Source organism: Canis aureus, chromosome 1 (assembly GCF_053574225.1).
Source record: "Canis aureus isolate CA01 chromosome 1, VMU_Caureus_v.1.0, whole genome shotgun sequence".
NCBI lineage: Eukaryota > Metazoa > Chordata > Mammalia > Carnivora > Canidae > Canis > Canis aureus.
The window spans coordinates 73,724,131-73,796,219 of record NC_135611.1 but is presented as its reverse complement, the minus strand read 5'-3'; the positions used below and the strand labels follow the sequence as shown (position 1 = coordinate 73,796,219).

The 72,089-nt window shown below is 42.1% G+C and overlaps 2 long non-coding RNA genes across 2 annotated transcripts; one reads left to right on the top strand and one right to left on the bottom strand.

The window, feature by feature from the left end:
* Positions 1-19,868: 19,868 nt before the first annotated feature.
* Positions 19,869-33,039, top strand: LOC144287967 (uncharacterized). Its single transcript, XR_013355913.1, has 4 exons — positions 19,869-20,100; positions 28,185-28,322; positions 29,583-29,848; positions 32,907-33,039. It is a non-coding gene; the product is annotated as an uncharacterized LOC144287967 (long non-coding RNA).
* Positions 33,040-46,805: 13,766 nt separating this feature from the next.
* On the bottom strand, positions 46,806-58,412 carry LOC144287939 (uncharacterized). Its single transcript, XR_013355821.1, has 3 exons — positions 58,218-58,412; positions 52,776-52,869; positions 46,806-47,823 (listed from the first exon to the last, which is right to left on the bottom strand). It is a non-coding gene; the product is annotated as an uncharacterized LOC144287939 (long non-coding RNA).
* Between the last annotated feature and the right edge of the window lie 13,677 nt (positions 58,413-72,089).

Here is a 72,089-nt window from a genome sequence, read left to right as displayed (position 1 = left end):
TTCAACCGCTGAGCCACCCAGGCATCCCAAAGTCTTGTCTATGTTACCCCTAATTCTAAAGGTCTACTCTTAATCCCTGATCCTTACTCATCTCTCCACCTCAGGTACTCCACTCCAGATGAGTAGGGTGGCCACATTGTGTTATAATGGTCTACTCTGTCTTTTTCACCTTTACTGTATTGGGAGCTGGGAGAGCACTAGGGAGAGCTGGGACTGGTGAAAACTAGGTTCAGAGATAAGGGACCTTATCTCTACCTTCTCTGTGGGTCTCAGAATCTTTTCTCTGTCTTTTGCACACTATTGTTCATCATAGCTCCGACAACAACCATGCAGTATGGTATCCAAACAAAGTTGTTTTGAAGATGCCACTTTTGGAGAATAGACTTTGAGAACTTCTTTCACCCCCTATACTCTCAAGTGATGTGTCCACCTAGTTCTCCATCTCAGCACAGTCTTTCTGGGGCTGGCATTTCCTCCTCTCCCATCCTGTCCTCAAGGAGAGCAACACCCCTTGTGGCTGCTACCAGAAATAATTCTACTCTGCTTTGAATCTGAGCCCATCTCCTTCAACATGGCTCCATGATGCAGAAATAAAGGCACCAAAGCAATTGCAGCTGCCTACAGTCCTCACAAGATATTTTATGCTATTAACTATTTTCATAAGTTTAATTCTCTTCCCCAGCAAAAATATTTATTTTTTCTGTGCTTTGATAGCCGAGGGTGTGATATTACACTAGGTGCTTTGTCCATCCTCTGAAAATTAGGAGGGGTAGAAGGTCATGGCCTTTGCTTCATGTCTATGATGAGTCTCAGATGAGCTGGAATTTGAGATTGTCCAGCAACCAGTCCCCTCCAACCAGTCTCCTCCAACTCTTATTCATTTTTGGCTGACATTTCTGAGCTTTGGTTCCACAAGTATCCAACACAGGCCACAGATGTTACTCATATTCCTCAATCTGCTGAAAAGAAAAATACCCAAGCCTACTGTGTTACCGGAACTGAAGTAAATATTGGCAACAAGTATGGAAGGACTGACAGACCTGCTGGTTTAATATTTTTCCACTTCAAGCTCTTAATGTGCATCATGTGAATCATCTAACACCAAAATGTCATACTCCCCATGAGGTTTCTCTGCTAATCATCCAGTGAGTTTTGCCTTCTCAGTTTAACATTTAGTGTGATTGTGTGTGTGTGTGAGAGAGATTCTCCCCATTCTTATTTATGTATAATTGACAAATAAAATTGTATATAGGTGAAGCGTAACATTTAATGTTTTGATATAAATATACATTGTGAGAGATAATGGCCACAATCAAGTTGATAAGCATATTCATTACCTCACATAGTATTTCTTTTTTTCTTGTAGTGAGAACATCCAAGATTTACTTTCTTAGCAAATCTCAAGTATACAATACAGTATTGCTAACTATAGTCACACAGCTGTACATTAGCTCTCCAGAACTGAGACTTTGAACCCCTTTCCCCCTCCCCCAAGCCCCTGGCAATGACTATTCTACTCTCTGCTTCTATGAGTTTGGCTCTTTTGGATTCCATATATAATAAAATCATGCAGTATTTATTTTTCTTCATCTTACTTATTTCATTTAGCCTAATATCCTCCAGATTCATCCACTTTGTTGCCAATAGCAGAGTTTTCTTCTCTTGTAAAGCTGAATGGTATTCCACGATTTTTAAAATGTTAAGGGTGCTGTTGCTTAATTCTTGGATGCATTTATTGGAAAATGGAGCTCCTGATCCCTGACCTATCCACCTGGGGCTTCTGAGGCTTGATTCACAATATTTACAAGAAAGAGAAATCCCACAAATGATCTTCTGTGAGGAGATGATGGAAAAAGAAGAAAATTAGTTGATATTTGGTCAAAAGTAGCTTATTCTATTACTAATAAAATCAAGTAAGATGTAGAAGCATCTCCTCTGAGCTAGGTACTACTTCCCAGAAAAATGATTATACAGACATAGGAAAGCTTCTGCATATAATTTTAGGATGTTCACAGACTCTGATGATGATACTTTTGGAACTTCATTCCATAGGTTCCCAAATTAAGAAACTTGGAGGAAAACTTTCTTAGTTGAAGTTTGCTTTTACTTAAAAAAGAAAAAAAAAAGAAAGCCATGAATCTGTTTTTAGATACTAAAAACCATGAATAAAACATCATCTTGGCTCTAGCTGGCCTCCCCTCTAAGGCCTGGCTCAGGCTCAGTGATACTTCCAAACGTTTTACCTTTAACCTTGGCACTTAACAAAGTATTTAACTCACTTATAGCTGCTTCCTGGTGCCATTTGAAGATCATAAAATGTTCTTTTTCTCACCACATCTATATTCTCACTCACATTTTCTTATATTGCCAAGGACATTCAGAAGAAAAAGAATTAAACTGCTCATTATCTCAATGCCTTCCTATTTTGGAAGAAATTCCAGGATGAGTGGAAGTTGATGGGGTCAGATACTGAATCTCTAGACATTTTTGGGGACTGATACAAGGACCAGGGTTATTAGAGACTATTCATGGCCACAGCTACAGACACTAGTAGCCAGCTCTATGGACTGGAGGGCCTTTTGGTGGAGTGGTGGTGTCAGTGAGTGTCCGTTGTCTCTGAAACCTCTGAGCATGTCCTAAAGAGATAGTTCTGGTGACTGGATCATGGCTGCTCTTTGCCTTCCTAGGTTCCCTCCAACTCTTATTCTCTAGCCTTCTCACAGATTCCTTAAAGTACCTAACTCAGACTGGTACCACCATTTTGCATATGCCTTGCACCTCAAAATATTCTTAGATGGATATATTGGATATTTAAAATGATCAAAATTATCATTGATCTTTCTTATCACTTGGCTAGTATCAACTTGACCAACATTATCCTATGTTTTTCCATTATGTTCATATTTTATCTTCTGTATATTTAGGACCAAAGTAAAATTTGTATTTGACTATAAAAGAGCTTCTTTCTTTTAATTCTAAGAGAGGTTAAATATTTAGATATTATTAACTTAGAAGATCCACTAATTTCTGCTAGTGTGGTTAACTTTAAGAGAGATGTCTGGGGGATACATTTAACCTGTTTTCCTGAATGGAACAAGACTGCTTCTAGACAAAGCACTGAGCAAAAGTCCCAAAGTTATTAGTAGATGTTAGTCATCTCCTAACTTCTTTATAAGTTTCTCATTCTGGCAGGCCTGTTACATGCCATCCACAGATGTTGAAGGGAGTGTCTGTGGGCAACAAATAGCTCAGAACTCTAGAGTTTAGGATTTTATTTAGGTGGTTCTTAGAGCAAAAGTTTTGGAACCGTGCTCTGTAGAGCCCAGAGATTTCATGGGACCCCTTTGGGGATCCGTGAGGGGTGTGCATGAGGGAAGGACAAGGGCCAAAGTCTCTGCATGCAGAACAACAATTTTTTCTTTCATTTAAGTATAAGGTTTTCACAGAAACCAACGGACCACTTTGAGAACATATAGTGAAAACTTCAGACCTCTACTTCCGAGAAAAATGATTATACAGACTTAGGGAAAGCTTCTGCATATAATTTTAGAATGTTCACAGACTCCGATGATCTTTTTGGAATTTCATTCCATAGGTTTCCAAATTAAGAAACTTGGAGGAAAATTTTCTTAGTTGAAGTTTGCTTTTACTTAAGAAAGAAAAAAAAAAAAAAGAAAAAAAGGAAAGCCACCAATCTGTTTATATTCATGTGTTTGGGTTTTTTCAATATCTCTATATTGGGCAGTTCCAAAGAATTGTCTTTTTATGGCCTTTTGAAATGAGTTTCATCTGCACACAATGATGTGTGTAAGGAAGCTTTGTCCTTGGACAAGACCAGACCTCTTACCTGTTTTGCATTCAGAGGACCGTTTACTAAGAAAAGTTTCTCTGCAAAATATTTCTTCTTGAATATCCCTAAGTTGGAAATGCCTGGACTTTTCAAGGGACCAGGCTAATATAAGGAGCTCATGGCTGGAAAACATTTTCAAGAGTCCTTAGACTCAAAGGAGCCAACAGATCTAGATCAATACTCAAGGAAAGGCCAGAAAAGATGCCAAGACAGCCAGGTATGAGGAAAGAAGGGAAGAATATGGAGAAATGCAGGAGGAGGAGAAATGGTGAACTTGATTAAAGTCAGAAACTAGCTCAGGTACTGGCTTCTTCCTCAGGAGCCGTGTGCATATTGTCCCCTCTTCCTGGATTGTCATCTGCCTTTCTCTTCTGCTCAATCCATGAGACTTAGATGAAATGTCTTCTTCTTTTCCTCACTCTCAGTATAAGAGGTTTCCTTATTTTTTCTCATGGAATTGTAAAAATTCTTCTTAAAGTGCACGTCATTAATATTGTACATATACAGGCATGCATATGCATGAAATTTTGTAGGGTAAACATATATGTGTATTGTATGTATATATATAATTAGCTTACACATGAAATATAATATGTAATATCATATGTATAGAATCTATAATATAGAATATGTACCATATTAGTGTTTGTCCTTGATTATTGGCTCCCTGTCTCCTACAGAGAGGGACAGGGACCTCATTTTTTCTTGTGCTTAACAAAGAGTATGATTGTTTGAAAATAATTGTTGAGTGAGTGGATGAATAAAGGTATCACTAGAAGGTATGATTCTCCCTAGGCTAGGCAAAGAACCATGCTACTCAATGACCTAAGGATGGGTGACTTAGACTCAGGAAATAGAGAATTGGTTGAATGAAGAGAATATGAATTTCTAGAGAGGGACCTAGTCAGACAAAAGCTGAACTTGGGAACTGCTTTTTTCTGGATTTCTATATCAAAACCCCAAGTGAAGACCACCTCTAATGAGGACATAGCCTGTTGCTGCTGGCAATCTCTTCTTTAACCTCTAGCCTGGAAGAGGATGTACTTCTGAGAAGGGGCGAAAAGGATGGAAAAGAGAACAAAGCAACTTTCTGGAGACCAGTGTTGAGGTAGCAGCTCCTAAGACCTCTCATGGGGGCAGTGGAAATCATCATGAAGGCAACCAAGCCTGCCTTCCCTTGGCTTTAGCTAGTGTGGTCTCCACACTTATGTGTAGCTCATGGCATCTATAGCCCAGGAAAGGGAATCCTGCTGATGGCAAGTAAGAGCTTCCCAGTGTGTGTGCAGTTTTCATCTTCATTGGGGTCGGCCACTTGGTCTTAATTCTTGAGCCCTATCAACACCAACAGACACTTGGCAGCACGAACATCCAAGGAAGGCATTCTGTACTGCAGGTGGAAACTGGAAATGTTCCCTTTTGCTAGAACTAAACTAATGCAAAAGGGATATGAAGGCTACAAAGGCAGATATTTCTTCTGTCAATATGTCCATGAGAGAATGGAACCGATTATTTTTTAGATTTCACATTCTGGAATACCTTTCTTGAAGTGTACTACCTTCCTTATAAATAGCGAGATAAATAAACATAAAAGTCACCAGTATTACATTTTCTTAGTTTGGGTTCACATGAGGTGACTTTTCTTGATCAGTTAGAGTGAAAAGAATCCTCTCGTCTTACCTGAATTGCCTGAGTATTGTAGAGAGTGTTCTAACTTTCCATTTCACTTCATGATCTGCAGAGGTGGCATTGGCTAACTATATATATATATATATATATTCTCTGCAGTAAAGACTCTAAGAATATTTGGCTTTTGAAGGACTCTGAACTCAAGGAGGCAGGAACTTGGTTTGGAGTCTAAAGCAGATGACCCTGGAGAAGTGACAGCATGCCTGGCATCTACAGCTGAGAAGATTTCAATGATCTCCAACCTCCTGTGATAGGATTGTGTGATCTTCATAATGAACGCAAGAATTTGTGTTGAAGTCCTTTCTCTCCTGTAATTTAAAGAAGAAGGATGACTAGTGGATATAAATGATTTTTATTCTCCAGTTTACCTACCCCAAGAGTCAGCATTATAGGTTAGGTTCACCCGTCTTTATTTGTTCTAGCACCTTTCCTAGTGAGGGCCAGGACCTACCTGGCAAGGGGTTTCACCCATCTTGATAAAACATACGTGGAGAGGAGAGGGAGTTGTGTGCATTTGTTGACAAATCTAAGTTTACAAGATACTTGGCCTCAATCCTAGATTCTGTGTTCAACCTATAATCAGAGAATGTGCTAGAGAGTTGAAACAGACAACTCCACTTAAGTGTGCCTGGATGGCTCAGTCAGTTAAGCATCTGCCTTCAGCTCAAGTCATGATCCCAAGGTTCTGGGATCAAGCCCCACATTGGGCTCCCTGCTCAGTGGGGAGCCTGCTGCTTTTCCTTCTCCCTCTGTTCCTCCCTCACCTTGTTCTTTGCCTTACTCACTCTTTCTCTCTCTCAAATAAATACATACAATCTTAAAAAAAAGGACAACTCCACCTACTAGAAAATTCCACGGTGAAACCTCTCACGTGTTAAAGTCATGCACAGCATTGCTTCACACTTTAATAATGTGGAGGTAGAAGCCAAATTTATATGCAGAACAGATGGGTACACAGTAAAGGGAAAAACTGCTCCTAAATAGGCTTGTTAAATATTATCTCTGAATATAAGCAGGGAGAAAATGCATTCTGTTCGGGACAGGCTAAAAATATCTTAGGATCTTTTGAATTTGTAGTCATTCCTTCCGCATATTGACAAAAGGGCTATAAACAATGGGATGCCATCACATCTGATGAGTACAGTTACTATTATTTTAAATAGTACATTCAGCTATCCCTGAGGAAGAATTCTATCCAAAGATATTGTCTCAGAGAGAGATTCAGAACCTAAGGACACCTGAGGAAATGTGGACCAAAGTTGGCTTTCCTAATCTGTGGTATGGGTCAGTGACAACTGGTTCAGAAATCAGACATTTCCCCCTTGTTCCTCCCACATATTTTCTGCCCTGTTATGTTCACAGATTCTCAAAATTTCTTTCCCAGTGACTTCCTCTCATTTTGTAATTTAAAAAATGAGATATGAGAGACAAGTATTCTACAGATGTTGCACTTTGTCCAAAACTCTTACTAGAGAGTAAGTGAACTGATAGAAAAATTCATTTTCAGAGAGTGAATTTCAATGGGATAGCTCGGGAAGATCATGTAAAGAGGCCACAAGCTACCCAGGGGAGAGGACAGGGTGCAGCACAGAGCAAGCTTGGACTGGGCTGAGGAAAGAAAAAATGTTACGTAGTTTGTTTTCCTACAGAAGCTTAGTTTCAGTGGACATGGATTTAGATAAGTATTAGACTTTTGCCAAAGCTGGGTCTTTAGTGTTGACTTTTTTTTTTTTTTTTTCAGATTTATTTATCTAGAGACAGAGACACAGGCAGAGGAAGAAGCAGGATCCATGCAGGGAGTCTGATACCGGACTCGATCCCAGGGCCCTGGGATCATGACCTGAGCCAAAGGCAGAGGCTCAACCACTGAGCCACCAGGTGCCCTTTAGCACTGACTTTTAAGGAAAGACCTGATCTGTAAGGTGTGATAATACCCCATTGTGATATTAGGACCACTGAAAAAAAGTAGTGATCCCATATATGCTCATCAGCCCATCCATTAATATCAGAAATCCTTGAGACAGTGTGTTATCTTCAGCATATATATAGTCACATGTGTAGACGGAGGGATAGGAAAATAGGATTGGTAATGGGAGGATAGAAAAAAGCTATAACTGGGTGCCTGAGACAGGTATGGAAACTAATAAGAACCAAAACAAAATGTGGAAATAATGATAAAATATGACACGTTGTGGTTTCTATATTCCAGGCACTCTTTTGAGTATTTTACATATATTAACTCATCTGGAGAACATATAATATCATCACATAAATACCTGTTCTTAAATTATTCATTTGATAGATCTTCCCTGAGAGTCAGTTATGCACCAGACACTTTTCCAAGAGTTGGAGTTACAGAGGTTAACAGAATAGACAAGGCTGGTGCTTCCACAGAATCTACAACTTAGCTGAGGGCAATAAGCAGAGAATAAATAAGTAAATAGATGCCATTATTCTAGATAATGATGGGCCCCATGTGCTACCAGGGTGGTATAATAGAGAGTAATGGGTGTCCAGGAGATGATGGAGAGGTTGGTATGTACCTCTGTGGTGAGGAGATGAATGAGCTGCCACCTGACCAATGAGCTGGCAGGGGATGTTGGGCAAAGGGCACAGCACTTACAAAGGTCCTGGGGTGGGCCCAATGTGGTTTGTTTGAGGGACTGAAGGAAGGTCAGTGTCTGTGGAGCACAGTGAGCACAGGGGAGAGAGGTAGAATGTGAGTGAGGTCAGCTGGGAGGCAGCAATGTCATGTGCAGCCTATCATTTGGATTTTAGACAAAGCGATAGGAAGCACTTGGTAATCAGTAGGCTCGAAGACAGAAGGGGTATGAGATGAAGCTCCTGTCTCATAAGGTCACCAATTAGCATTATCATTCTAGAGCCCATCTGTTCAGTCTTAACCAGACGAAACATTTGCTATGGTTCTAGGAAATCAGTGATACCTGAGTGTGAGAGTGGCCAAGAGAGTCGTTAAGGAGGAAGCTAAGTGCGGGCTGGTCATGCAGAGGAACGGTCCAGGTCAAGGATCCCCCTGCCAGAGGCTGGCTGCCCTCAGCTCATTCTCACCTTCTCTAATAGGGCAGGTCTCATGTTGCTTACCCATCCTTACCTTCGCTGGAACGTACTTTGTTTATCTGGAACTCCCACACTTCCTGAGGGTGTGTGCACACACTTCGTGAGGGTATGTGTGATAAGCGTATGTGTTTATGAGCGTCTGTGTGTATGAGCGTCTGTGTGTATGCATGTGTGTTAGGGCACTCCACACTCTTTGAAAACAAAAGACAGTTATTGCAAAGCTTATTAATTTTCTCAGCTCCACCAGTCGGAATGTGGACTTGAGTGTAGTACAAGCTTTTTAGGGATGAAAATTCTAATCTCATCTTAAATGTCTGCTATATCGGTCCTGTAGACAAGTGTCTAGAATCTTTGTGGTAGTGTTTAGTGAGCTCAGCTCAGCTCACCATACATTTGCTGAGGGCGTACTCTACGCGGAGGGCTGGATGAAGCCTTGTCTCAACACGGATGGGTAGTTTACACACCTTACCCTCACAGAGCATATCTACAACCAGTAGAAAGCTTCACGCATTGGCTCATTCTGTGTTTTCACAGCCTGCCACGTGCTTTATTTCAGGTCCTTTGACGTCCTAGGAGTCCGGTTGCACACTAGCTCACTCCCGTGCAATCCAGGTTCCCACCTAATCCACAGAGGCTCCATGTTGCTCTCAATTAACTACGTTACCAGGAAAGCATGGAGAATCAGAGGTGCTGGAATCAAGGCCTGGGTTCTATTATAACTCTCCAGTGGTCACGGATAGCTGGAGCCTTTGAAATGGACGCAAATTATTTATGGGCAGAAAGCATTTAGAGGATCAAGTCTCAGGAATGAAAATCCAAGAGGGGAAATAAATGGGGAATGCATCCCGGGGAGACAAATAATATTTACTAGAGTATGTTTGTTTCGGGGCAGATTCCTAAGTTTTATTGCTTACAGTGGTAATCCTTGTGAAAAATTTCAGGCCAGAAGAAAGGACCTATGAAGTAAGTCTGACTTGTGAAATACTACATGCTTGGTGTCTGCCTGCTGTGGGAGGGGGCTGGCTGGCTTCTATGGGGAGCGATCTTTTTACATTTGCTTAAGATGTGGTCTCTTCCTCCAATTCTCCTAGAAGCTTTGGCTTTAACAAATGTTTTCTTAAACACCAATTCTGTACCTGGAACAATTGCTAAGTGAATACAGTGGAGCAAGATATGCACAGGCCAGCTGGGGAGACAAGCAAGGTAAACGATCACCAAGTAATTAAGTCCTTTGGCCTGCAATAAATACTACAACTGTCATGAAGCCGAAACACGCAACAATCATGTTTGGGCCACCTTGGTATGAAGAAGAAAGCTTTTATGATTGTGTCCCGGGTTCCAGGCCTGGGTTTATCTTTACTGACTGCGCAGGATTTGGTCAGGTTGAGCTTGGACAAGGAGGACTCTGGCCTCTATTTCCTCCATGCTCATCTTTCTCACTTATTCCCACCCTTTGCCTTTTACTTCTGCATGGACTGGGAACTCCCTTAGGTTGGGATCGCAGTCTTAGCTCTAGGTTGCCATGCCCTGTGCAGTAAAGGGTCCATAGCAGGTAATGAAAGTAAGTTCAGTTGAACTGCGGGCCTTCCTACTGCATCTCTATTTCCAAGTATAGACTTCAGCTGGACAGAGGGGCTGTAGGTCCCACCCAAGCATCACTCTTAAGTGCACTGAGCATCCCAGACCACAGGGTGTGGTTAAGGGGCTGAGACAGGGGCAGAGCGGTGGCGGTGGCTATGTAAGTGCAGGACGTCTGCTCTAAGCAGTCCTCAGCCTCCATAGACTGATGCAGGTTTCATGCACATCCTTTCTATCCTTTAACATCAAAGGATGCAAAGGTTTGGATGTCAACCTCCCCCCAGCCCCCCGAAGGGTTTCAGAATCAGACTGATGACTTCATCTCAGCCAGTCCCTTCCAGATTTTCTCTGAGGGGCCTCCAGATGGTGTTCAGATGGAAGATGTCGGTGTTTCACAGCAAACACAATGTAACACAACCTTGACTCCACAATGCCCACCCCCACATCCCTCCAGAAAACTGCATTGTTTTTCCTTGTGTTCTTGAGGTCGCTTGTCATCTGCCACAAAGCATCACTGTTACCCTGGAACCCAACTTTCTTTTCACCTCTACTTTCTTTCCTTCCATACTCACACATGCTAGCTGGTCTCCTCCTAAATATATCATGCATTTCTCCCTCTTCTCAGTCTTGGTCACAGATTACTCAGAACAGACTTTGTTCCCAGAGATATCTTTTCAAAACACAGATTTGTAATGACTGCCCTGAAGACAGCATGTTGTCACCTACAGTGTACATGCACGGTCCTTAGGAAGGCATAAAAAGCCTTCGAAATATGATCTCAGGCTACATGACTGGGCTTCCTCTTCATTCTCTCTCTCTTCTCAGATAGTCTCTGCTCCCACCAAACCACGTATGGCTCTGAACCACTTCATGCTCTTCTGGCCTCTATGCTGTGATGTACCATCTTCTAGACTTTCTAGACTACTCCTCCAGCATCTTGCCATACTCTCCTCCATATCAGCCTTGTTGACATGTACTCACTGTTTAAGATCCAGCTCAAGCCTCCTGGCTTCTGAGAAGTTCTCCTCTGTCTTCCCATCTGTGTACCATACCCAGTTAATCACACCTTCTTCTGGGATACCCGTTTCTACATGACTCTATTCTGGGATTTATCACAAGGCACTGGAATTTTCACTGTCTACCCTTTTGTTCTCATGTCTTCTTCAGATTGAGGTTCCTAGAAATTTCTTGTTCACTTCCTGTTTACTAAGTTGCTTTCGACACATTATAAAACCCCTGTCAGCTTCATTTTCAGGTTCAAGGAGCAAATAAGGCCCACTTTACAGATTGTTATGAGGGGTAAACAAGGTGAAGCACATGGCACAATTTCTGGCACAATGTGATTACCTAATAAATGGCACTCTCTGTTGATGTTGTCTATCAGCCTAATATGCATGCAGGTAAGAATTGTCTTCTGTAGATGTCTGGGACTGGATATGCTACCAGAAGGAAGGGTTCCTTCTATGCTTTGGGTTTGAAGTAATGGATTTCAAAGAGAGGATACAGGTCCTCTGTTACCATCAGCCACTGAAGAGGAGTTTCATTCAGGGCCAGTGGTCATCTTGGAAAAAAGACAGACATGAGCTTTGTCTGGGCCTAGTCTGGAGTTGCTGGTATGGAAGGCATGGGGTGCATGCAAAATGAACAGGTTGTTGTTTTACTTGTCCTACCACATGACTTTCAAAGCAAGACAGCTACAAACTAGATAGAACCATAAAAATATCTTGCCTAGATATATTTTATGGTTTGAGTTAACTATTGAATGGGCTGCTATGAGTCTAACACAGGAGAAGTTCAACACATTGTTTTGGCCTCGGGTTATTCACCTCCTCCCTCTTCCCACCCCACCATGAGGAGAGAAAGCTACTTTTATTTTGGCATCAGTGACACACATGATTTAGTCTGGTATGGTCCAGACTCACTGCTCTTAAAGTGCACTGAACAGGGAGGTCAGAATGCACAGAGACTTGGGAAAAATGAACTGGTTTAAGGCACTAAACCTGGGAAACCCTGTCCCGTTTCTTTCTGAATGGAGTCCACAGTGTGCTGGAGAACCATCTGGAGAAATCCAGCCCCAGGAGAAATAGCATGTTGTAATGAATTTGATTTTTAAAAGAAAGGAAAAAAAAAATGCCCGTGGTGTGTGTGATCCTCATGCAAGGGCCGGGGAAAGCAAGCAGCCTGCTAGTGGTGGTCCGTGGAGATTTCGCCTGGATTACTTTAAAAGCACTTTTGCAGAGCCAGGCAAATGAAAGTCATGTGTTTATTCATTAAGGAGATCTTCTCTTGGGGATATTTTATTTGCAGTTCTATAAAGAGGCAAAACCTCCACATTTTTAATCTTCCGTGCAAGAACTTCTAAGCGCTGGAAAAGCAGTCACAGGAAGAATGAATTTGGATGTCTCAGAAATTCTGATAAAATTTGGGAACTTGTCCAGGCTCTTTGAACTTTTTTGGCTGTGTCATATTGGATTCCATCTATGGTAGCAAGTTCACTTGCAGCGTGTACATTTCTCAGGCTATTTTAGTATTTTTTACCAAGGCTGGGCCAAGTCCCCAAGGAGCAGAGGTAGCACTGAGACACCCAATCTTGAGTGTGGGGATGTCTGAATCTCCCCAAATTTCCTCAAGCTTCAGGGGGAGTTTGAGAGACATGTCAGGGTCATTTGTTTCATCTGGGGAAGGTGTTCCACCAACTGCAAATGCCTTTGAGAGATTTCAGTGGTCAGTCTTCAAGCCTCCTGGTCAAGTGGTAGCAGCCCAGTACAAAGGGTCTCGTCATAATATCCAAGGCCTAGTGGAATGAAACCTTCTATTTTATTGTTTGGAAATTCTGGAAGGTTGAAACTCCCACTCAAAAAGTCAACACTACTTTGTGTCTTTGGTCTGGGCCCTGGGAAACTGGGTTCAATCAAAGATAGTCAACTTCAGCTCCTTATATTTCTAGGTACAGGCATGGTGACCATCAGGGACTTGGTACATGCTTTTAAATCTGTTGAGACCATAGAGAAATGGAAGTGGGCTTTTACGCCCCATGTGACTTACTTTTGTATGCCATTGGACACACAAGGGAAAATGGAGTTGCTTTTGAGGCCACATGATTTAGGAGAGAAACACATACATCAGTGATCTAATTTTACATAATGATTTAGCAGGTTAAAACAACACATAGTTGTTGTGAAGTTTCTGTGGATCAGAATTCAGGGTGGCTGGCCTAGATGGTCTTGCTCGGGGTATCTCATGAAGCTGCAGTCACAAGGTCAGCTGGGGCTGTGGTCATCTGAAGGCTTGCCTAGGCCTGGAAGATCTGCTTCCAACATGGCTCTGTCACAGGGCTGTTGCAGGAATTCTCTGCTCCGTGTCACATGAGCTTCTCCACAGGGCTGCTCAAGGATCCTCATGATGTGGCAGCTAGCTTCCCCAGAGTGAACTGGGAAGAGATGGACAGCAAGTAGGAAGCCACAATGGCTTGATCTAATATTGGAAGTCATGCACTTTCCTTTGACCATGTTCTCTTTATTAGAAGTGAGTCATTAAGTACAACCTACTTTTAAGGGGAGAAAAATTAGCGCCCACCTTTAGTGAGAGAAGTATCGAAGCATTTATGGACATGTTTTAAGACCAATATACTATAAGCTTCAAAGGTCATTATATGGATATGAATCTTAAGTCTGCCACTTATTAACTGCATCGCTGGGGGCTAGTTGATGAATCTCTGAAACTTCACTTCTCACTTATGAATTGATAGCCAAAATGCCTACTTTTTAAAAAAAATGATTTATTCATTTATTTTAGAGGAGGGAGGAGCAGGGGAAGAGAGAGAGAGAGAGAATCCCAAGCAGGCTCCCCTCTGAGTGCTGAGCCCAACCTGAGACTTCATCCCACAACACTGAGATCATGACCTGAGCTGAAATCAAGAGTTGGACACTTAACTGATTGAGCCACCCAACTGCACCCCCAAAATACCTACTGGAATAGAAATTATGCTTATAAAATACTTCATACAGCTCCTTGCCTTAAGTTGGTGCCAAATAAGAAGTAGGCATGGTAATGATAAGGACAACGATGGTGTTGAAAAAGAATGATCTTGGGCAAGTGACACAACCTCATTGGACTTATAATACCTACCTCTTGAGACTATCATCAAGGTGAAATGTTATAACTTTTGAGAAAGCAGTTCCTGGCCCAAGTATATTAGTTTTCTTAGTTTTCTGGAGAAACACCAATGAGATGATATTTTGGTGATTATCGGTGCTAAAAAACATCATATTTAAAATGAAAACAGTAGTTATCATTAATGTCATAAATTTTAAAATTCTTAGAGCACACACACTGAAAAAAATAGGGGACTCACATTTTATTTTTATCTTAAAGAGTTTACTTATTTACTCATGAAAGACACACACACAGAGAGGCAGAGACATAGACAGAGGGAGAAGCAGGCTCTCTGCAAGGAGCCTGATGCGGGACTCAATCCCAGGAGCCCGGGATCACGCCTTGAGCCAAAGGCAGACACTCAACCACTAAGCCACCCAGGTGCTTGGGGACTCACATTTTAAAAATTCCACTCACCTAGACAAAAGAGTTCATCTCTCCTCTAGTAGAGGTCCAATTCTATCCCATGATTCATCACACTGCTTTGTTGTTCCATGTCAGTCAGTCTCTTCAGGGCATCACACCTTGAGATGACATTTGTCATGCCCCCTTACAAAGAGCTGATCATAAAACACACATGGACACACACACCACTCTGCTCATTAGCGCACCATTTAGTACATTCTCATCATCTGAAAACAATTATCCTGTAGATGGTGATGTGATTGGATATGAAAAGAGAAGGAAAACGTTAGAGTGAGGCATATGGTGGTAGATGGTTTTTACTGTTTCAGCACAATGCTTCGCCCAGAAGCCAGGGGGACTCTTGGTATGACAACGAAGCCAAACAGTTGTCTGGGGGTGGGGTTGTAGCTCCACAGAGTAATTAGATCTCATTCCCCAACCTTGGAACAGTCATGGGGCTGGCAGGGGGATGTGGGGGTGGCGATCAGACATTGATTGATTGATTGATTTTAAACCAAGGCCCCTTGCTTTCCAAGAACCATTTAATTGAACTGGAGTTTAGCAATTGGTGAGGTCACCTCAGCAAATGCTTGCTGACATGTGGTAAGTTCAAGTTTCCTGGAATTTAAGGTAAAGTTGGTAAAGCTACCATTAACTGGGGAAGCCAGGGAAAGTAGTATATCAGTGGCACAAGTGTGGGAATGATAAAAAACAAAGACCATTACCTTCATGGCTCTGGGAAGACACTGCCCCCTCCTTTCTACGTCCTATTGGTTATTTGCGGAAGGTTCCAGTTTTCCCTGGAATGAATTGTCAAGACTTTCCCCTCCAGGCTTGAAACATGTTCCCCTCCGAGCATCCCAGCACATGGTCAAACCAGTCTTTACTTGAAAAACAGATGGCATCAACATGAAAGATGTCCTGTAAGTCCCCCCCACCCTGCCTCTCCTCCCACCTTAAGATTTTCGAGAGAGGTTACATCCTGCATCCAGGCCCTGCAGAGTGGAAGTGGCGGAGGGCAGGCAGCTCTGCAGGGGAAGCTGCCAGGGGGCCGGAGACCCCATCTGGAGAAGGTCTTGGGTTAGTTTCTGTAGAGCAAATGAAGGAGGAAAACTAATGACAAGGGGGGTGGGGTCGGAAGACAAGGCAGGCACCGGGATACATTGGTTTTATGGAGCTTGCAAACCTGAACTCGAATCTTAAAAATGCTTTCATCAGTCTCCTTAATCCAGAGAAATTCTTTTTGGCTTAGATGGGAGGAAAAATCAGTCCCTTAAGGGGAAAAGCAAGAGAAGGAGGTAAGGATGTGAGTCAGACTCAGGGAATTGCTGGCAAATGCCCTCATTTAGGAGGCGGAGGGGGACTGTTTGCAGCTGATCCAATATTGCAGACCACTGATAATGCTCACCCACCTTTTACGGATTTCTCTCTTTTCTTATGAAAAAGGTTGGACTCCACTAAGTGGGGGAAAGGTGAGAAAAAAAAGCACTATTCTTTTGTACTCCCTTCTTTTTCTCCGGGGAATAAGCAGCACTTGGGCTCTGAAGCTGTGTTTTTCTTTGGGTTTTGCTTTTTAATAGGGGTTGAAGAAAGTGGTTGTAGACATTTGAGGGGAAATAAAGCCTGTGGTTTATTAACAGGGCTGGTTTTAATCAGCAGTGATTTGACTAGGGTAACATTAGAGCTACAACACTGATAACTGATACTGTGATTTTCTATGCTTTTAACCCCAAACTGAAGTCTTGTGGATTCACTGACAGACAAGCATTTGTTTTCCCGGCCAGGCTGTGGGGAGTGAGTGTTCTGTGAGGACAGTGTCTGATCAGGACAGGAACAGCTGGGGTGGGGCAGCTGCCTCAGGGAGTCTTCTCAGCTGAAATTCTAACTGCTAAGAAGCAAGCCATGTAGACCCAAGAGCTTCTCAGTGAGAGGAAAAAGTGGAAGGCAGGTTCTAGCTTCCATCTGGCCGCTCCAGGTCAGGGCCCAGATAGTCAACTAGTCATGAGTACTTCTTCACAGACCTGGAGTGACATCTCAGGTTGTGACACCTTACAATTTCCAGATGTTAAAAGTAATGCTCCCTCCCCCCCCTTTTTAGGAAAGTTGAAAAAGTCTAGGTCACTTGTTAGGCAGAGGGCTGCTCTTTGGGGTAAGCCAATCCTGTCTTACATAGAACAAAATGTTCTGGATCTCTACCTCCTGCTCAATTAGTTAGCATGGCCTCCACCAAAATCACTGCCAATATCCCAGTGGATTTCCAGTTTGACCTAAAAAACCAAAGTCAAATTCCTGCACTAGTCAGCAATTCCAGTTTGCTGTATTTATATAGCGATGGGGTTTCTAGGTAGGTTCTCTGTGAGAGTAAGGCACTTTGTTTTTCAGTGTATTTTTATCTATCTATCTATCTATCTATCTATCATCTATCTATCTATCTTTCTATCTATCTATCTATCTATCTATCTATCTATCTATCTATCTATGTATCTATCATTTTTAATAAGCTCTATGCCCAATGTGGGGCTTGAACTCATGACCCTGGGATCAAGAGACACATACTCTACTGACTGAACCAGCCAGGTTCTCTGAGTACATTTTTTAAAAGGAGAAACAGAGGCCCAGCACTCACCTTTCTCCTACTGACTGCTTAAAAGACAAATGAGATTATGCACCAAGCTCCTGGAGGGAAGGAGGGGTGAGGGTGCAAGGGAATAGGCCCATCCCCCTGCCAGCCCTCCTGACAGTTCTGTAATGTTTTGTGTTTCTGTGTTTACATATATACAAGCTATTGTCCCAGCCTAGAGAGGGCTTCGGGTGTGTAGAGTTTCTTTCTTGTTCTCCTGCCAGAGAGGCAGGCAGTAGCCAATCCCCAGTCTCTCCCTTGATGTTCCTGGAGAAGGGGGAAGCATATCCAGGAGATGGCTGAAGATGATGGTGGAATGAGGCCTGAGGCCAGGAAGGAATCAGAGCAAGTTGGCCTTCTTGGTGTCAGAGTTGGCTCTGCTCCACCCACCCAGCACCCCTGGTGTTCTCTTGCCTCTCCCTGTCTGACCAGACTGCACTTATGTCTGTCTTCAGGGGACATCTCCTGGGGAGGCTGCCCAGTTCACAGTACCAGCTTCTTGAGACCTGCCCCTGACACATGGAAGTCAGGTCTTACCACCCTGGGCTGAGACGCTCAGCTCTGGAGCAACAGATAGTCTATCTCAAGAATATGAAATCATACTAAGAATCATAGAGACTAGGGTTTGTAGATCTGAGTCTCATTAATGACAGTTTTCTAGGTAGAGGTTGCCAAATATTTTCTTTTGTTATGCATAGGTTCAAAAAATGGGGACACAAATTCCCAGTATATTTATATATTTATATATTATATATATGTATGCTATTACTGGCTAATATCTCAAGGCAATCATACACTCAGGGTTTTTTCAAATGAAAAGCAAATATGATTTTAGTACTCCCAAGCACACCCAATGTCCAAATCTTGATTTCAAACGCCATTCTCCAATAAAAAGAAGTAGGGCTCCTTGGATTAATAGTTGGTTTTAGGACCGGGGTATTGAAATGCATAAGATTGGCCAGGAGCATCTTGCTGTGGCAGAAAGTAGGGAAACACTCAAACAAAACAAAACAACATAATAATGGGAGTATGTCAAAGGGACACAGGAGCCAACTGAAAGAGCTCCTGATGGCCAAAGCTGGAAACATTGGAACATTAAAAAAATAATATAGCATTATAATCCAGAACAAAAAATAAATATCCATGAGTCCAAACTGATATAATAAATGATTGAGAAAAAAATAAGAAGAGATAAATTTCATGTACTGAAGCATTCCAAGTAATTTATGCAGATAATCCAGGAGGAGGAGCATAATTTCTCACTTCTTAAGTGTGGGGCTGCAGGTGGTGATTTCCTTCCAAGGGGATAGTATGGAAAGGGGAGGCAGTGGGGGGAAATCTTTACAATGGAGAAACTTGAAAATCTCTACCTCCACCAGGTAGGTGATCAAGGTCAACATCAATAGTCAGGCAATCGGGTTGATAGTGTTTGATATAATATGATGAAATGGTGCTTTATTCTATGGTCTTTCTTCCAAAATTCCATGACCCCAGACTAGTCATGAAGGAAGCATCAGACAAATCCCAACTGAGAAACATTGGACAAAGCACTCCTGAGCAGCACTCCTCTGTCAAGGTCATCAAAACAGAAAAGTCTGGGAAACTGTCACAGCCAGGGGGAATTGAGGAATAACAAGGAGACGTAACTAAATGAATATGCTATAGTGGATGCCATCATAAAACAGGAAAAGGACACAAAGTGAAAATGAAGGAAATCTGAATTGAGTTTGGACTTGAGTTAATAGTAATGTACAAATATTAATTCATTAATCATAATAAATGTACCATACTAATGAAGGCTGTTAATCAGAGGGAAACTGAGGATGGGACATATGGGACCCCCCATACTATCTTTGTGGCTTTTATGTAAATCTAAAACTGCTCCCAAAAATGAAGTTTATTACTTAAAAAAATACATATGGGACGAGTTTGTTTAAAACCTCATCCTTAGTTGTGGGGCTGTCCCGTGCATTGTAGGATGTTTAGCATCGCTGGCCTCTACCTAGTAGACAGCATAGCATCCTTCCAGTTGTGACAATACAATTGTCAATGAAGGTTACCAAATGTCCCCAGGGTGGGGAGGCAAGGTCATCTCTAGTTCAGAACCATTTGCCTTAAAGCGACCCTTAGTTGTGGGAGGGCTGGTATGAGATAAAAAGCTTCAGAATTTTCTCACAAATAAAAACTGGCCACTCTAGTTTTGCCAACTACGTGTGTGTATTTCCTCATCTAGACAGCATCTGAATTAGGGGAAATAGCCCAGCTGCTTCTTTATGTTGTGGTGAGCGGGTGCAGAGGACGAGACGACAGCGCCCTAACAGCCAGCACCGGCGGGCAGCAGACCTGGGGAGCGCCAGGCGCAGGGAAAACCAGAGGCAGCGGAGCAGCTCGTGGGCGGGCCTGGCGGGCCGGGGCGGGCCGGGGCGGGCCGGGGGCGGGCCGGGCAGCTGCGCGTGCGCTCTGAGGAGCTCCTGCCGCCTCCCGCGAGCCTCGGGACACGGCGGCGGATTGAGGGCTTGCCCGGGCCCAGGCTCGGCTTGTGCGGCGCGGCGGCTTCTACGCGGCCCTCCTTCCCACGCCACCTGCTCCTGCCCCGCGCCTTCCTCCCGCGCCTCTTGCCCTGCTCTCTGGGCTCCGCAGCGGGCCTGCCTCCTCCGAGGCAACCAACGCTCGTCTCTCCCTGTCAGTGAAATTGTCTAAGACGCCTTATCTCTGGCCATTGCTGTGTGTAAGTGTACACACACACACACACACTTATCTGCCACAGCAAATGCATATAATTATATATTATTCACGCATACGTTATGTTATGTATGTATGCACACATATGCATGTATATGTAATATATTACATATATGTACATAAATGTCATATATCATTATAATATATTTAATATATTACACATATGCATGCAATGTGTTATATCACATATATGTTATATCATATAATATATGCAATATATAACATGCACATAACATGCTATACTACATATATGTATGTGATGTGTCATATTATTATATGTAATATATTACATATATGTACATAAATGTCATATATCATTATAATATATTTAATATATTACACATATGCATGCAATGTGTTATATCACATATATGTTATATCATATAATATATGCAATATATAACATGCACATAACATGCTATACTACATATATGTATGTGATGTGTCATATTATTATATGTAATATATTACATACATGTATATTAGTTACATTGTTATATATGCATGCATATATGTTATATATGCATATATAATATATTACATATATGTATATAGTATGTCATATTACCAATATGTTCATATATTGGGACGCCTGGGTGGCTCAGAGGTTGAGCATCTGCCTTTGGCTCAGGGCATGATCCTGGGATCCGGGATCAAGTCCAGCATTGGGCTCCCTACGTGGAGCCTGCTTCTCCCTCTGCCTGTGTCTCTGCCTCTCTCTCTGTGTCTCTCATGAATAAATAAATAAAATCTGGGATCCCTGGGTGGCGCAGCGGTTTGGCGCCTGCCTTTGGCCCAGGGCGCGATCCTGGAGACCCGGGATCGAGTCCCACGTCGGGCTCCCGGTGCATGGAGCCTGCTTCTCCCTCGGCCTATGTCTCTGCCTCTCTCTCTCTGTGACTATCATAAATAAATAAAAAAAAATTTAAAAAAAAAATTAAATAAATAAAATCTTAAAAAAATATGTTCACATGTATGTAATTATAGACACTATTATATGCACACACTCTTATAACAGTATATGCATATAATTACATGAACATATATTATTATACACTTGATACATGTATGTATAATATATGTATATATAATATATGCTACATATTTGTACATAATATATCATATATTATTAATGCATACAATATATTATACATGATTATATAAAAATATAATTATATATAAAATTGCATACATATTCACATTATTGCATATATGTTTAATTTATATATTTAATTTATAAGCTCACATGGTTTATCTCTTTTTTCTTGATTTATTGAGATGTAATTGACCTATAGTATTGTGTAATTTAAGGTGTACACCATGTTGATTGATGCACTCAACATATTGTGAAATGATTACCACTATAGAGTTAACGAACACCTCCATTGCTTCAGTTAATTACTATTTCTTTTTTTGTGGTGCGCATATTTAAGATGTCCTCTTTTAGCAACTTCCAAATATACAATGCCATATGGTTAATTAACTCCAGTCACCATGCTGTACATTGGATCCCAGAACTTAATCATCTTATAACTGAAAATTTGCATGTTTTGACCAACATCTCCTCATTCCCCCACGCAGCCCCTGACAATCACTACTCTCCTCTCTGTTGCCATGAGTTCAGCTTTTTTAGCTGAACATACAAGTGCTAGCACACGGTATTTGTCTTTCTCTGTCTGACTTATCTCACCTAGCATAATGGCTCAAGGGTCCATCCATGTTGTAAATGGCAGGATCTCCTTTTTCATGGCTAAATAGTATTCCACTATATATGTACACCACATTTTCTTTATCCATTCATTCACTGATTGACCCTTAGGCTGTTTCCATATCTTGGCTATTTTGAATAAGGCTGCAGTGGATACAGGGGTGCAGATATGTCTTTGAGATCCAAATTTCATTTTCTTTGGATAGACACCCTATATGGGTTATCTCTGTCCTTCTAAATCTTACCTGTCCTTAAACATCTTTGATCAAATATCATTTTTCTATGAATCATTCCCAGTTTTCCCAGTCACAAATACTTTCCTTTTCTGCAAATTTCCATTGCTCTTTCAGTTCCCTGACAAAGGTACAAATAGCTTACATATTTCTTCCCTAATAGACTGCACACTGTTCTTGTCACTTTAGTATAATAATTGTTGTTGACATATTTGTATTTCAACAGGAACTTTCTTAAGAAACACAATGCTGAACTTAAAAGATTTGAGAGTTGCCAGCTAAGGTATGAGGGCAGGTTAGTCCTATTAATTAGGGGCAGGTTTTATTTGTGACTCCAAATCCCATTCTGTGGACAGAGGCCTCATCTACTTATACCTGAAACTTGCTTTGCCTTTATTCTTAATACGTGGGGATTGAGGTTGAAGAATTGGATTCTTATGGAAAATACTCTTCTTGGATACTTTCTGTTGGCCTTTCTTATGCACAAACCACCCACAAACTTAGTGGTTTAAGATAGTAATAAGATATTATTTTTCAAGCTACTGTGGTTGGCAAACAGTTCCTTTGATGGTTTATTGCAAGGTCACTTGAGCAGCTATATTCATCTAGGGGTCAGGTGGGCCAGAGGGTCCAACATGATCTCACTCACATGACTGGTGGGTGATACAGGCTCTTGACCTGAGTACCTGGGTTCTCTAAAATGTGATCTCTCACCCTCCAAGAGGCTAGGCTAGCTTCCTGACGTGGCAGCCTCAAGGTACCATTCCAAAATGGCAAGAACCGAAGCTACAATGTCTCTTTGTACCAAGGCTCCAGATTTCATACAATATGAATTCTACAATGTCACATGACAGCCCATATTGGAAAGGTAGGGAAACAGATGCCACCTTCAATGGGAGGAGCTGCAAAGCCTTTGCGGCCCTGTGAAATCAACCAGACACCTGTGCAGCATCTCTGTCATTAGACTCAGTAACTGAGGTCACCAGCCCTACTTTGCAGAAGTTTTCTACTTATTCTCCTTTCAAAGGGACAGAGGAAGATATGATATCCTTGAAGACTTTTCTTTGCCCAGAGATAGGAGACAAATGATTTCCCTACACAACACTAGACTGAACTGAATGGAATTATCCAATGGTATGATATCCTTAAAGACTTCTCTCTTTGCCCAGAAGTAGGAGTTACTGAGTTGTCTCATCTGTGAGGAAGAACCCTATGTTGGCCCATGTATTTCAGGAAAACTAACCACTTACCCCTAAGTGATGGCAGGAGACTACACACATTGCTAAACCATTTCTTGCAAGTGGTGGTAACGTCCGAAAGACTGAATCTTGAAACCTACAAATATGAAGTAACTAGCAAAGTATCATCAAAAAACTATATTTAAAAAATGCTGAGCTTGCCTGAGAAGAAGCTGTGAGGGGAGAGGAAAGTCAAATAGTTTCCCCCAATATAGCTTTTCTCTGTCCCAACAGTTTGTAATAAGAATGTGTAAGATGCAGTAAATTCCCTTGTCATAACCCTGCACCCAGACATAAGGGAGCATTTCCTGTAATATCCCTTTGCTCAGTTAGGGAGGGGAAACATATGAGAATCTCATCCAGTGCCTCTTTCAGTGCTCACAACCACATTAGAGGAAAGAATTAGCATTGTATAGTTCAGGAAGTAGCCCCTAAGAGGTTAAGAAATTGTCCACTGTCTGACAGCTAGTAAGTATTAGAAGTAGAATTGCTCTCAGTACCAGGTCTATCTGAAGCTAGACTCACCACCACGGTCCTATTTCCTGGGAGGATGGATGCAGAAGATCTGCCAGAGAGATCATGGCTTGGATAAAGGAATACAAGCAACCAAGGACTTGGAAGAAAAGAATCCCAGAGAGCAAAGCATTGGAGGGTTTTGGGATGGCCTGAAAGCACAATGGGATGCCATTCCTGTCTTTAGAAGAAAGATCCAATGAAGAAAGATTATTGAAGTAAAGAGAGAGCATGCATGAGATCGAGAGAGAGTGAGAGAGAGAGAGAGAGAATGGCTACAACCTGCAAATGTACACTCTGGCCCTCAACAAGGTCTTGCTGACCCAGAGGCATTTCCCATTAGCCAAGGGGAGGTTCAAAGCTCCTTCTGGGGTGTAGTCCTGGCCAGTCTGGGCTTTCCAGCCAAGCGTGTGATATGACTAGGGTAGTTTAGAGTGACTTTGGAAAAAGCTATCATCAATTCTCCTCAGTTTGGTCTGGCAGTGAGTGGGGAAATCACTTGTCTTCTTAAGTAAGACCTTGTGCTTTGCAAGGTACTGTCATCCGGTTACTGCATATTCATAAACATCTGGGTACAATCTACTGAGATATTTTTTGCCTTGTTTCACTTTGGGTAGGCATATCAAAGACCTATGCCCAGCCCACATAGCCCTGGAGGGGTCATGGCCTCCGAGGGAATGTCTAGTGGCTGCCTGGGGACTGATCTCCAGCACTGAAGCCTTGGAAGGAGAAAGGGAGAATCTTCCATTGCCCAGTCTGAGGCTGAAGTCTACATCTCAAAAACTGTTGTATTTTTTCTGCTTATCCAGTGTGTGCTTATGACTGACTCATGATAATGGTTGGACTGCTCAGTAGCAGGATTATAAGCAGAAGAAGTGAGAGAAGCTAGTCTCCCATAGACTAAGGGCCAATATAATGAGGGATTCTCCTCTCGTGTGATGGAGGAGAGGAGAAAGCCCACAAGTACAGACATCAGATGTTCTGCTAGTCACATAGGTAGGAACCTAGAACCAGATTTATTTGCTCTGGACATCTAAGAGATTGGTATATCTCTTATACTCAAGGGTTGTGGGGGCAAATTCACTCATTACATATATATTTATTTAGATACTCTCTCATAGTATTTTTGGATCCTTTTGTGTTCTTTAGTCTTACTTCTGCTAAGTTCTTGGAGAGGCTAAGATCATTCCTTATAGTTGTGTATCCTTTGGACCTCGGCTCACACGTTGGCCTGAGTGGACACGTGTTGTTTTTTTGATACTTGCAACATACCGAAAGCTTATTAAAGATTATTAAAAGATTAGTAAATTTCCCAACAGTTTTAACAAAAGGAACCAACCTAATAGTGCTAATTGTGCAGCTGAGGGACACCCTGCTAGTCCTAGCAGCTGGCACATGGTTCTCTATGCTGTCCTGCACTTAGGATGGCAGCTGTCTTGGCACATTCTGGACATACACCAGTTGACTCACCCCACCCGGAAGAGTCAGCCCTGCCTCTGTGACATCCATGACCACCTGGAGAGATTTTTGTCCAGCTTTAGAAAGCTTTTTGTGCAGCTTTAGAAAATACACTGCCCAGTTAGTAATAACCTCTTCACCCTTTCCTTCATTCCAGTACTCTCTGGTGGCCCAAATCCTCTGGAAACCAACACCGATCGCCTGTGGTTTAGGATTCTGAGCAGAGTTTCTTTTTCAAGGGAAGGATTATATGCGCTGGGTGACATTGACTTAGTCTGCTGTATCCTCAGTGTTCAGCAAGGCAGGCTTCGCTCATTTATGTCATGTGAGTAGTGGTGCATGAGTGGTGTGGACAGAGCAGGCTGCTCTCATTCTCAGAGGCCACATTTCCACAGTGGGCACTGGGAAGTCATAGCTGTCAAACTGAGTCACTCAGTGTAATACCTTTCCTATGCTCCAGTATGAGAGAGAGTGTGTGTGTAGGGAAACTCAGAGTCCATTCCTCCACTTGCTCTGAAGGTGTTTGCCAAGAGGAACTACGGAATTTTTGAATATTTTATTTATTTATTCATGAGAGATACACACACAGAGAGGCAGAGACACAGGCAGAGGGAGAAGCAGGCTCCCTCTGGGGAACCCGATGTGGGGCTTGATCCTGGGACCAGGACCATGTCCTGAGCTGAAGGCTGATGCTCAACTGCTGAGCCATCCAGGCATCCTGGAAATACAGAATTTTGAGGAGAAAGAGGTTTTGAACAAGTTAACATAGACTGAACTTCAGCATCATGGATACTATCCAACTTGGCAACTTGGCTTTCCATTTGGGAAATGAGGAAGTAGGGCAATTTACTTATAGGCTGTGTCCTTAAAAAATTTTGTTCTATTTTCCAAGCATATAAGGAGTACATATTTATTGTAGAAAATTTAGAAGAACCAAAAAATACAAAGACAAAATTAAAATCACTTATAATTTCACTATTAATACATGTGTGTAAGATGAAAATAAATACTATATATGTATATTGTTGGCAAGGTATATAATATCATATGATATGTAATCTATTATAGAATATTATATTGCATTTTATTACTATTTTTCCTACAAAATTGGGAAAATATATGTATATGCTGTGTTACAACTTACATGGTATGTAATTTCAGACTCTCTTTTTAAAAAAGATTTTATTTATTTATTTGACACAGAGAGAGAGAGAGAGAGAGCACAAGCAGGGGGAGTAGCAGGCAGAAGGAGAGGGAGAAGCAGGAAGCCCAATATGGGGCTTGACCCCAGGACCCTGTGATGATGACCTAAGCCGAAGACAGACACTTAACTGACTGAGCCACCCAGGTGCCCCCAGACTCTCTCAAATGTGGATAATATGAGTAAATATTTAATGGAAGAATAAATGAATGAACTTTTACATTAATGAATAAATGCGTGACCAGGTTCATCCAACTGGCAGGGGAAGACTTCCAACCCTTCTGAAAATTGTAAACTAGAAGAAATCTGAGAGATTCAGAGTAGCCTCCTCATAATAGAATGATATTCCATTTCATCTGACTCCGTCCCCAAATCATGCAAACACACACACACACACACACACACACACACATCCATCATTTAAACACTAGCTCACACTTATGTCACTGTGAACTTGCCTGAATGGGCAATCAGCTTCTATAGACTCAACTCTCAAAAATACAAATGATGACACTTCTGTACCTCTGTTTCTTTGCTACTTCCTCTTACTCTTTTACCTTTCTCTCTCTCTCTCTCTCTCTCTCACACACACACACACACACACACAGAAACACCCCCCCCCCCCCACTACCACCACCACCTTTTTACTTATGTCACTTATGTGGGAGCTCTTATGTAATACCAGAGATTTCAACATTGCTTATGTTGGGCTGAATATTAGGTGTTATCTTTCTTTTTTTCTTTTTTGGCATCATAATCTTTCTCTTCAGAGATAATCTATGATTTAACAAATAAAGCTTCAAATAAAAACTTACCCTTTTTTTTCTGAGGTCAACTGCATCTGACTAAAACAAGTAATATATTGCTTCGAGATGTCAGTTGTGCTTCTCCGCCTTCAAAATATTGCAGAAATAAAAAATGGGGAAAAAACATAAGCCAAAAAAGGGGAATTTAAATCAAACCTCATTTCCCTCTCCAATTTTGTTAAGAGGTTAACAACAGGGTTCTGACATCAGAGACCTGACATGAATCCTGACTTTACCACAATCAGCCAGGTGACCTCGAACATTTACCCCAGCCTCCTAAAGTTCCAGTTTCCTTACTAATAAAATGGCATAATAGTGTCCTCTTTTATAAGATTATTGTGAGGATTAATCAAGATACTAGGTGTGCAGTCCTTAGAACAAGGACTTTTAAATACTAAATACTAATGATTATAATTCTATGATTGGTCTGTCTTTTCCTTTTAAAGTTTTCATTTATTTGTGAGAGACACAGAGAAAGAGAGAGAGAGAGAGACAGACAGACAGACAGAGAGGCAGAGACAAAGACAGAGGGAGAAGCAATCCCAGTGGGACTCAATCCCAGGACCTCGGGACAACCTCAACTACTGAGCCACCCAGGCAACCCTGTTGTTGGTTTTCTCTTAATGTCAGTATTATTGGGCTAGTATTGAACTCAAAACCAAAAAATTGTAGAATGAATCCATAAAACTCATATAAACTTCCTTCTGAAATATTAATTTAATTTCTTCTCATAAAGGTAAGATAAAATCAAACATATATAACACTTATGACAGGGGTGGAAAGCGTTCAGACAATTTCTTGCTCGTAAAAGGAATCCAATTGTAAAAAGAAATGAGTATACAATCAGACTTTCCTAGGATTTCTAACTACAGCATGTCACGATCCATAAGGCTGTTTCATCTCTTGGTTTCAGGACAAACACCCAGATTATAAATTAATGGCCTTCATAGGCGAATCACCCAGTGCTGCCAATATTGCTTCAGAGTGACTACAAGAGAAACTTGATTCTGTTAAAGATCCAGTTACAGAGGAGAACGTCAAAGCCGATGAGGTATGATGCTGTCATGGGATTCGGGTTCAGCACCATGAAACTGATCATCCATGAGTCACTATTTGGCTCAAATGCGGGAGCCTCCAGGGAGCACTAACAGGATTCGCAAGTGTTCTGGTAATACCACCATTGCACAAACCATGAGACCAGGGAAGAGAGCCCAAGGGGGGATCACATTTCAGGGCTTCACTCTTTCTGACACATTCAGAGCATCAGAGCTCAGGAGAACACGGTGTTGATCAGTGTTTGGTGTTGAATGAGGGGGCCAGTTAGAAGACAGGACAAAAAGGTGGTTTCTCCCTTCCAGAGAGCTTACCATTCATTTATGAGAGAGATACGAGATCAGGCATGGGGGCAAGAGAAATCCCCTCAGGTCTCCTAAGACTTGACAGGGGATGTGAAATGGACAATAGAGTCTGAAGGGAGAGACAACGGCCAGATCCTGAAGCTTGTCCATCCATGGCCCCTCCTGAAGGCCTGTGACATCCTCGTGACCCATCTGAGACCAGTGAAACTACCCTTTCCCTACAGACTCAGCTGAAATTAGACTGTGACAGCCACATTTGCTTTGCCCATTCTTCTCCTTCATAAATGTGTCTGTTGTCCTGGGGCCATCTTGGTTTGCTTTCTCCAGCCTGCCAAAAATGGCATTCTTTGTCACAGAGACTCTCAAAGGTACCTTTGTCAGTGTCGCTCTTCCCAGAGTGGGCACAACAGAATCCCGTGGGTTCTGTTCCTTTTTAGAACAGATTTGTTTTATTTGTTAATGTGATGAGTTCATTGCTTGGACTGTTTCTTCATGGACATACATGTATCTTTTAGTGCTCTTGCAGCTGTGCTTAATTCTCAACTAGAAAATATCAAATGGCTCATGCCCTGAAGAGGGCTAGCCCATCGGTCAGATGGAGAGCCTGAGAATCTGGCATGAGAGCCACCATTTTCCACCACAGCTTTCTGATATACCTTCACAAGTAAGCCACTGAACTCTGGATTTCAGTTTGTGGACAGAGCTGAGCTGTGACCTAGTTGTACCTTTAAGCTCAAAGTTTGATTGCTGATTGCTTGATATTTTATATATGTGTATATCACATATGAAGCAATACATGTATCTATATATATCAACCAGGAAACGTGTAAATATTTCTTGATTGTCTTGAGGATTAAAGTGATATGGACATAATGTCCTCTAAGTACAATGCCTGGTGCCCTAAGTCACTCAATAAGTACATGATGAATGCATTATTATTTTTATGCACATAGGCATGCATATTGCTCAAGCCAACCCTGCCTTTTAAACCCTTCGTTGAGCTCAGTCCTGGTGAATGAATATGATAACTGAAGGGATCCAGCTGCTTCCCTTAACCATGCATGATTCCTGGTACTTGTGCTGGACACTTTGGAGCCTTCCCATCTGGTGCCCTGGAACTGTTGGAGCCTTGGACTGGGAGTTTGAGGCAGTTCATCCCCACCTACTCAACACAAGAGGGTGAGAGCCCCTCTTCCTGTTGGGGCAGCATTAGGAGTGGGTAAGTTCCTGGCAAGCTGACTTGCTCCTTGGAATGAGTTTTCCTATGGGACAATGTGTTACATGGTATTTGGTTTCTTGGAGCAGTCCACAAAAGAATCTTGTATGAGGAAATACATGGCACATTCAAATTGGATAATCTGGGAGGGTTTAGTAAGGGGATTGTTTACAAAGATGCGGACAGGCTATAGAGAAATCACAAAGGATAGTGCAGCAGCCTGGAGAATTGCAATGAGAAGCCTTAGGTGCCACGGTGAGAGTGGTTACCAAAACTTGGAGACAGGTGCACCTGGGTGGCTCAGTGGTTGAGCACCTACCTTTTGCTCAGGGTGTGATCTTCGGGTCCTGGGATCAAGTCTCACATTGGACTCCCTGCAGGGAGCCTACTTCTGCTTGTGTCTCTGCCTCTCTCTCTGTGTCTCTCATGAATAAATAAATAAAATCTTAAAAAAAATAAATAGAAAAAGCCTTGAAGACAGAGAGCTTAGTGGGGAGGGCCACCAGCCAGGCCCCTGCAGCAGAGAGACCACTACCAGGTTGTGTTACCTGGGCAGGGAGCCAAGGGAGTCCACATCCCCTTCCCCATCTCTCCCCATTGGGTGAACCCATCCAGAAGCCAAAACAACCAGGGGACCAGTCGGTATAGACAGTTCAGATCAGCCTTTTGGGATGGAACAGGTTGGAAGCCAGTAGAGTGAAGAAGATCCCCAATCATAACATGATTTTCTGAAAGGTCTCTAGAACCCAATCACTGTTGTTCCTAAGGGAAATCTGTAAGCCACAAAGGTACAAATTTTTTTTTAGTAGCCACATTTAAAACATGTAAAAAAAAAAGAAGAAGAAATTAATTTTAATAACATTTTATTTAACTTTATAAAACTATAGCATTCTAACATATAATCAGTATAAAATTTATTAATAAGGTATTTTCCTTTTTTTTTTAAATAAAGTCTTGAGAATCTGATATGTATTTTATGCTTACAGTGTATCTTTTTTTTTTTTTTTAAAGATTTTATTTATTTATTCATGATAGTCACAGAGGAGAGAGAGAGAGAGGCAGAGACACAGGCAGAGGGAGAAGCAGGCTCCATGCACCAGGAGCCCGACGTGGGATTCGATCCCGGGTCTCCAGGATCGCGCCCTGGGCCAAAGGCAGGCGCCAAACCACTGCGCCACCCAGGGATCCCTTTTTTTTTTTTTTTTTTTTTTTAAAGAATTTTTTTTTTTTTAAAGATTTTTTTTTTTTTAAAGATACAGTGTATCTTAAGTCAACCACCCATGTCCTGGGTGGCTGGTAGTTACCATATTGGACAGTGCAGGCCTAATATATTTTAAATACTTAACTAAATATCAAATATTATTATTAAAAAGAGCAGTGATTGAGAAGCATACTTCGCCCTGGCTTTGAGGCTGGGAAGGTGATGGAAGCTTTGGAGGCTGGTATCAAATAAAGGCCTGATGGTCTCGTCTGCCAGCTTCCTTCCTGCACCTTGACATGCCTCACATAGCAGTCTATAAGTTTACCAGCTGGAAAACAGGACTTCCCCTAGGAAATTCTGCTCTTGCCAAGACCTGGACAAGAGGTTTCTGTCCTAAGCCCCTGGCTTTTTAGGACTCTTGCCTTCCCCTAGCCTTGCTTTTCTCATAGGATGAAGACATCAAGAGATTCAGGGGATGTGTCCTCTCAGAACGCCATCTAGACAGGAGTGTGGCATTTCTAGAACTCCCTTCAGAGTGCCCCTATTTAGACTCCAGAGTTCCCTATACTAGTGACCTTGAACCTTCTTCCAGAGCCTAGATGTGATTCTTCCTTATGCCTGTCCTCTCAAGGGCAGGTCAGGGTGCATGGCCCTAAGCTTGGTGGTGGCACAGGGGCAGCTGTGTGATGTTAGGTATGGACAGATTTTGGATGTGCAGGCTGGGGAGTCCACTCAGGTCCTCTGGCTGGGGAATGGAGCTGGGGTGGCAAGAGAGGAGGAGTAGTTGGAGAGCAGAGGGCTACTGCCAGTTTTAGCATGGAACACTAACGAATCTGAGAAACCTGCATTGAAACCTGGCCTCTGGAGTACAGTGGAGGGAGGAGGATGGAAGATTACATACTGAGTAATTTGTCAGCTTGATTTATAACTTTGAAGTGTTTATGTGGCATCTCCATTTGGACTCTCCCAAGCCTGCAAATGCTCTGGAAAGGCCTCTTGAGCTGCCTGGAGTGCAGGCTCCCTTTGCATTGATTTCAGATTGGGTAGAGGCCCTGGAGTATCCTCTCTATCGTTGAAATACAGCCCTCACCCTCACCCTGAGAAAGAGCCAGAAACTCCATAAGATGCAGTAAGCTATGTTCCTTCCCCATCTTTGTATTTGTGCTTACTTTCCCTAAAGTAATCAACAGAGTTAATGATAGAGGATCTGTGAACAAGCTTAATGTCCCATGATAAGGGTTTAGACAAATAAATCAAGTACACAGATCCAATGCCATACTCTGTATCTATTAAAACATTTTAGAAAAATAATTGACAGTTTTGGAATAACAATAATAATACTCAAAACGATAATAATAGGGACAACTCCCATTCCTTGAGTGCTGCCTGGCTGTGGGGCAGTGTACGCAGCAGCTGACTTGTACCATCTCACTCGGCTTCACAACCACATGGTGGGTTATTAGTTCAAGGTATCAGCAAGGGACCTAAGCTTGGGAGGATTTAATTGTACAAGAGCATGTGGATTAGAGAATTGTTCTCTAAGTCTTTTGAATTGGGCCTCAGTTTCTACACAGGGAGGAGGTGGGGTCTTCTAGAATTGCAGGGCCCCCGTTTTCCTAAGAGAAGGGAAACCTGAACTCCTTTTTTTATTGAGATATTATTGATATATAATGTGGAAATTGAAGGTATACAAAGATGTCAGTTTGACACATTTATAAATTGCCATATGATTCTCCTCTGCAGAATTGTATAATCACCTTTGCTTTTTTTTAATGGTGAGAACATTTATAATCTAGTCTTTTAGGAACTTTGAAGTATATAATCAGCATTGTTGACTATAATCACTCTGCTTTGCATTAGATCTCCCAAATGTACTCATCTTCATCTTGCAAGTTTGTATCCCTAAACAACATCCCCCCAGTTCTCCAACCCCTAGCTCCTGGCAACTACAATTCTAATGTCTGTTTTGATGAATTCAGCTCTTCTATATTCCACATGTAAGTATAAATGATATCATACAGGCTCTGCCTTCCTCCATATGATTTGTCTCAGTGTGATGTTCTCAAAGTTCATCCATGTTTTGCAGGTGGCAAGATTTCCTTCTTTCCTGTGGCTAAACGATATTGCACTGTATATGTACACCACATCTTTATCCATTCATCCATTGATGGGCACCTAGATTGTTGCCACCTCTTGGTTATTGTGAATAAAGTCGCAATGAACATGGCAGTACAGCTGTCTTTTTGACATCTGTTTTCATCTCCTTTGGATATATACCCAGAAGTGGGATAGCTGGATCACTTGGTACTTCCATTTTTAATCTGTTGGTGGGAATGTAAATTCATTCAGTCACCATGGACAACAGTATGGATATGCCTCAAAAATTTAAATATAGAAACTTGAACCTTTTGGCCTTCCATTTGCTTTTCCTTCCTCTTGGCCCCTTTATACTTGATCTTTCTAAATCTCAGTTTTTTTTTTCACCAGTGAAATGGGAATAACAATAGTACTGACCTACTATAATCCTGGAGATTGAGTAGGACAAAGCAAGGTTGTAGTTCTCACTGAGCAGTGCCTATAAACTGGCTCAACTAGGGTTAGTTGTGATTCACTGTCTTGGTAAGTTCTCATTTTTATTCTCTTCTCTGAATGCTGGTTGTCAGCTATAGTGTTCCTTCTGGGGTCTAGGAGGTGAGGTAAGTGGCCCTCCCCATGACTCATTCTAGGGGAGCATCAGTGAGACAGTAGGGAACTTTTGCACCTCCTGGCTGATCTCCTCCTCACAGCTGTGGGTCTGGTATGCTAAATGACTTGATGTCCTCTTCTGTCTTGAGTTGCCCTTGAGTTGCCAAGGCCCTTACAGGCTTTAGGCACAGGGTTAGTGAGAAGAGAGAGGGGATTGAGAAGTGAAGAAAAATAGATAAAACACATATAAGTCAGTATGCATAGAGAAAAATCTAGAAGGATCTAAACCAAGATAGTCATCACCTTTGGGTGGTGGAAATGTGGATACTTTAATTTTTTCTTTATACACTTGTAAGAAAAATTATGAATTTTTTGGTAATGAAAGTCTGTACTTGTCATCAAGAGAATGAAGGAGGGAGAGAGAGAGACGGTGGCCTCTTGGCAAATTGGACACAAAAGACCCTAAGGAATAGGATAGGCATAGGATAGAAGAAGGAATCCTGCATGAAGAGGGCCTGGTGGAGATGGGAGAAGGGGTTGCTATTTGCTGACTCCCTATGGACCAGATACCACCTGCTTGCTAGCAGCCAGGTCTATGAAGAGACCCCAACACATACCAATAAAACCCATGACAAAATATCAGCCGAAGTACTACCTTAAGTGACTGAAAAGAAGCAAACATGCTTTTTCTTTTAAAACAGTTTAGTTTTACCATGAACATAAGCAAATCACTACCGGGGACAGTGTGGGAACCAACCAGCATTCAGGCAGGTCTGTTTCACCATATTGCAAGCAGACACACCCAAGTCTGGAAGTTCTGCATTTACCCAAGAGGGACTGGACATTAGACACAAGTCTAATGGCAGATTGGCCCTTCTCTACCCATGGGCCATGGTCTGTTATTCATTACTATGGTTGGGTTTCAAAATGTTTTTTGAACAGCCTGCTTCTTCTGCCTTATAGCCACCATCTACACGTCCACCAGCCCATTTCCACAGAAGGATACTCATGAACAATAGAGGAATTATATCCCCTTCATTCTTTCCACAGAAGACATTGCCAACCCTGGACCTTGTAATCTTGTCTCTTCCATCTGTTTTACCAAATATAAATATAGAGCAAGAGGCAATTTATGTCTTTCTGGTGCATTTCTTTTTTTTTTTTTAAGATTTTTACTAAAAAAAAATTAAAAAAATAAATATTTTTACTTATTTACTCATGAGAGACACAGAGAGAAAGAGAGGCAGACACACAGGCAGAGGGAGAAGCAGGCTCCATCCATGCAGGGAGCTGGATGTGGGATTCAATCCCGGGACTCCAGGATAATGCCCTGGGCCGAAGGCAGGAGCCAAACCACTGACCCACCCAGGGATCCCTTCTGATGCATTTCAGCAGGCTCCTACTGCCACGCCTCTATGTTTGTTCCTAGAAATGTATCCCATGAGCCTCCCTGTAAGCCTCTTATCAGCCATGGCTCTCCCCATGTCCTTCTGTCTTTCTGTCATTGGCAACCAAAGAAGGCAGCCACAGGAACCTGTCAGTTGGCTAATTTATTTTTCAACATTGCATATTATTTTTGCCAGTGGGTGAAAGGCAAGATCAATGACTGACAGATGTAGAAACATATTTTTAAGAACTTAATGTTCTACATTAGAAATTACCTTTTGAAGTTGCCCACTTCATCAACATCCCAACATCGTTGTCATGACAATCATAAGTGTTCCCATTAACAACTACAACCAAAGTGAAGAGTAAACCTAAGCATGTGTGTGTTCTTTAAGAAGAAAACAGACTACTGCTTCTCTCCCTGGATTCTGCTCTTTCTTGTTGACCCTACAGTGAGAGCCTTGAATGTATGATTCACTTTCACCTCTGGTTGGTAGTCCTCCCAGATTCACAGGAAGTCCCCTCTTCTTTTTTTTTTATATTCAGATTCTCGGGATGCCTGTTCCTCTTCCCAAGAATGTTCTCTGCACATTCAAGGTGCAGCGATTTTGGGCCAACTTGCTGTTTCCATTTTCAGTTTAGGAAGCATCCGTGCTCGGTGCTGCATTCACCACTGAGCGGATGCATGGCATGCAGATGGGAGTAAAGGAATGGCCTGGCCCTTGGATCACTCAGCGTGTAGGCAGACCTACTGGACGGTCTTTCTCATTAGGTAAGTAATAAATATGATCTGTAAAACAACATGAGAAACACATAAATAGACAAAAGAACAGATAGATCAATAAATAGAGGAAAATATAACAAAGAAAGAGAAAACCTCCAACCCAACTAAAGAGAGAGAGATCTCCTATTAAATTTTTTGGTTTCTATCTTGAAAGGCCCATAGTGTAATGCTCAGGACACGGATCCAGGTTTCCTGGATTTGAATCCTAGTTCTACTGCTCATCAGTCTGTGATCGTGGTCCTGTCACTTGCCTCAGTGCTCTTGTCTGTAAAATAGAGATAATTATAAGGACCTCTATCATGGGGCTGTAATGATAAGAAATGAATTAGTATTTGGAGAGTACATAAAAGAGTAGTTGTCTTGGAGTACGTACTACATAAATGTTTGTCAAGGAAGTAATAAATGGATTAATAAGCATATCCATGTCTCTGTGTACGTAAATGGAGTCCCTCCAGTCCTGAGGTTCTGTGCTCTGCTTTTCAGCTTGTGCCAGTGGTCTTCAGATCTCCTGCCAAATTGTGCAAACCTGCATTAGCTTTTAAGGGACAGTGTATTGTTTTATGGAACCGTAGCTTCAGTGTTTCCATTTTGAGCTATGATACATATTAGTGTCGTGGTCCTCTGGATGCAAATGTCTTTTCACAGAATTTTCTTTTCTTTTTTTTTTTTAAAGATTTATTTATTTATTTATGATAGACATAGAGAGAGAGAGAGAGGCAGAGACACAGGAGGAGGTAGAAGCAGGCTCCATGCCAGGAGCCCGACGTGGGACTCGATCCCGGGTCTCCAGGATCGCGCCCTGGGCCAAAGGCAGGCGCTAAACCGCTGAGCCACCCAGGGGAGGTGACAGTCCAAGGAGTGGAATTGCTGAACTTGAAATGTTATGTTTTGATACATAATGTCAAATTTCCTGCTGCAAAAATTACATAGCATATATTCTCAGAAACATTGCTAGAAAGTATCTGTTTTCTGCACCCTCCCCACTGTAAAGATTGTTAATCATTTTAAACTTTCTGGTGTGTTCCATATAGACACCAGCAGCATTGTGTTCTGCAATACAGGTGATGTCCTCATTGATTACTTTGTATTTTGCCTTCTGTGACTTGTCTATTTACATTTGCACATTTTTCTATTAGGGTGGGCCTCAGTTGAAGTCCTGAGTTGCAAATAATAGAAACAAGTTAAGCAGATGGAGAATTGATTTTTTTTTAGGGTATCAGGTGGCTCATATAACTGACAGGAAGGCTGAAAAATGAGGCTCCGAAAATAAGCAAGAATGAAGGAAGGACAGGATATAGAATCCACAACGTAGGTCATGGGAGAGAGTAGTGGTAGATTGAGCTGTCACCAATGGACGCTTTTCCTCTCTCAATGCACTGCTCCCCAGGTCACTGGACTCGCAAACTGCTCAGTCAATGCAAAGGTAACAACCCTCTAAGGGATACATATATTCTCCTCACTGTGTTGTACCAGCACCTTACGCTTTTGCTTATCTTTTATTTTGGAAATAAAATGTCTTCCTTGAATTTTTATTTACCTTTTAACTTTGTTCAGAGTGTTTTTGGCCACGGTGAGATTTTCAATTTTCTTTAGACAATCATAAAATATTTTCAGGTGCTCATGTTCTCATGGTAGGCTCCTAAATTGTTCCTTTTCAACTCCAGATTCCTCCATAGCATCAGACAGGGCATATATGTGGTAGACTGTTGAAATAATGACCCCTGATTTATTCGTGTTTTGCTGTGTCCATACCCTTGGCTAGTCCCATCCCAGATTAATCAGAACTTGCTTGAACGAGTTGCTTCAGCCAATAGGACAATTAATTGCAAGCACAATCAATACGTGATTTAAGCAGAGGTTTGAAAAGTGCTCACACACTGGGGGCTGGTCTCTTGGAGTTCTGCAACCCTTGCAGCTCAAAAGGACCTGGGCTAGCCTGCTAGGTGATATGAAACCCCTCCAGTGCTGTCAAGAGTCATCTACGCCAGCCCAGACCAGAGCTGCTCAGCCCACCCATAGAATTGTGAAGAATTACAAATGTGTTTTGTCCTGGTCTCAGTCTATCGATAGTGATGCTATGGGCTAGAAATGCTGTGGCGGTGGGGGTGGGGCACTCACCTGGGCCTGTGGTGAGTTCCCAAAGAAATTCCCCCTTTCAGAGCCAGTGCTGTAGCCAGACTGGCCCTTCTGGTTCTTATCATGATTGCAAGAGACTCCTCAGGAGCAACCATTGTGGAATTTTGAAAAGCAAAAAACCAAAAAAAACACATCCAAGGTTTATTACACATGGGGTCGTGGACAGTATATGGCCTGTCTGGGGCCACACAGTGAGGTTGTGGGTAGGCAGAGAGAGAAAGCATGGGCCTGAGGTTCTGCTTTAATTGGGCTTAAGGATAGGAACATCTAGGGTTTCCTGGGTTCACTCTTTGCTGGTGAATTTAAAACATAAGAGCAAGAATGAGAGCATGGGAAAGTAAAAAGTGGTCAAATGGTCAATTGTATAAGTCAACCAGAGATCTCTAACACAAGGGTGGGGTGGCCTGGCTTTTTATCTAGACTTGTGGCTGGTGGTGTGTTTATTGGAGATAGCTGTCTTTGAAGAGGATGGCTTGGCAATCAAAAGCTTAATGTCAGGCACCTACATTATAATCAAAAAAGGCAACTGGCAGCACTTACATTACAAAATATTTGATCTTTTAAGCCACTAAGTTTTCAGGTGGCTTGTTACACATCATGTGCAAACTGATACTCTAACTATAAATGCAATTCCTTTAAAAAATCCTACTAATTCTATTATTTGTTTCCTACTTACAGCTTCCCAAGCTATATAGCCTGTAGGAGAGAGTAACCCAGGACCTAGAACGCACAGGTAATTCAATGTACTCTACGATGAACTTTCTGACATTCATTTAGACATTCATTTCCTGGAAGCTCTTCTTAAGAGAAGGCCACAGAGGGGTGGCAGGGTGGCTCAGTTGGTTGAATGTCTGACTCTTGGTTTCTCCTCAGGTCGTGATCTCAGGGTTGTGAGATTGAGCCCTATGTCGGGTTCCATGCTCAGTGGGGAGTCTGTTTGAGATTCCCTCTCCCTTTTCCTCTGCCCCGTCCTCTGCTCACATGTGCTCTCTCTCTTAAATAAATAAAATCTTAGAAATCTCAGTGGTTGTATATCAAATTAAAAAGAAAAAAGAAAGCTACTGAGATAGGTCTTCTCCTGTTGACTTGAGGAGTACTTACTTTAGGTGATTCAATGAGTCAGAAATTCCCTCCCACTTTTATTTTGGCAAAAGGCAGAAAAAAAAATCCCCTTTCCTTCATGAAAAGGTCTCCTTGGTTGCAGAATTTCTCTAGCTCTCTAAATCTTTTCCCTGTTACTTCTTCACTCAAAACACACTTGAATTTAACCTGTAGGTTGACAAATATCCATCACTGATTATTCTCATCATTTGAAGTATTCTTTGATAAAATCTGAGGACTCTATCCATGGGGATTTCAGGTCCATCATTTACTTAGCCCACCATTTTGTCGGCAGGGTTGAGAAGGTGGGTGTCATTCTAGCAGAGCTCTTTCACATCAGTCCTGAACTAACATTCCTCAGATTGCAGGGTTGGAAAAATGCCTTTTGGTAAAACCATAGAGTAGTAAACATTAAGGTAAGGGACTTAGTCTCTTTGCTCAAGGATGCAGACTTCTTAGGGATAGAGCTAGGGTGAAAATACTTAAAGCTATTTCCTCTGCTGGCTACATATCAACTACTTAGCATGGACATGCTGGCATTTCCTGATGCTCAGTCCTGGCTCCTCTTCTCACTCTGTGTCTCACACCAGGTGAACTTATTCATTCCAGATATGTAAATTATGCCTATGACTTCCAAATTCATTTTGTAAACTCCAGACTCATGTATCTAACTGCCTACTCACTAGAAGTGAGGAGGATATCTTGTATATACTTGGTTATCTTGCAGATATAGCCAAATTAGTGTGTCCAAAACAAGACTTTCAGTTGTCCAACTGATCTACCTCCTCCAACTCCATGTCACTAACCTCACCTGGGCTGCTATTATTGCTTTCATAGACTATCCCAATAGTTTCTGTAGACTATTCTAAATATTCCTGAATTATTTTCTTTCTTCACTATACCCCCTCAACTCATTCTCCACAGAGCATCCAGAATCATCTAATTATGTAAACCAGATCATATCATCATTACCAGTTATGACCTCTTGAGTTGCATTGGAGTAAAGTCCCAAATCCTCACTGTGGCCAGAGAGTCCTCATCATCCAGCCTCTGCCTGCCTCCTACTTCACTTCGTCTCTCAGCCATGATCTTCCAGGTTCAGCCACATCAGCCTTTTACTTTCTCAATGTGTTGAATTTTCCCTACCTCTGGGTCTCCAGCTGTGCTGCTATTCTTCTACTTGGAAGGTCTCCAAGCTCCCATTTTCACACTCCCGGCCTTGGCTTAAATATAGCATCCTCCAATGGGCCTTTAATGATGACTCACTATGTTCTTTTCATAGCACTTATTGCAATTTGTAATTCATTAATTTTTCCTGCTCAAACTTTCTAAGTACTCCAAGAGCAAAGCCAACCCTGCCTTGCTTATGTGTCCTTGTTAAATGAAAATCTGAAATCTTCATGCATCCTCAACATGAGCTTATTATTGCAGAGTTAAACTTGTGCCTTCTCTGCCAGAGGTTTTTCTCTCTGACTACATCGGTAAAGACAAAATTAAAAAAAAAAAAAAAAATTAAAAAAAAATAAAGACAAAATTCTTCCCTTTTCTTACTTAGAATTCTGCTTCTTTTTTATATAAATACAGGAATTGGAGGACTCCTTTGTTAAGTATTATGCTGTTAGCTTATTTACTTAAAAAAAAAAGGAGGAAAAAACCCAAATTTTTATTACATGCTCACAGAGGCCCAGTGATGAAATTGAGATGAAAAAATGACCAAGGGAGGCAGCTTTTGTACATTTTAGACAAAGAAGCATAAATCTTTGATATTTTACAGGACAATTATGTTTTTTTTATGTTTGGGAGCTACCATTAGTAAGGAATTCTAAAATGGTTGGATCTGGGGTAGTAAATTAATAAAAGTAACAAGACTTGATTATACAGAATTCTTGGTTTTGAATCCCTGTCTTGGACAATAGGGACATCTCTCTACGTCCTGGTATGTAAGGCAGTGTCTTTCCTACGGGAGATTTTTTCCTTCTTTCTGGAGACAAAGGGAGGTCTTCTTGTTCTTGCACTGGCCATTTCGTAAGTAACTCAATTCAAATATTCAAGATGCATCTGTGGAACTTTTTGTGGTGCAGATGTTTTGTAAACTGCCAAGACCCACAGATGCATAACTCCATCTTTTAAAAATAGCCATCCATTCTTTTTTGATCTCCTTCTATGTTCACTGCTCTGGAGAATCCCAATTCAAGCAGAGAAGTTAGAATCATTATTTCCCAATGCTCTGAGGTTCACGGTCTTTAATGAATGACTGCAACCCTTTACTCTCACAGGAATAAATGTATCCAAATGGAACAGTGCCACAAGAAAAAGAAAGGTTTGAGAATCCACTGGAAAAATCCATGTGGCTGTCAGCAATAAGTACCTTAGATCACATGGTTTTGTCTATAGTCCGGAAGGTGTTTCCAGGGAGGTTGTGGGGTTTATAGGAGAGCCTGATTCTGTACTGACCTGATCATCTGGTTGGATAAATTCCAATCTGGAATTGCTTTCTTTCCTTTATGCATTTCAGATGAGTCCTTCTAGGTGTGATGTGAGCCAGAGAGGCCCAAACACATGCATTCTTTAAATGGACATCATTTTCAATAAACAATCCCTAAGTCTCTGAAAGCAGGGCTTTCTGGCACGTTTCTGAATATAGGATTACAGCCTGAATATTCCTTGAAGAATTTCCTAGGTGTGTGACCATTTGTTAAGCTGAAAAGAAGGGAAAAATTAGAAAGCACAATGACTATCCAGGGGATGACCAGGTATGTCACCATGAAGGGCCACTTCCACCATCCATGCCAATTTCATCGTCTAAGGCTTTCTTGAATTTTTGCAAATTTGCCGGAGACAACAGGTGCCAGTTTCATCTGTGAAGATTACACAGTTTCACAAGCCTGTTTCTGCGAAGCCTCTCTGTTACATAGCGTGCCTACAGCCCTATTAAATATTTCTCTGGGGCACACCTTAAAGAGTAGGAAAAAAACTTCATGAAAGTCCAAATAAATGTTTTCTTCGCTCAAAAAGTAAATGACCTAAATCTGGCCCTGTACTCTTCCTTGCACAAGGCACTCAGTCCCATTGGCCCAATTTTAATGCAAAACTCAGTTTCAAACGCAGGTTGCCACTGGCAAGAGAAAGCAATCATCTGCACAACCCAGTTTCACCTTAGCCTTTGCTGAAGTTGGCCCAGGTTCAGCGTCTACACGGAGGCTGCACACCTGCAGCCTGGGCTGCGGCACGTCCCCAGGTTCCCAGGTAGCCCTGGGCCTGAGGCTCGCAGAACAAACACTGCTTCCCAGCAAGCCTCCACCACCCCGCCCTGAGGCCGAGCCTTCCTCTTCCTCGCTTACCCATGGGCTAGGAGCCTTGGGAGGGTGGCAATCTCCACCTCCCCCCCAGCACGGGGAGCAGTGACGGTGGACCCAAGGGACTTGGCCTCCGGTTTGCATCTGTCTCCGGGAGGCCAGTTGGGCTAGTATTTGGAGTTGGTGATTGGTGAGGTGTCTTCAAGCTCGTAGAGCCAACTGTGCTGACTTGTGCAGTCCATTAGCCTGGCTTTCCTTTTGTTCACTTTAGGAAAAGAAGCGCAGTGCGCAGGATGGGCCCCCAGCGGGAGGGCTGACACCGTGGAGGCCACTCATTAGCAGATGCTCCTCTGCCCAACCTCAGCTGTTCTCTCCGGTGACATTGGTGTGACAGGGAGCTATTTGTTCAGGTGACGGGGCTTAGTGGGCTGCAGGCCAGGAACCCCTCTCTGCAGGGACCCCCGCTTCCAGGACTGAAAAACACTAGAGACCCCCCACCCTGGCTTAATCCTGTATCCTCCCAACCTGCAAAATCTAACCAACTTCTCTCAGTTACACTTAGAGGTTCTGGCGGTCAGAGGGCCCTCCCTCAGAGATACTGTGTGCTGTGTATGAACAGGCTGGGTTGAAAAGCTGAATTTGGAGGTTGCTGCCACAGGACCCTTCTCCATGTGGTTGTCACCCTGGGGGGTGGAGTAGAGTCTGCTCATGACCATGGAGGGATCTTGGGTCTCCAGGGGGCTCACACCCATATGTATTTTCAACTAATTCTGTCAACAAACTCCCTGGATTGTCTTTTGCTGGTAAGGCCTCTGAGGGGCTCAGGGATGTTTCAGCCTTTGAATTTCCAATTTTTAAGGTTCCCAGTATTTGAGAATAGAAGGAAACACTAAATGAGCCTTAAAATAAAAACCTTACGTTTTGTTTATTTATTTATTTATTTATTTTTATTTTTGAAGATTTTATTTATTTATTCATGAGAGACACAGAGAGAGGCAGAGACGCAGGCAGAGGAAGAAGCAGGCTCCCTGCAGGGAGCCCAATGTGGGACTCAATCCCAGGACCCGGAGATCATGACCTGAGCAAAGGCAGACACTCAATCACTGAGCCACCCAGGTGTTCCAAAAAAACCCTTACATTTTAAATAGTCAATCGACTTGGAGTATTTTCAGCATCATATATCCCTTGTGGAATCATATATCCCTATATCCATATGGCAACATATGAAGACAAAGTGAGAAGCCCATGAATGGCCAGGTGGGCCAGGCAGTTACTCTGTCCTTGTCCTATAGGCGTGGCCCCTGGTCTAGTCTCTACAGTGAAGTGCTGGGCACTTTGATGTCACCCAGCTAAGAAAGGCATGCTGGGGACCTAGAAGATCAAACAGGCCTTTTAGCGAGTAATTCGGGCTTTACTCTTAGAGGTTGATGACTTCCCCACTAAATGCTTGTGACTAGTTCTGAAAAACAGGCTGTGGATGGAAGTGGTTGGTGTCACATCTGGGCTAAAGTGTTGGAGAAATATCCTCGGATATTTCCTTCCCATCGGGTCTGGAGATGTTTTAAGTGCTAGCCCTTGATTCCTGCAGAGTTAAAACTCCCTCCTTGCCATGTCTTGAGCATAGAGCAGAGCAAGAAAGAAACTTTGGGGGTAAAGCCATTGAGATTTTGGAGCTTATTTTTTAAATCATTGCATTGTTTAAACTATTCTAATACAACAATGTTCTTTAAGTAAATTTTATTTAAAACCACTGGATTTAAAAATATTTAAAATACTCTTATGTAGGTATATCATTGTAAGTGTGTAAAATATATGATTAAAAACTTTTGGCTCATAAAAGTTGTGCAACAAAGTAAACCATGAGTTAGTATTTCATTTTGCTTTTCTTGTCTTTTTGTTCTTCCATCCATTAATCACTTGATGCTAAGATTCTTATGCATTAGAGGCAGTGCGATTAGGAGTCATAAATGGAACTTTCTCCACAGTGAATAGAGCCTGATACAGGCTGTGGTCTCAGGAAATTCAGTAGAGTGGGAAGAGGCCAGGAGTAGAAACGAAGAGATTGAGAAACGACGGGATATTCAGGATCACCCTGTGCCCCCCCACACACACACTGGGTCTCTTACTGGTCTGTCCCCTTTGGAACTGCAGGAGCAGCGGTGATCTGGGCCTCATCTCAGTCACATCTGGTCTTACATTGTCTTTCTGTTCATCCCGCGAAGATCTGCTGAGCCTGGGATGAGATCTCACATCAGAAGGTGGGAGCTCAGAGCCCTAAGCCAGCCCTTAATGACCTCATGATCTAGTGAAAAGTTCCCAACAGTCCACCCAGTTTCCTGGTTGCTAGGTTTGCTCCCCCTGGTGGGAAGCCTTATGCCTTCTCCACGCCCTGGTGTGATGCTGGCTGGGTGGGCCCTGTTGCTTGGAGTCCATACAGTGTCTCTGCTGGGCGCAATCTTTATTAAAAGTACATCTCTCTGGATCTTTATGAAAATCTGTCCCCAAAGCAAAATGGTTCTGGTGTCAGTTCAGATCTGTGTTTCCATCCTTGATTGTTAAGGGCTGCTTTGAGTTGCTTCGCGCTACACAATTCTGGCAGAGTCATCCACATTTTCCATCCCTGAAACTTACTCAAGAACAGCCAGGTTTTGTGTTCAAGAGCGAACCACTGTGCAAACTTACCCATTTGGAGGGGGTTAAGGCTGCGAGGTGGAGACCTCCCAGCACAAGTCTGACCCACTCCCCAACGCGCCCTCCCATGCATCCTTCACATGAAATATGGCATTTCATGGGGAGGCCACCACAAGCATCCCCCTTGCCCCTTGTCTCCATTACTGACATTCAACTTGAAATGTTCCCTTGCCATATACAAGTCAATGCAAGACTTTCCCGAGTGTCAGCTTCACAAGCTCAAGCTAGTCCTTGGCAGCCGACTGGGTTCCCTTTTGCCCCTGGCAGAGTATCCGTAACCAAAGCACAGGCAGCTGAGCAGGGCTGCGGCCGTGGACTGGGGCACCAGGTGCCAAAGAGGTCCTCGGTCCCTGCCTGCCCTGTTCTCTAACGATATCTGCCCCTGATCCGGAGGGGTTCAGGGTATGCAGTCAAGGATGACATAGCTGTGTCTTTTCTCTTTTATTTTGACTTTTGAAGGGCAAGGGGCCAGCTTGATCTTTCTGCAACTAGGTGAGCTGAAGTGGCTGCAGGCAAACAACTGGCATTTGTCAGCAAGCTGCATCAGCAAGCTGCAGAAGAGAGGGCCCGAGCTGAGGAGGCTAGCTCAGCAGCGCACGGTGCCAAGCCCCCTCCAGCAACGCCTTGAAAACTCGAGGGTAACCAGTGCCACCCCAGGGCACCCGATGAGGCTGTAGAAACCTCTCACACCTTTGGCTGACTGTGGCTGTAGACTAGCATTTGGAGAGTGTCTGTTGTTTCTAGGCAGACCAGACCGCTGAATACAAAAGTGATTCTTTTGATATTGATAACTAATGTGACTCATGATTCCCCCCATAGAAATTGTGCAAACCCTTAATTATCAGGGCACTTTCTCAGAGGCATATTAGAACATACACTGAATTGAGTTATCTTCACCTTTGCCAACACTTTTGTAACACTGTGCGGTTAAGCTGCCCCTCAGAAGTTTTGGCTTTTGTTTGTAAATCATCGGTTCAAGCTGCACGAAGGTTTCCAGGGATTAAAAAGACAAACAGCCCAGAAAAAATTACATAGAGTAGGATTCCTAAAGTAGGTTTCTTCCCCCCTTCTAGTGAATGGGTCACAAGATTGCAATTCTAAACAATCTCACAATTAATTCTTGAGCTATGCAGTCCAATTAGAACAAATGCTTTCTTTCTGGTTTAATTAGAGATGAGTGGGCGCCTGTGAGTTTATTTGTATAAAGTAAGTGCTCATTGAACAAGGTTTGGATCAGGCTCAGCTTGTTAGAAATGCCCTGAAAAGGCTGCTTTCTCCCACTGTCTCTAGCCCCTTTAGCCCCTTCAAAGCTGAGAATGAACCTCTTAGATGTGGAGAATATAAAGAGTATCTTTTGTGGCAACCTGGTGAACTTGAAAGAGGCAATGTGTTGGCTGGAATTGTTGGGAAAGAAGCCGGTTCTTTCAGCTCTGCACACCTAGCATCTTCTTGACCTTGGCCCACCCCCCACCCCCCCCTCCGCAGGTGGGGAATCTGACTGCATGTCTGATAAAGGCTGCCCTGTTGTAGCAAGAACAGGCTTTTGTGTGACATGTGCTCTTGAATGGCTCACTACTCAAGAGTGTGAGCCATGGGCCAGCAGCAGCACCCTAGGTCCCTGCCCCCAGACTTGTGAGGATCTGCATTTTAACAAAATCCTCAGGTGATTTGTGTCCGCATTACAATTTGAGGAGCACAATGGACTTAAAGGCAGCAAATGATGAAGATTTTATTTTAAAAGACATAGGACCCTTGGGAGCCCCCCAGAATGCCACTTCCATTGAAGAGAACCAGTCCCAGGCCCTCTCTCTATGGGGGGATTGCCACTATGTCTCCCTCCTACCACCACCACCACACTCTCCACTAAAGACTCAAATATGTCTCCTCCTGCCATCCTCTAGTGAGGTCACCTGGCTGAAGGGCCCCAGGTCAGGAGCCCCTCCCCAGATCTGTGCCTTAGCCTCTTACCCACCTCTTTAGTTCTGCTGGTCTCTGGCTACAGGGGGAGAGAGGATTCCTGCCCTTGAGGGGCTTCTGCTCTCCTGGATGGATTCTAGAGGGAGAGGATGAGTGAGAACAGTCATGGGACCCCCAATCCTGAGAGGAGATACATTGATCACTAGATCCAATGTTGGAAAGGCCACACAGCCCAGAAGGAGGGAGCTCCCGTCTCCATGGGGAAGGCTCCATTATGTAGTGTCACAACATGTGCTGAGAAGCAACTTCCAGGACTGTCACGAGTTAAGAAGAACTTGCCAAACATGTAAATGTCACCTTGCTTTAGTTTTCTGCTCAGCAAGCATTTGTCCATTTTTATTCTCATTTATTTCACCCAAAGTAAAATTTGGGTATAATAAGATGGCAGCATGAGGAAAGTCACCAACAGGGCCTCAGACCTCTCTCCTCCCTCCTATTGTTCAGCACTGGCAATTTTCTCAAAGAACCTGAGCTGAGGAGATAATGATAGGCTCTTGCTTTGCCTTCTGGTGCCTGGAACAGGGTTGAGCAGGTTGTAAACTTCTGTCTTTCCATCCTCGACATAGACTCATGTCACTGTTAATGAGGGGATATTGAAGGAGCCCAGACTGGCAGGTGAGTCATCACCAATGAGTCTCATAGCTAGCTCCTCCTCCTCATTGAATGGAGTGGGATGATGGAAGATGTGAGGGAGGCAGGATCAGCTGGGCTGTGACTGGATCTAGAAAGGCCAAGAGTGAGGAGTTAGGATCAGGTAACCATGTAGCCTGGTTTTGGGAGCTGGGATCATGTGACCATGTAGTTTGCTGGAAACCTTGAACATGATACTGAAAAGTTCAACTGGAGTTTTAAAATGATTTTGCTAATTAAAAAAAATCACATAAGCAAAATATGTTCAATGTTTAAGAAAATAAAGTTTGAAATGATCAACCATTGCTTGTCACTCTACCACTTTTAAACACCTTGGTATATTTATCCTTCCATATTTTATGCAGATAGAGATATAAACATATAGAGAGATTTATAGATTTAAATGTAACATAAAATAGAATCACACTACACATACAAATGATCTTCTACAATATCATTTTCAATGACTGTATGGTTTTATATCAGGACCTACATTACAGTTTTTTGAAGCTAACTTGCTACAAATTATTATTGATCATTCGGGTTATTTCCTTATCTATCTATCTATTCATGTGCCTACCTATCTATATCTATCAGCTTTTTATGTTTTACCATCTTAGACAATATTAAACTACATTTTTATAGCTAAATCTTTGCACATATCCTTAATAACTCCCTCAGAATAAACACCTAAATATACCGTGGCTTGGTTAAAGGGAATCTGTATTTCATGAATTTTGAATCTTCTTGCCAAATTGTCTTCCATGAAGCTTATACCAATTTTTACTCTCTTGTGAGAAATACCTTTCTTGGTCTAGCTAATGGTTTTGGGGGGAAAAAATCCCTTTGGGTGTTCGGGCCAACGATCAAAGTTAACTTCTACCAGAATTCTCCCAGAACTGTTCTTGGACTCTCCTTCAGTGGTGGATAGATAAGGTAACATAGGAATCTCCAAGACCCTGGATTCCAGATAATGGCATTTGGAAGCTTTGTTTTCATTGCCAGTCTTCCTAAATACTAGGGAGGCCCAATTGGCAATGGAAACCTGGGGCGCTGGAGGGGATCTGGGATGGGTCTTCAGTTGTGTGATGTCTGGGTGCCAACTGGGGGCCCTGCAGAGTTAGAATAAATGGCTGCAGGTTCCAGAATGGCCTGATAGGCCATTGCAGCAGGTGCCAGAACAAAGTTTGCCCATGTCCCCCAAGAGCTTGATGGCACTGCTGAGCGAGTCACAGCCACAGGAAGCAAGGAAAAGCACAAAAGTATGATAGATTCAGAAAGGAAATCAAGAGGGAAAGACTAACCTGATTGAGCAGCTGAAACACTATGGCTCCAGAGTGGAAGAAATGAACACAAGTGTAACTTAAAAGAAAAAAAAAAGGATTCAAGTAGACACATTCACAGAACCCCCAAAAAGAAATTTTTAGCAAAAATATACATTTTGCAAAATAAGACATTTAATGGAAGAATTGATAAAGGGAATAGTCATTGCTAATCACTAAGTTAAAGATCTCATTAAGGAAACATGCAGGGAGAAAGGAGAATGAATGAAATTATGAGATTAAGACATTATATGCAGTGTTAAGGAATTTCAATAGGAAAAAGAATAGATGGAAAAGTTATAAATAAATAGAAGGAAGCATTTTGAATTGAAGCAAGCTTCGATTTTGAAGTTGAAAGGGTTCGGTAAATGTCATGCAATGTTAGTAATACTATTAATAATAATAATAGTAATACAGACCAGACCAGCACTGGTCAATAGAGCTTCCTGCAATGATGGAAGTGCTCTGTGCTATGCAACATGGTGGCTGCTAGCCCCACAGAGCTCTGGAGCATGTGAAATGTAGATGGTATGGCCAAGGAACTGACTTTCAAATCTTACTTATTTTTATTTAACTAACACTTTCACTTAAATAGTCATATATTAGTGACTCTCCTTTGGACAGCTCAGGTCTAGATATTTCCTGGTGAAAGTTCTGAAACACAAGCCCAGTATAAAAGCTATAAACTTCTAGACAAATACAAAAGTTTGCCTTCAAAGTCTAGTGAATCAGATTTGTATCTGACTTCTCATCTGCAACACCAGAGGTTAAAATAGAAGCATATCTTCAAACTATTTATAGAAAAATATATGATTAAAAAAATCTCCTATTCTTCCAGGATAACATTCTTTATAAGGAGAAACAAACTTGACATTTTTAGATTTGTAACTCTTCAGAAGTACTCAAGAAATTTACTCTGTAACATGCAAATAAAAGCAGAGCAAATGTTCACATGCACAAAAGATAACATGTCCCAGAAACTTTGGTGTGTGATGAATCTAGATGTGCGTTAGATGTGTAACAGAAAGGATGAGGATGTCACTGGAAACTGATTTATTTATTTATTTATTTATTTATTTATTTATTTATTTATTTTTAAAGATTTTATTTGTTTATTCACAAGAGACACAGAGAGAGGCAGAGACATAGGCAGAGGGAGAAGCAGGCTCCACGCAGGGAGCCCGACGTGGGACTTGATCCTGGGACTCCAGGATCACGCCCTGGGCCAAAGGCAGTCTCTAAACTGCTGAGCCACCCAGGGATCCCTGGAAACTGATTTAAATGTTAAATAGTTTTATCAAAAATGAGAAATTAGGAAAATCTAGAGACCAGGAAAAATCAATAATAATCCAGTAGAATAACTGCAAAATGCTATTATGTTTACACACAGAGAATGTATCATCTTCTTTTGTAATTCATAGAATAAGAACAAAACTAAATTTTGTCTTTGGTTAGAATAAAACCCTAACACATTTCAAATAATCCTTTGAAATCCTTTGGCCATAATCCTTTACCTTCAAATCCTCAAACCTAGAAAAGCATTAATGAAAAAATGACACCCAAAAGCTTGATATGTTGAAATTTTAGAAACATTTATCTAAAAAAACTTCTCAAATGAAAGAGTAAATATAGATCGGAATTACAAATTATACAGAAATGTTAAAATGAAAATTTAGGGGATGCAGCCAAACCTGTGCAGGGAGGAAAATTTATAACACATCATTTTTATTATATTCAAGTAAATAAACTTTTAAAAGATGAAACAGACAAAACCATAGGATGGTTTGGAAAATTGACAGGAAACAAAAGATACAACATTAAAAGTGGAGTATGAAGAGTAAGAATAGATACAAAAAAGAAAAATGCTTCAAGTGGGTACTTTATGCAACTCTACAGTAATATGTTTAAAACATACTGGAAATTGGTGATTTTTAAAATGAAATATAATTACCCCAATGATGGTAGAAAAATAAACATACCAAAAATTTACCCAGGTCTGTTGATATTCACAGCTAACAGCCCTTTTATATTCAAAAAATACTTCCTATGTTATCAAAATTTTCTGGTATATAGAAAATTATGGAAACATCCTAATTCATTTCAAATCTAGTATATTTTTAATATCAAAGATTATAGAACAATAAACAAATGAATAGGTACTTTATATAAGTAGCAAGTAAAATCCTGCAGTATATTGAAAGAATGCTTGTTATAGCATAACCCAGGAAGGTTTGTAACTGAAGGAATGGTTCACCATCAGGAAGGCTAGAAACAGGGACACCTGGGTGGCTCAGCAGTTGGGCACCTGCCTTCGGCCCGGGGCGTGATCCTGGAGACCCGGGATCGAGTCCCACATTGGGCTCCCTGCATGGAGCCTGCTTCTCCATCTGCCTGTCTCTCTGCCTCTCTCTCTCTCTCTCTCATGAATAAATAAATAAAATCTTTAAAAAAAGAAGGAAGGCTAAAAACATAATTCTTAATTCAGTCATAGGAGAAAGATGAAAAAATATCAATAGATTCTAAAGGGGTATATTATAAAATTTGGACAATAGATAAAAATTCAAACTCCACTTAGGGGTGCCTGGGTGGCTTAGTCAGTTGGGCGTCCAACTCTTGGTTTCAGCTCAGGTCCCTGGGGTCCTGGGGTCCAGCCCCTGGGTGGGGTCCACACTCAGTGGGGAGTCTGCCTGACACTCTCTCCCTCTGCCGCTCCCCACTTGTGCGTGTGTATGTATGCGCTCTCCCTCTCTCTCCCAAATAAATAAGTCTTTAAAAGATTCTACTGCAGCTTAATTAGAAGTTAACTGAGTAAATATGCTGAACACTGTGAGCAAATGTTCATGAGTGATAAAATGCTAAAGCTGTTTCTGTTAAAGCAAAAATCTATTAAATCAAAGAGAAGGGAGAATGGTACTGTGTCCACTACTATTTGACACTGAAGCTTCTAGAAAATGAAATTGACAGAATATACATTAGAATTAAAAATCATCAGAATAACATTTGTTTTCAGAAAAAAATATATTCCTAGAAAACTTGAAGGATTATTTTTTTTAACTTGAAGGATTATTTAAAAAATTTAGAATTCATAAGAGATTTTGATAAAAGTATATGTAGGTGTGTATATATAAAACATATACAATATACATAAATATATATCATATAAGTTTTATATTTATTATAAATATTATATTATAAATTATTAAATAATTAAATATTATTATTTAATATTTTAAATATTATTATTTATATATTTTATATATTATTTTAAATATTTAATATTTAATAAATTATTAAATATTAAATATTATATTATAAATTTAGAATTCATAAGAGATTTTGATAAAAGTATATGTAGGTGTGTATATATAAAACATATACAATATACATAAATATATATCATATAAGTTTTATATTTATTATATTTATATAAGTTTTATATTTATTATATTTTAATATATATATTATATTTTGTATTATTATAAATACTTATATATTTCTATCTGTATAAAAATCAATAGCCCTTTTCTTGGATATAGCAATAAGGGAGTGGGGGAAATTCCATTTAAAATAGATACAAAAAAAAAAACCAAACCAAACCAAACAAACAAAAAAACCCCAAAAATAAAATAAAATAGAAAAATCATTAAAAAAAAAGGAATGAATTTAATCAGAACAAAGAACACTATCAAACCTTATTGAAGGACTTAAGGTAGAAACATACCATGTTCTGGAGGAAGGTCTTAACATCTGAAGTGTCAGCTGTCATGAAATCAGTGGCTACACGAAGGCACTCTCATGAAGCCCTTCCTCGCTTTCTGGAGAACATTAGGAAATTGAAAGTACAAATGCATAAAAATTTCTAATAAAAATCTGAAAAAAGGACAATACTCAAGGGTGACAGAGAGAATTTGCCTAGTCAGATGTGAAAACCTACTATAAAATTTGCAGAATCAGAATCACATGGCATTGAAATTAGGGCAGGGACATGCTAAGTGAGCTCTCAGCCCCCTGAGAAGAGGTGGCTCTGGAAGAAAGACCTCAACGACACGAGAAAGACACATGGAGAATTGTTCCAGTTGGTGTCTGTGGCTATCGGTTGGGATCGGACAATTCTCTCTGCAAAGTGAAAATGTAATTTTATAATTTAAAATAATAATGGCAAAAAAGTAAACATAATCCTATCCTGGGTCATCTGATGGCCACCCACAACTAAGGATCGTCACAAAATCTGTGTCATGCTTGCATTTACAGTTAATTACATGCCTTTATGGTTGTACTGGTGGTTAAGGAGCCCTGATTTAATAATCCTGTGTGAATAAGAACAGACGTAGATTTAAAACCCTGATGGTGTGCTCATGTTGAGTGCCAAACACCAGTGTGGCTCAGTGGCAACACAAGTTAACATCCGTAGGAACAACAAGGAAGCCTTAGGTCTCCATATGACAAAGTTCTTGGCACACCTACCTCGAGAGCACCCCCGTGCCCTGAGTACCCTGTTTGCTTCCGACCAGCAGCTTTGTTATGACAGCACACTGTGTTTGTGTAAAGCTTTTTGGTCTGGTAATTGCACTTGTATTTATTTTGCAAAGCAGATTTAGCTTGATAGAGTACAGCTATAAGAATAAGGAGGTGATATCTAGTAGGTATCTGCCTATTTTAGTGAAAAATAACTATAACATTGATAAGAGTAGGACAAAGAATCAGTGGAAAGATCAGACGAATGAAGAGGGAGGTCAGAAAGAAAGATATTTGTAAATTAAGCATGAGATTACATAGCAATTTATTCCAGTGAGACAGGAAGGATGGACAAATAACAGATATGGACAAAATGAACAACCCATACAAATGAAAACAAATAGATCTCCATTTTATTCTATTTATAACATTGCATTTTCACCAGTTTTCCCCCTTTGGCACTCTCGACATTTGGGGTTGGCTAATGCTCTCCTTGGGGGGCCTTCCTGGGCTCTGTAGGGTGCTCAGCAGCATCTGTGCCCTCCATCCACCAGATGCCTGCACGGCCCTCCCCACGGTTGTGACAAACACTGAAGTGTCCAGGCATTATCAGAGGGTTGGGGGAAGAAATCATCCCCCTGACATGTTACCAAAGACCTAAATGTAGGAAAATCTTCATCAGCATCATCAGAAGTACCCCAGCCACATTCATAAGAGAATGTCTATGACTCTGAGTTTGGGGATAAATACAGTTAAATAAGGTCTGTGTAGCCACAGGGTTCCATGGATTCTAGTGTGGCTTCCCTGCAGGGGAGTGGTTTAAAAGGCTCAGGCGGATCTCACTGACGGGCAAGTCCTCCACACATTCTGAAGTAGCAAAAGAGGTTTTACTAATATTTTTTTTAAGGGAAAACAAGGGGCACAGGGTGGCTAAGTTGGTTAAGATTGTGCCTTTGGGTGGGTCACCATCCCAGGGTCCTGGGATCCAGCCTGGCATCGGGTTCCTTGCTCAGTGGGGAGTTGGCTTCTCCTTTTCTCTCTGCCCCTCCTCTCACTCTTTTTCTCTCTCGAATAAATAAAATCTTTAAAAAAAGGAAGGACAAAATGCCTTATATATGTGAATGGGTGAATGTGTCTAAATATAAATTATTTTGCTTGTTTGCATAAGCGTTGAGAACGTTGAGGGGGTTGGGGAACACAAACCAAACCACTAGTCCTGGTCACCTTGAGGGAGCAGAGGCATCACCGTGAGGGAGGGTTTGGATGGGCCAGAGAGACTCTCAGCTTTATTTTTCTTACTAGTCCACTGTAACAAGCACATGATGATCCTATAATCCAAAAAGTAAAGCCAGTAGAGTTCAAAGGCCTAACTATCAAGTGAGGGGAGAGTGTACTTTATGACTCCGTGTGCTAAGGGATAGAACACAGTGATGATTATCTCTTTGGGAGGTAGTATGCCGTGGGGTGGTTGAGCATGTTTATGGTTGGGCCGAGATAGTGGGCGAAAAGTGGCTGCCAGAAATATCTGTCTGTGTCCAAGTCCCTGAAACCAACAGATGTTACCTTATTTGGAATAAAAGGTCTATGCCGATGTAATCTAGTTAAGGATATTGGGAAGGCCTCACGATTCCCCAGGTGGGCCCTAAACCCAGTGACAAATGTCCTATAAGAAAAAGGCTGAGAGGGATTTGAGACACACAGAGAAGATCCTGTGAAGAGGGAGGCAGAGGCTGGTACGATGAAGGCCACAGCCACCAGCTAAGCTGGAAGAAGCAGGAAGCAGATTCTGCCCCAGAGTCTCTGCTGGGAGCACTGCCCGGCCCACACCTTGACTACAGAGTTCCGGCTTCCAGAGCGGTGAGAGAATTCGGTTTCTCTTGTTCAAGCCATCCGGTCTGCGGTAACTTGTTACAGCAGCCACAGGAAACCAGTAGAAGGAGGATAATGTATGTTTTCTGGGATGCTTGAGGGAAGCTTCATTGGAAGTGGTGTTGTTGTCTTGCACTTTAAAGGGAGGTAGAAGAGGGAGGAAGGCCCCTCGAGGCAGATGGACAGCATGAGCAAAGGCCCGGTGGCCGATCGGGGCTGGCTAGGTGAGCACAGCTGGGATGTGGGGTGTATTTAACCGAGGGGGTGAGGTGGGAGGTGAAACATCGTGTTTTCTCCTGCTCTTTTTACCTGAAGAACTGAGTTCACAGACAATCCAGGACTATTTTCTAAAAGGATTGGGCCAATCCATGTCAGAGACAGAGCTCTAGTAAAATCCACCCTCAGGATGGAAGTCACAAGCGGGGAAGTCGGCAGCCCTGCAAAGTCCCAAGAGAAAGAGAATGTGAGACGTGACTCCCGGTGTTCCAGACGTGGCAGCTTGCTGGACCGCGAGGGCCCCATTCCCAGCCTGTTCGCTCACATTCCTAGCAGACGGCTGGCTTTGGCATCCGTAGAATCCCTGCCAGAATGGGAAGCCCCCAAGCTAGGTGCAAAGCAAAATATTTCCATCATTTGACATGATAAAGCGTGTGGCTCTTGAGTAAGAAGCGCTGGCCCACCCCCGGCGTGCTCTGTCTTATCCCATCACTGCAGCCCCCGGGAGCTGGCCCCGCAGAGGGGGCCTTGAGCTGGCCTGCAAGGGGACAGAAGCCGTGCCCTTTCTTCGTGTCCCATAGCGGCCTCGACTTTTCCCCCAGCCTGGCTCCTGCCGCTGCCGAGTGCGGTTTTTGTTGCAGGTGGTGGTGCTTCTCCTTGGCGCCCTTAAAAATACCCAGGCAGGGAAGCTTCTGGTGGTGCATACTGAGACTAGAAAGGAATGAGCTAACATGCCAGAACGCTTGCAGATGTATGGTTGAGAACATTTGTTTCACAGGACTGACCTATAAATAGACGTGGATAAGCAGGAAGGCAACAGTTTGCATGGGTGGCCTTGTCTTCGTGGCGGAGATAGTTCCCAGAAGCACGCACCACTCAGGCTGGCTCCAGATCCGGCGAGGCTGCCAAGTCATCACTGTGACGTGGCTCACAGCTGCCCTTGTGCCAGGCCCTTGCCCTCACTGTTCAAAACCCATCTGTAGTCATCTCTGGAAGCTTCCATGAGAGGCTGGGGACTGTCGTCTATGGGTGGCACACCATATACCTGAGATCCCCTCCTCTGTGGACAGTAGAGGGTGTGTGTGTACGGATGTGTGTGTGTGTGCATGAGTATCTGCCCATGTCTATGAGTGTGTGAGTACGCGTGTGTATGTGTGTTTGCATGTTAGAGTGTATGTGTGTGTATGAGTGTGGTTTTGTGCACACGCGTGTATGTCCCAGCCCATGGGAGCCCTGAAAGCCCGGAGCCTGGCCACATCCCAAGTGAGCACATCCCTCGCTAGTCCCCCAAACAGGGAGGAAGGGCCACTTGTTCTTGGGAAAGATCAGAAGCTTGGGGGGGCAGGAGGGACGCAGAGGGGGCTGCAGGCTGGGGTGTGTGTGGTGGCGCCGGGGACACAGTGGGACAAGTGATGTCCGGGGAGCAGGGGGAGAAGTAGCTGAGGAAGGAGCAGGGGTTAGGCTCATGGGCAGTGTCCCGTGTCCCGCTGGTCGCCTGGAGAGCCACCCGAGGTAGGGAGAGTGAGCGAGTGGCAGAAGGGGAGGCACAAAGCCACAGTGACTATCCCGCCCAGCCACCCACAAACTGGCGAGAAGAAACAAAATTAGGAGGAAAACACTTCTCTGTGACACACTGGCTTACTGACAGTCTGAAGGCCTTTATCTGGAAGCTGGTTACAATAAAGCTTTCATGTGGTTGGGAAGAAACCAGGGGCCCCGTGTGCTGTGCTCCCCAAACATTTGTTTTGCAGCCCAATCTAGAAATAAATGAAGGCACTGTGTGGGGTCGCTGGTGTCCATCATCTCCGTCAAGGCTCACAATCCTTAGGCCCCTTCTCTAAAGGGGAGGACTGGGGCTCAGAAGGGAGGGCTAACTTGTTCAAGATCAGAGTAGGATCCCAGACTCAGGACTCTGGGGACATGCCTGGTTCTGCTTCGTTTGGGGGTGGGGTGCCTGCAGTTATTGTTGGTGGCAAAGGGGGCTTCCCTCCTCTCAGAGCAAGAATGCAGAGCACTTGTTTGGGACCTACCGTGGCCACTAAAATACATGGTCTCGTTTGTTCTTCACAATCACGGGCCAGAGCAAACGGAGGAAACTCCTCCAAGGGCACAGAGCAAGGTCACGCCGGGGCCAGGATTCAAGCACCAGCCTACCTGATCCCAGGCCATGCTCCGCGCTCCACGGCTTCCCTAATGGAAAGAGGGCCCCACCGACTGCCTGCCCCTGCATCCCGGTTGCAGCTGGCTCTGCCCAGCAGAGGAGGTGCGTTGCACCCATGTGACAATGCCCGTTACTCATTACTCACGGGCCTGCCAGGCCTCCCAGTGATTAAGCCCTTAGAATTTCCCTCGGCTCTGGGTGACATCATTGCATAATTAAGGTGACAGCGATGCCCAACTGCATGCACCAAACAAAGGTCCCTTGTTTTAATTTATCATCCGAGCTCTCCCCGTGCAAGACTGAGCTCCCACTTGGTAATTAAGGAAGACGGTTTAACCTGCCTGAATGAGAGCAGAGCTTTGGGGCAGAGCGGCAAAGTGGCAGAAGGGGAGATCCTATGTCAGCTCTTAATTTAACATGGTAATGAGGGCGCCAGTAAAAGAAGAGAAAGGGGATGCTTACCCTGGAAAGACGAGATGCCAACACAATCTGAAGCCTTCCTTTTATATGATTTTCCTGCCAAGTAGCTAAAGAGATTTTTTTTTTTTTTTGGTCTCCTTTTGTGTCTCATCTGACCCTTGGATGGAGCTGCTACTGAAGTGCTCACAGGTCCTGAGGTTGATCACTGTCTACCCCGAGCATCGTGCTAATGCAGGCAGCTTCTGCAGCCCAAAGTACAAAGGTTCAACACCCCGCCTGTGCCAATTACTGCTCTTGTGACCTGGGACCTTGTGTGTGTGTGGTGAGAACATTGAGCGAGTACCTCAGTTGCTGTATTCCATAAAAAAGGACAAGAATGTCACTAGTACCAATTTTTTTAAGGCTGCTGGGAGTATTCAAGTAAGTTACTATGTGTTGTGCTGAGAACCCTGCTTACTGCATCAGCACTGAATGAGTGTGTGTAATTATTACCTCAACAACTTTCTTGATTATCTTTGTACAATGGTGTAGTGTCTTGCATAGAGCAGGTGTTCAAAAAATGTCCCTTCTGTCTGATTAAATTTCAATGTACTCACTACACACACACAAGGGAAAGAATAAGAAAAAGAAAGAAATGGTAATTATGTGATGGGCTGGAGAGGTTAGAGAATGCTGTGGTGGTAAATGATTTGCCATCTATGAATGTATCAAATCAACCTGCTGTAGGCTTAAACCTAGATGGTGTTGTTAATGTGTCAATGACATCTCCATAGAGCTGGAAACAAAATATGAAATGTCCCTTCATCATATTTTCTCTCTCCTCCTCTTTCCTTTGTCTTTGCCTCTCCACAGACTTATCTCTCTGGTCATACACAAGGTAAAAAAAATAAAATGTAGTAAAGATCCCTTGGCATGTGATTGCTCTGAGCGGGAAGGCAGTAAGGCAGTGGTTAAAATGTTTCTGTGTTTCCTCCTTCCTTCCACACCCTCAGTATTTATATTTATCTTTTCCATAACACTTTTAAAATTCTTATGAATTTCAGCTACTCATTTGTCAGTATTTCACTTTATTGTGAGCTCTTCTGAAGTCCTTTGAAAGCCATTTTACCATTTGCCAAAATTCTAGCGATTTTAGAAAACTGACTAATTTCTCCAGTGGTACATTAATGTTTATTTCTTTACAGATTTCAATTATGTATATTCATACACTGTCTGGGAATACATGTGAGATGATATTGTTTTAATAGCTTTCAGAGAAATCTGTCAAATTATATTTGCCTGATTTTTAATTCTCTTCAGAGAAGAAATTAAAGAATTGTTAAGGAACATAATAGGCTCTGTGCTGCTTAACAACAAATTTACTCCTCGGAAAAGTATATTTTAAAAATCCCACGTAAAAAAAATCCCATGTAAAGTTAACACCCTATTCATCATGAATATAATACAAATCTGAGGAAGGATCTGAATCTGCATAGCAATTAAAAATGTTAAAATTTGGCTACTGGTAAAAACAGCAAATTTTTAAAGAGACCTTTGGGGCGAGGGGAATCCAAATAGGGAATAAGGCGATATTTAAAAAGATAAGCAAAAAAATACAAAGAAAAAGAAGAAGGATCTCCTCAAAGCAAAGGCTGACTCACTCATGAATGCATTCAGCAGTGTATATTCGTATTTATCATTCTGTTCAAGAGTACATTTATAAGATTATGGACAAATTCAGAAAGTCCAGCAAATTGGGCATTTGGTGACGTGATCTTTAAAGAATTCACATTATCTCCTTATTCTTTTATGAAAGAATTCTCCACTTGCCTTTCTGTTTATTGAGAGGAGTTTGAGCGGGAACAGAGTGCATGACCAATTGCTGAGAGAAATGTGAAGGGGCCTCCTTGGTAAATTGAAAGGACAGCAGGCCAGGGGTCTATTCCTAGTAAACACCTATGGGAAGTGTAAGATATGTGCAGAAGAGTGTACGGGTCATGGATATACGGCAGAAACTAACTTGCACCCAAACCAGGACACAACACATTGCCAGCCTTCCAGGAAAGCTTCTCGTTCCCCCTCTTGGGCACCAGGCTATCTCCTCAAATTAACCATTGTCTTGGCTTTCATCACCACCGATCGGCTCTGCCTTTACATGCCTGTTTTGCACTTGATGTAAATAGAACCATATCTACGCAGTCTCTAGCGTTGGCTTCTTTGGCTCAGCATAAGGTTTGCATAATCTCCTGACGATGTGTGTAGAGCTCTATTGTTCCTGTTGTGTAGTATGTCTCAGGAACATCTTGCACCTCATCCACTTGATTGTTGATGAATGTTTGGATTGTTTTCAATTTGGGGCTGTTACAAAAAGCCTAGCTATGTACATCCTAGTACCCATGTTTGGGTGAGGATATGTACACATTTGTTTAGAAGACTTTGAAGATTTCTGCAAAATTTTAACTGATTAACTTTAAAAAAAGATTTTATTTATTTATTGGAGAAAGAGGGAGAGAGCATGACGGGGAGGGGAGGGACAGAAGGAGAAACAATCTCCCGATTGTGCGGGGCTCCATCCCAGGGCCCTGGGATCATGATCAAAGCCAAGGCAGATGTTTAACCGACTGAGCCACCTTGAACCCCTAACTGATTAATTTTTTCATTTGACTTTACGTCAACTTGTTGGCTACACTTGGGAGTAGATTTTCTCGGTTCAATGTCGGCATTGACATTCAGCTTTATTCCAGGTCACAAGCTAGTTTTCCAGAGTGGTTGTATCCATTTCCACTCCCATGAGCACATTAAGAGTCCCGGCTCTGCTATATCTTTGCCAAATGTAGGTATTATCACATATCCAGAATTTTTTTTCATATGCTTATTTACCATTTTTGACATTCTCTTGTGTGATGGGTCCATTCAATTCTTTAGCACATTTTAAAAATTACAAAAAAAAATAAATAAAATAAATAAAAATAAATAAAAATTACATAGTCTGTCTTTCCCTATGGATTGTAGGAATGGGTTATGTATTCTGGATACAAATGTTTTGGTGGTATATGTATTGTGAGCATATTCTCCCTCCCTGTGGCTTGCCTTTTACCTATCTTCATGGTATTTTTTGATGAATAGGTGTTCTTAAGTTAATGTAAACCAATGTGTCCATCTTTTCCTTGACAGAAGGTACTTCTTGTGTCCCTGGGCTAGAAGACTTTCAATGTTTCTCCCAATACCAACATTATGGGACTCAGTGACTGTCCGTGGGCTCTTCCCCATGTTCCTTGGGCTCAGGCTCATCTGGTTATGCTCCTTCTGCTGCACGAGCAAGGAGACACACTCAGGCTGCACACTCATATGGAGGTTTAGGTGCTGGGACATGGGGGTATCAAAGAAAGGCAACCAACGGATGCAGCCATCTTGCAGCCCGGTGTCGGGGAGCTTGGAACTCTGTCTGGCCATTCTCTCTCTGTTCCTGTGGCTCACAATGGTGTCCCTTCTCTGTATCTTCTTCCTCTCGTGGCCTCCTGGCTGCTTCTTGCTGCCTTCACTCTGTGAATCTCTGGTTTAGAAGACAGCACAGGAATAGGATAACGGAGGCATGGTGAGGCCAAAAGAATAGTTTGTTACCCATGGAACCCAAGGGGAAGGGGCAGGCCATGCAGCAAGCGGGCCACATGGGGATGGCATTGGGTGGTCAGGGGGTCAAGGGAGGAGCAAGAACTGTGGGCAAGAGCCTTTCTTGTGCTTTCCATGAGAAGGGAAGGGTAAACTAGGATTGGCTGGTTTGGATAATCTCAGCAGGCTCTGGGCAGACGGGCTGTCCCTAGCTGTCTGGTGCCAGGCCCTGGGGTGACAAGGCAGGTAGATAATAGCCCATGGTGAGTTGTATTTGAAAAGTGCTTGGGGCAAATTGTTCTCTAGCTCTAGACTTGGCTAACTTGGGAAGGGCAGGCCCTCCAGGGTAAGCTAAGCCCTGGATGTCAAAGCATCAAAATACAGAACCTAAAAGGCATTGTATCTTGTGGTCTCTTGACTGTCTCCCCTCCTGAGAACCGTTGGTCCCCTAACATAACTTATATTCATGACACTTCCCACTGGGGGCTGACTTGTCCAGTGAAGCCTGTTTGCTTCTGAGCAGAGTTTCTGGACAGCCCCCAAAGCCTCCGGCTGACTGGTCAGTAGGGATGGGCACCTCAGCAGGATCTGCCAGTCGAGGGGCCAAGGGGTGCCTGCATGTAGTCAGCTGTCCTTGGAGGGAGGGGATATCCTCTCTCTGGATCTACCTGCCCACAAAATTCCCGAGGCTTCAGGTGTGCTCCATCTGCCTCACTCCTCCCTCGTTTCCCTTCTAAGCTCCTCCCCAACCCACTTTTGGGTTTCCTCCCCAAATTTCCAGAAAGTTTTTTTTTTCTTTTTTTCTATTCTTCTCTCATAGAACATTTCCCTTTCTGCCATTTGATACACGTTGTTTGTGTATCTGCGTTTATCTCCTTTAAAACCATACAGTAACCCAGGACTAACTCAGTCTGGCCTCCCTCCCTTCCTCTCTGCACTCCTAGCATCTAGAACCATGAGGGGCACATTAGTGGGCAGTGTGTATTGAATGACCTTAACAATGAATACTTATTGAATATTTTCTGTTGGGTCCCCAGAGAAGGAGGCCTTAAAACAAGGATCCAAAAACAACTCATTTACTTTGGCACCAAGCCCCAGAAGACGTGGTGCAGTGGGTGGGAAGAGAGCACAGCTGCTGGCAGAGTGGGCTCGCGAGCAGTTGACCCCCAAGGGCAAGTGGGTCTCAATGCTGCTCTCTACCCTGTGTAGAACACAGCTGGGTCCAAATGGGTTATTTGTCCACAAGCCACTGGGTGTGGGCTGTCCTCGGGCCTGGTTCACCCTCTGACGCATAGAGTATGTTCATGTAACCAGGGCAGACCCTCCACAGGCTCCAACACTGGGAAACCAGGCCCCTGACCTGTGAGCAACAATGGGCTATGGGTGAGGCGACCCAGGCATTCCCTACCCTTAAGTTGCAAAACAAATGTTGAATAGCCACAGGTCTTAAAATCCAGGCGTCTACACCTACTGGCCAAGAAACAGAGAAGCAGAAAAGACATTTCCTCAGGGGTTGGCCAGCTGACTCCTGGGGGAGGTGGTTGCTGTCCCCATGGTCCTCTCACATTTTCCCACCCTAGGCCGGGCCCTCACAGGTGGGAACAGCTGGGCTGCATGCTGGGCTAAGCTGTCAGGAAAACTGTGGCATGGCCCTGGGTGGTGCAGACTGGGGGCCTTCTAGCTCTCACGATTTTACATGAGCCCTCCCTGACCCCACGCAGCAGTATAACTCTGGGGCTGCTGCCTTCATGTTTCTCCCCATCACTCAAAGGAAGGCCACGTCTCCCCTTTGCAGACCAAGGTGAGGTCCATTTCCTCCCTGGGAAACATCTGTGCATCCTGTCTCCAGGCAAGGTCAGCCTTTTCTTATTTTCCCCTGAGTTCTGTCACAGGGAGGTAGGGGCTTCAAGAAGCCTCCATCCATAGCGCCCTTTGAAGTGGAGTAAATTTAACCGAAGTGAATAGGAATCAAGATAACCTGGAACGCTCACCCCATCCCCCAACTCAATTTAGGAAACCCACATTAGAGAAGCAGATGAAGATGGGTGGCAAGTGGAAACTGTGACTTAGAACTCTCTGGAGTTTGGCATGAAAGCAATTGTCATCACTCTGCTCATGAGCATCTCAGCAAAGTTCCATGTTTCAGACATTCTTGAATTTGCCAATTTAGATTTTATATTTTTGGACACTCTCCTGGAATAATCTGTCGATTAACATATACCAGATTCCCCTTTTATTTTCTGTTAGCAAAACCCTACAAAAATGTTTCCCAAGCCCATCTGTTCCCCTGAGTTCTCTGGTAATCACAAGCAGGCCTCCCCATGTGTCAGCTGACTGCGGTGTTCCAGAACATTCCACCAGCACCACAAGTTTGAGTACTCCCCGAAGGCAGTGCTCCATCATGCTCTGGCTTCGGTCCTAGGCTGGGAGGGCCAGGTACAACTGTCGAGTTGACATGGGTATTTTTTTTCTTTAAAGAGCAAATTGATTCTGAATAATATTTTAAGTCTGTCACAGGGTTATAAGAAAGAAGGAAGAGAAGAAAAAGCAAAAAAGGTATTGCAGATTGGAAACTGGAATGACATGGAAAGGATACTGGCCTGGGGACTCATCCCAAAATGTTAATAAATAACATTGTGACCTTGGACAAGTCCTTGAACATTGTTGACTTCAATTTCTTCTCATCTACAAAACTAGACCACATTCCAGCTCTGAAATTCTTAAGAATGCATGCATTTTCAAAATTCACACAGATGGATACCCTCATACACTTTGCATAAGCAAGACAGTGCCTTATGTAATAAACAGGTACTTGTTAGTAGACTGGAAACCAAGTAGTATATATGAGGCAACCAAACGGGGAAGGCGTGAGTCTGGTCAATGATGTCATCTCTCAAATTTCATAATTTTATATTTTTATAAAAAGTGTTAGGAAGTGTATTAGCAAAAGCTTGAAGCTGAAAATGTTGCTCCTGTGAATTAATATTTAAATATTTTTCTCTCCATTCTTTCTGTTGTCAGAATCACTTCAATTTATATGAACCTCTTGTGTGATAGTATCACTATTTCACACTTCGACCCTTTGGAGTGGCATTCTTACATTCCTTCTACTGATGAGGAAATTGAGCTGTAGAGAGGTGAAAGACCTTGCCTAAGGCCACGCAGCTGGTAGGTAGCAGTGCTGGGACCTGAAACCAGCACCTGTCTCTGTCCATTCATCACCAGCACCAACCCGGTGATGCTGAGAGATGTTCTGAAAACAACACTTTTATATTCGGATTCACTTGGCTTCTCTCCCAGGTACCTGACACTGTGAAAAGGGCTTTTGGAAACACCAAGGCATGATCAAAAAGCTGTCTTTGTTTTCAGGAGGATTCTAGGAGGACAGGCTTATATGGGTTATGGGTGAGCTCAGCACAGCATCCACAAAAAGGAAGAAGGCTCTAGCTGGTTGGAGTGTGGGGACACCTGTTAGAGAAAGTGGGAGGCAGATTGTCTGAACACCTATGACTGCATCTTCCCCAAAGGGGTCATTTTCTCAGGGGTCTTTCACACCAAGTTTTGAGCATCATCAAATCTCATAAACTGGTACCTTGATTTGCCTTCTACCTTTTGCATGTGATTTTCCAAGATTCCAGGAATGGGTTTCACAGTGTCACCAGATGAGGAAAGAGTTTCCCACTGAAATCAAATGTTCATGGTTTCTTCTGAGCTAGAACCAGAATGAAACAATTCCAAAATGACTGTCAAACACCAATTCCATTCTCAGCCCCTCCTGTGGCAAGGAAAGAATGGTGCACTCTGCCAAGTCTCAAATCCATCCCACACGGCCAGCCTGAAACTGGGTCCCAATTCAGTAATTTTCTTGTTTTAATTTGTTTATTTGTGATGGGGACTTACTGCTCCTAGGAGGGGCCCATTAAAAAAAAAATCTCAGAAGACATCAAAAAGTTCTGACAAAACAACATCTTGATGATTTAAGTGTAAATATGTCAGAGACATATGGTTTCCATTATTCTGAAATAACACATGGGTTTAAAAAATCAAGGGGAAAAGTGTTTGGTAAAAGACATTGAGAACTTGGCTAAGTATTTTTAAAGACCATCCTGAAGCCTAAAGGTGGAAGCAACCTTAGGGGGACAGATCCAAGCAGCTCCTCCCTTCCTTATTTGTTTCTTTCCTTGACTGGAGTGACATCTATGTTGTCACCAGAGCACTGATGTATCTGCCACCACACGAAATCCATCTGGAGAGTTACACTTTGGTGGACAAGTCTAGGTCCTGAATGTATGCTTACTGTTTATTAACAATGCTAGTTTTAGGCAGGTTAATGCATCCAGAAAATGCAAAAATAATATATCTCATATGATTATTGTGAGCATTCGGGCTAGTATATGTCAACTGCCTGGCACATAGTAGATGCTTAGCATGAGGAAGCTTTAAAAATGGTCATCATTCACTTAAAAAGTGGTGATGGAAGGATGGATAAGATATTTCAGGATGAAAATTGGTTCCAGAGTAGGAGAAACCCATGGGATCACAAGAGATCCTCTACCAACTTCCCCAACCACAGAAACAACTGGTGGGAGCGTAGGGCAACTGAACCGAATGCTACTAAATACAGGGAAGCAGGAAGAAGTCCCAAACTGGAGGTCAGAATAAAATCAGCCTGTGTTGACCAACTCACCAAGGTGCTTGTTCCTGAAGACGTGCTTTTAAATGGCTTTTAAACTTAAGGAGATGTTTGGGTGCCTGGGTGGCTCAGTCGGTTAGGCATCCAACTCTTGATTTCAGTTCAGGTCATGATCACAGGGTCCTGAGATTGAGCCCCGCACTGAGCCCCAAAACGAGCTCTACACATAGCAGGGAGTCTGCTTGAGCATCTCTCTTATCTCCCTCTGTCCATCCCCCTGTGCTGTCTCTCTTTCTAAAATAAATAAATATTTAAAAAATACATTTAAGGATGTTCATTTTAATCTGACAGTAGTTGGATTAATTTTTCAATTAACTGAATTTTTTAAAAAATATTTATTTATTTATTTATTCATGAGGGACACAGAGAGAGAGGCAGAGACATAGGCAGAGGGAGAAGCAGGCTCCTTGTGGGGAGCCCAATGCAGGACTCATCCAAGGATCCTGGGATCACGACCTGAGCCGAAGGCAGACACTCAACCACTGAGCCACCCAGGCATCCCTAATTAATTGAATTTCTAACAGCTTTATTGAATTGTAACTGACTTACAAAAAACCACATGTATTTAAAGTGTGAGTTGGTAAGGTTTATATAACTGCGAAACCACCACCCAAACCAACAAAGTGAACATACCCAACACTCCCAAAGGTTTTCTTGTTTCCCTTTGTAATTCGCTCTACCTCTCTTCTTCAACCCCCAGGCCCAGGCAACCACGGGAGGGCTTTCTGTCACTGTAGATACATTTGCATTTTCTTGAATTTTCTATGAATGGAATTATAAAACACTTATGCTTTTGTGTCTGGCTTCCTTTACTCAGCATTACAGTTTGAGATTTATTTTGTTAACACGTGTATCAATAGCTCATTTCTTTTTAATGGTGAATACTATTCCATTATACAGATGCCTGGCAATTGGTATACCCATTTGCTATTGGTGGCCGTTGGGATTGTTTCTAGTTTTTTGTTTGTTGGTTGGTTTTCACTATTATACAAACAAAGCTGGAATAAACATTTGTATAAACTTTTGTGCCTTCCGTTCACACGGTAAGTGCCTGGGAATGGAATAGCTGGATATTTTAACATTTTAGGAAACTGCCAACCTATTTCCTAAGTGGTTGTATCATTTTGCATTTCCAGGTGCAGCATATTAGTGTTCCAGTTTCTACCCAACCTTTTTAGTTTTAGACAGTTTAATAGGCATATTGTGGTTTCTTGTTGTGATTTTCATATGCATTTCCCTAGCAACTAATGGTGTTGACTATCTTTTTTTTTTAATTTTTTTTTAATTTTTATTTATTTATGATAGTCACACAGAGAGAGAGAGAGAGAGGCAGAGACACAGGCAGAGGGAGAAGCAGGCTCCATGCACCGGGAGCCCGACATGGGATTCGATCCCGGGTCTCCAGGATCACGCCCTGGGCCAAAGGCAGGCGCTAAACCGCTGCGCCACCCAAGGATCCCTGGCTATCTTTTTTGTGTGTTTAATTACAATCCTAGTGTCTTCTTTGGAGAAATGTGTGCTCAAACCTTGTATTCATTTTTAAAAACTTGGGTTTTTGTTTTCTTATTATTGAGCTTTCAATGTTCTTTTTATATTGTAGGTATAATTCCTTTATCAGATGTATTATTTGCAAATATTTCCTTCAAGTCTGTAACTTATCTCTTTATTCTCTTCATCATGTCTCTCAAGATCTGAAGCTCTTTATTTTGATGAAACTCATTGTATCAGTTTTTTCTTTTTAAAATTGATTGCACTTTTGGTATTGTATCTGATCTCTAGCCTAATCCAAAGTCACAAAGATTTTTCTCCTATGTTTCCCTCTAGAAATTTTATAGTTTTTATTTTTCCATTTAGGTCTATGATCTCTTTTGAGTTAATTTTTGTATATGGTGGGGATTGGGATGAAGGTTAATTTAATTAATTTATTTCTGCATATGGCTATCTAATTGTACAGCATCATTTGTTAAAAAGATTTTCCTTTCTCAACTGAATTGCTTTGTACCTATATCATGGATGTGTGGTCTATTTCTGGACATTTTATTCTAATATATTTGTCTTTTTGATACCAATACCAATTGTCCCGATTACTAGATTTATAATAAGCCTTGAAGACAGGTGTGTTATTACTCCAACTTTGTTCTTACTTTTCAAAATTGTTCTGGTGTTTTGAGATTCTTGCAACTCCATATGAATTTTTGACTCAGCCTGCCACTTTCTATAAAGAGCTTGCTAAGGTATTGGTTGAGATTGCTCTGAATCTATAGACCAATTGAGAGAACTGACATTTTAAAAGTATTCAGTCTTCTGACCCAGGAGCAAAATAGATCTCTCCATTTATTTAGATCTTCTTTAATGTCTCTCGACAATATTTTATGATTTTCAGTCTAAATGTCTTTCATATCTTTTGTCAGATTTATCTCTTAATATTTCATGTTTTGTGCTATGAATGGTATTTTTTAAAACTTCAATTTTGGATTGTTTATGTTAGTATTTAGAAAATGATTTTTATGCATTGATCTTATATCTTATAATCTTGGTGAACTCACTTATTAATTTTAATAGTATTTTAGTAGATTCCATAAAATTATCTATGCAGATGTTTATGTCATCTGTGCATAAAGACAGTTGTATTGATGTCTTTTTTTCATTTTCTGGTCTTGTTGCACTGGCTAGAACCTCTAGGATAATGTTGAATAAAAGTGGTGAAAGTGGATATCTTTGCCTCGTTCCTGGCCTTGGGGGAAAGCATACAATCTTTCACCATTAAATGTGGTGTTAACTTTGGGTTTTAAGGATGTCTTTTGTCAGATTAAGGATGTTCCTTTATATTTCTAGATTTTTGAGAGTTTTTAAGAGTTGTAGGATTTTGTAGAATATATTTTCTGCATTAAATGAGGTGATTGTATGATTATATTGATTAATTTTCTAGTGTTAAACCAATCTTGTGTTTCTGTCATGATGTATTATTATTATCCTTTTAATACATTTAATTGGATTCAGTTTGCCAAAACTTAAGAATGTTTGCATCTGTACTCATGAGGGATATTAATCTCTAGTTTTCATTCCTCCTAACATCTTTGTTTGGTTTTGATGTCATAATGCTCACCTCATAGAATGAGTTGCTAAGTAGGCTTTCCTCTTTAATCCTCTGGGATAATTTGTCATGAATTGGTATTTGCTAATATAATCATCTGGGCCTAGAATTTTATTTTTTGGAAGGCTTTTATTTACATATTCAGTTTCCTTGAAAGTTACACTATATGGCTCTCAGGATATCTATTTAATCTTGAATGAACTTTGGTAATTGTATCTTACAATGAATTTGTCCATTTCATACAGTTCCTAAATTTATTAGCATAAAAATGTTCATAATAGTTTATTATTATCATTTTAGTATCTTCAGAATTTGTCATAAGGCCACCTCCCTCATTCTTGATATCAGCAATTTGTGTCTTGTCTCACTTTTTTCCTGATCAAGCTAGTTAGAGCTTTAACAGTTTATTGATATTCTCAAAAATCAGTATTTGCTTTCATTGATTTTTCTTAATTGTTTTTCTGCTTTCTATTTCATTGATTTCTACTTTCATTATTTCCTTTCTTCTACTTATTTTAGGTTTAATTTGTTCTTCTTTTTCTAGAGACATAAGGAGAAAATTCAAATTATTTATTTGAGAACTTTCTTTTCTAATAAATTCATTTTAGTGCTATTTGTTTCCCTCTATGTACTGCTTTAGCTGATTCCCACAAATTTGATACGTTGCATTTTCATTTTTATTCAGTTCAAAATATTTTCTAACTTTCCTTTTACTTTTATCTTTGACCCATGAGTTATTTATAAGTTTGGGTTAAAATGTGAAGTTTAATGTAAGGAGAAGAAATGGAATTACAGGAAAGGGAATCTTATTTATTGGGTCCTTGTTGAAATTAAAACACACTGCTAAGTGCTTTTACGACATTGACTCAACCACTTCAAAAACCCCATTTCTAAGATGTGAAACACTGGTGCTAAAGATTTGTATTAATGAGCTCAGGTTATAACAAGTGTCAGATCTGGAATCAGACCCCATGTCTGCTAGGCTCTCAAACTCACACATTTTATCTTCTTCCCCACATTTGGGGTGAAAGATGCCAAATCAGAAGTTTGAGAGAGCAGGCAAATCAAGCATTCTTACCTGGTAATTTTTCCATGGAGTGAATCTTGACACTGATTCCTAAGTAGAGCGCTGACACTCTGCCCTTTTTATGGATTCACAAAGCATGAAGCCAAAGCAGATAGAAATCCTAATTAATTTAGAGTTCTTTTAAATCACTGTGGTGGAATACAGCATCAAAAACAAACTCCCCACCCCCATCCACTGTCTTGTATAGAACTGGTCGTGAAGAGTGAACCACATCTGAGCTACATTTTATGTGATGGAGGAGATAGTGGGGCCATAAAATGGAAGTTGGAAGACAGTTTCTTTTATTTAAGGCTCTGCTATTTCTGCTGTCTCTGTACTGAGGAGTTGATTGAGTCTTTCCAGCCCCCCTCTGTTTTGATGTCCCTGGTTGAAATATTCCTGGTCACATGGAAATGTTATTCCAATATGGGGTAGGGTGAAAATGCTATATTGAATTAAATCTAATGGAACAGAGGTGTGGAGGAGTTTATCAGGATAATAGAACAAATTGGTATCTCAGGTGTCCCTGTGGAAAAAACATAATGGCTTCAGTGAGAAAACCAGGGGTAAAGAAACTGTCATTAAACAATATATACCAAAGAATCTGGCAAAGATCCTGAAATAACCAGGAACTTCCCGCATTGTGCTTTTTTCTTTCACCTTTTCACCTGACTTGGAGAATTTCTGAGCTGACGATGTGTCAGTGGCCCTCATACCAGCACGCTATGACCCTCTTTGTATGCTGTGGTGTTTGCCCTTGGACATTCAGTTCTGATTAAGAAGGGGAGACAGGAGGCTGCACACTGCCAGCTTGGTCCTATAAATATTTGTACAGTGTTTATGACAGATGTTTTCCTGTTATGAAGGAATCTGACCTTCATTAAAAATCTAGAACTTTTTTAATGTGATGCCAAGACATCAGAAACAACAGCAGGGATTGCCGGTGATTTTCATATATTTGAAGATGCGAATTCTTACTTGAATAAACCAGTAATTATCACAACTCTGACTATTTGTTGGGGAAGTGGTCAGAGGGTAGGAAACAGTCACAGATTCTCATTTCTCCTTTCTTGCTCTACTCACCACCCTATTCCAGTATTTTGCAAGATGGGCAATTTAATACTCTCACTTCATAAGATAACAATGTGGCTTTTCCTTATGTCCCACGAATGGTTCCTCCTGATGTTTGGAATACTAGTTAAACCACATACACATGACCTGAAATATCAAGCTTATGCTATTTGTCATATTCATTTTTCATCATTAAGATAGTATAAATGTGGGCAGCCCCGGTGGCTCAGCGGTTTGGCGCTACCTTCGGCCCAGGATGTGATCCTGGAGACCCGGGATTGAATCCCACGTCGGGCTCCCTGCATGGAGCCTGCTTCTCCCTCTGCCTGGTTCTCTGCATCTCTCTCTCTGTGTGTGTGTGTGTGTGTGTGTGTCTCATGAATAAATAAATAAAATCTTTAA